The 69,011-nt window shown below is 47.5% G+C and overlaps 3 protein-coding genes and 1 long non-coding RNA gene across 4 annotated transcripts; all 4 read left to right on the top strand.

The window, feature by feature from the left end:
* The first annotated feature begins 5,171 nt into the window (after positions 1-5,171).
* LOC130262573 (multiple epidermal growth factor-like domains protein 11) lies at positions 5,172-18,867 on the top strand. Its single transcript, XM_056509863.1, has 10 exons — positions 5,172-5,217; positions 6,306-6,423; positions 6,751-6,838; positions 9,153-9,341; positions 10,735-10,843; positions 12,804-12,908; positions 15,905-16,097; positions 16,954-17,090; positions 17,548-17,772; positions 18,288-18,867. The coding sequence occupies exons 1-10, from the start codon at positions 5,202-5,204 to the stop codon at positions 18,431-18,433; spliced, it is 1,326 nt and encodes a 441-aa protein (XP_056365838.1). The 5' UTR covers positions 5,172-5,201; the 3' UTR covers positions 18,434-18,867.
* An 18,560-nt stretch (positions 18,868-37,427) lies between these two features.
* LOC130262574 (uncharacterized) lies at positions 37,428-39,524 on the top strand. The gene is made up of 4 exons (XR_008842131.1): positions 37,428-37,486; positions 37,641-37,814; positions 39,033-39,188; positions 39,448-39,524. It is a non-coding gene; the product is annotated as an uncharacterized LOC130262574 (long non-coding RNA).
* A 2,139-nt stretch (positions 39,525-41,663) lies between these two features.
* Positions 41,664-50,218, top strand: LOC130262405 (multiple epidermal growth factor-like domains protein 6). Its single transcript, XM_056509498.1, has 11 exons — positions 41,664-41,814; positions 42,297-42,446; positions 42,560-42,663; positions 43,679-43,896; positions 46,084-46,304; positions 46,740-46,886; positions 47,714-47,718; positions 47,802-47,908; positions 48,062-48,213; positions 49,375-49,543; positions 50,137-50,218. The coding sequence occupies exons 1-11, from the start codon at positions 41,664-41,666 to the stop codon at positions 50,162-50,164; spliced, it is 1,452 nt and encodes a 483-aa protein (XP_056365473.1). The 3' UTR covers positions 50,165-50,218.
* On the top strand, positions 50,187-66,668 carry LOC130262404 (uncharacterized). The gene is made up of 23 exons (XM_056509497.1): positions 50,187-50,245; positions 51,449-51,594; positions 51,922-52,047; positions 52,746-52,925; positions 53,631-53,855; positions 54,195-54,321; positions 54,590-54,789; positions 55,112-55,324; positions 56,678-56,823; positions 57,845-57,972; positions 59,353-59,485; positions 59,718-59,850; positions 60,533-60,685; positions 61,870-61,996; positions 62,157-62,368; positions 63,058-63,220; positions 63,354-63,436; positions 64,127-64,287; positions 64,493-64,628; positions 64,945-65,105; positions 65,188-65,266; positions 65,756-65,893; positions 66,254-66,668. The coding sequence occupies exons 1-23, from the start codon at positions 50,187-50,189 to the stop codon at positions 66,295-66,297; spliced, it is 3,273 nt and encodes a 1,090-aa protein (XP_056365472.1). The 3' UTR covers positions 66,298-66,668.
* The last annotated feature ends 2,343 nt before the right edge of the window (positions 66,669-69,011 follow it).

The raw sequence follows: 69,011 nt of genomic DNA, 5'->3' as shown, positions 1-69,011 counted from the left end.
TCAGACCTGGCCACTGCTGCCTGACACAATCCCAGTGCTCATCCCAGGGAATTCCCAGGCCTCAGCTTGGACAGGAGAAGCAAAGGATTGGGGCCTTTGGAGCCTGCTCAGGGAGAACCAAACCCCTGGCCACAGGGTCTGAGCAGGGATTGAGAGGTTTTATCAAGAAGCTGCAAGAATTCCTGTGGTGGATCTCCAAAATTTTGGCTGTGCTGCTGCTCTCATTCCAGCCTGGACTGTCCTGGCAGGCAGCAGAGCTGGAGCCAGCCCAGCTTATCACTCTCCATGCCCAAAAAATGCCTCCCTTGCTCCCTTTGGCAAACACTGCACATTTCCCTTGCTTCCTCCAGCTCTTTCAGCACCGGCTTAGTTACGGAGCAAAGCACTGGCCCTGTTTCTGTTTTTTGAAGGTTTTATGATCCAATCCTCCTGCTGTAGTGGAGGATTCAACATCACTAGTGTGGAACCAACATCAATGATGCCATTTTTGACTATTTATTTATTTTCCAGTGATGCACAAACCATATTTATCCCCCTGAGCTTTCTAGCAGTGGGAGCTGAGGGCAGTATCAGCTGCTGGGGGGGATTTCAGATTTCAGTTGTGCTTTTTGACAGCAGATCAGGGATGTCAATCAGACTCAGAAGCTGTAAGACACCAAGAGTTATAATTGCTGCTGGGCACAACTGGATGTCAATGGTTATGGGAAGCAGGGATCAAAACGGACCGAATTTTCCTGCCCTCCTCATGAAGGATAACATGAAGAAATATGAGATTTTCAGCAGTATCTCTGTGCACTTTTCATTAATTGCAGTATAATTACATGATCAGTTTAACAAATGTTGCTTGAATCTTCTGAGGCTCAGGTGGCACCAACAGAAATACATCCTTTGTTGAAGTGGGATTTATACAATTTTGGAAGTGTTGCCTGTGACAACATCCAGGGACGGTGGCCTTGGCTGTGTTTCAGCTTTAGCAGAGGGAAATCCAAATTTCTGGGAGGCTGCACCAAGGAAGGGTCAGTCTGGTTTGCCCATTCCATAAAAGAAGAATTTTCATTATCTTTTTTTTTCAGAAAAGAAGGATTTTCATTGTCTCTTTTTTAGAAAAGAAGAATTTTCTGCTCCCCCTGCTCACAGCCAAGTGGGATAAATGCTCTGGTGTCATGAACAGCACTTGGAGTGTTTAACAAAGCTCGATTTGCAGTGGGGCAGGAGGCAGAATTGATCCATCAACAGGTGTGAAGCAAACCGAGGGAGACTTTGCCTGTCTGAGAGGATTAACGAGAGCAGTTAGCAGCTTTTGGCGCTGGAGCTATGAGCACCTGGGGCTGGCTCAGCTCTGCCCAGCCCCACTCTCACTGAGTGCCTCTGTCCGTCTGTGCTGCATTGCCCTGCTGGGAGGATTTGGTGCTACAGCAAATTTTATTTGCTGTGTGTTGCACCACTCTCTGTCAAAGCTGGGTTTAAAGGGAATACATCTGATAGAGGTTATATCAGTGTTGTGTCAAACCTCAGCCCTGTGGAAATCCGGGAATGTTTTGCTGTTGGATTCTCTGGATCTACAATTCCCCCCTGTGTTTTTTTTTCCTCCCCATTTCCATCAGCTTTCCATACTGTGCTGCTGGAGAAAGCTCTGCTTCATCTTTATCTGAACTTTCCTGAAGCTCTGATTTTCTGTGTTACAACATTTATTTTTTCCTCTACATCGTGTATTGTCTTTGTAAATTCAGTATTTAACTGTGCAAGCTTAGTAAGGATGGAGTTTAACACGAGTAATAAAGTGCTGGGATTTTACACTGCTGCAGTTTATTCCACAAGGGGAAAAACTTCCATTTACATCTTGGGTGTGTGTTGGCATCCTGCTCATGCCACCCTCAGGTCAAGGGCTTGAAATCAAATGATCTCTCAGGTCGTTTCCAACCCAAAACATCCCTGACTTTTTTTTTTTTTATTTTTTTAAAAATCATATTAAATCTGCTTTTTTTGTCCTCTTTTCCCAACTTGCTCTAGGACTGCCCAACAGGAAAGTGGCCTCTGTATCACTGCAACACCTCTCAGAAAATCTGGAGGGTTTTGCATCAATAAATGGTGTTATATTGTGATATTTTCACATTTTTTTCTCTCCAGGTCATTGGGGTGAACATATGGGAAGCACTGGAGCTGCCCAAAATCCCATAGTGAATTATCAATGTGTTTTATAGGTGTCATTAGCTTGCAGAGTTATTTTTTTATGAAGGGGGTGTGTATTTACACAAATGCCTGCAGGAAAGATGTAGCCCTGTCTTTGCAGCCTTAAAAGGGGAATTTTAATGTATTAATCACAGAAATCTGTCTGTGTAATAAAAAGAATGAAAAAAAGGAGGAAAAGTGAGAGGGAAGCCAGGGAGGGGAGGCTCCACCTTCACCCATCACTGTCATTCCTGTCATTTCATCCGAAAAAACAGTGGCTTGAAGTTGAAATGTCCTTCCTGCTGGTGCACAAGAAGTTTTGATTCCAAATCAGATTTTTCCTTTTGTTTTGAAATCACTGTGAGCTGTTGGTGCTGCTGAAATTTCTTTCTATATAAACAAGTAATGAAATCATTCCCAATATGATTTCTAGCTCCTGCTTTTCCCCCAGTTTTGAGCTGTCTCTGTCCTTTCCCCACTTCCCCTTTTCACCTTCACACTTGCTGTGGGTGAAATGAGATGTGCAATTTGGGGCATTTGCATATTTTTTATTTAGGAAAGGGATATTTTATCAGGTTTGATGGCTGAGGAAAATTGCCTGTGTGGAAATGGAAACCAATTTCAGGGCGAGTGATTGAAGCTCCCTGCGAGGTTCCAGGTCATTCCTGTCCCTTCCAGTGTGCTCACATCCAAAGTTCTTGCTCTGAGGAATTCCTGCCCTTGGAGTGCTGCTGGTTCCACACCTGGGAGGTGCCACTGAGCTGAACAGAATGAATTTTTTGGGGGTCAAATCAAGAAAAATGGTGAAGGACTCTAAATATTTCAGGGCTGCCTGGTTCCTTTAGCATTGACCAAAGAGTTCAGGAAAAGTCAGAGCTTTCCAGACACAGTCAGGGCAGCAGGAGCAAAATCCAGAGGAGAGATGAATGTGTCAGTGCTGGGAGCTGAGCTGTTTGTATCCCAGAGGGATGAATATGCTGATCCTTGGTCATCCTCCAACACCTGCACGGAGAAGAAGACATTCCAATTTATTTTCCTTGCTGGAGCCACATTCCATGCCTGTGGATTGGTTTATAATTCAATCTGTGTCCATTTGTTTGCAGACAGAAGAGGATGAAATCAGAGCAGCTTTTCTTTATAGCCAGGAAGAGAAAGCTCAGTGTGAAGTGGAGGGGTTGGAGATGTTTGGGATGAATGCTGCTGCTTCTGCTGTGTGGAAGCAAATCCCAAAATCCTGGAGCGAGTCCCAGGTCGCTGCTGCCTCACAGGGCTTGGATTCTGTGCTTGAGGAGAAGCAATCAGGGCAGATCTTCATTGCTGCTGACTGCACTGGAAGTGGATGTGAATGAAGAGGATCAGGACCGCTGTGAGAGGTTTTGTGCTGGGAATTGGGAATTCCCTGGGTGCTATCCCAGATAAGGGTGTGACATCCAAGTCAGGGCCCCCCAGAGCTCCAGTGGCTGATCAGAAGAAGGACAAGCCAGCATTTCGTCCCACAAATAAGACCACAATTAAACAGCTGACCCTTCCCCATGCCTCAGTACGTGCCACAGGAGGGAATGTGACCCGTGAATTCTCTCTGCACAGATCTGAGAACTCGGCAGTGCAACAGGAGGGAATCTGACCCCTGAGCTATCTCTGCATAAATCTGAGTATTCCATAGTTAACTGGGGAACTGGAAACTGGAGAAAGCAAATCAAACCCTTCCTCTTATCTCTTCTACCTCCTATTGCATCTCCCATCCTTTGTGAACTTCCTGAAGTACAAGGGTCAAGCAGGTCGAAAATGAGAAGGAAGCACTTGGCCTGGTGCCTGCCTTTACACTGTGCTGATTAGGTTTTAATTGGCAATTCTTGCCTGTAATAAAAGATAATTGCAGAGATTTTCAGGAATAGCTGTACAATAGGAAGAAAAGACACATCTGAGTTCTGCTGGAGGAGTTTAATTGAAGACTTTTAAAAGTGCAACAGATGGTACTTTGCTGGGTGGGAAGAGAGGTGTGGACATGATGTGGTGGTCAGAGCTTTCCCTCCTGCCTGGAAATGTTCTCCACCACCTGCACCAGGGGACAAGTTCAAGGATAATGAACAATTCAATTTTTGCTCCAAATTCTAAAGGTCAGAAGTCATCAGACAAGGGGCAATGGCTTCAGAGTGGAAGGGAGAAGGTTTAGATGGGATATGGGGAAGAAATTTCTCCCTGTGAGGGTGGTGAGGGGCTGGGATGGAATTCTCAGAGCTGCTCTGGCTGCCCCTGGATCCCTGGCAGTGTCCAAGGCCAGGCTGGATGGAATTTGGAGCAGCCTGGAACAGTGGGAAGTGTGGGGTGGGGCTGATCTTTAATTCCCCTTCCAACCCAAACCATTCTGGGATTCCACAAAACTTGGAAGAGCTCCTTCCTCCCAGTGCCCAGCATCATCAAAGAGTTACCTCAGAAAGGGAAATATGAGTGAATAGTGAACACTCCAAGGGAGAATCCTGCTTTAATAGGAGCTCATCTGGGCCTTCAGCTTGCAGGGAAAAATGCAGAGCAAACAGCTGGGAAACAGGGAGTGCTTCACCTGCAATGTTTGTTTCACCTGCAGTGTTTCACCTGGGTGTGGAAGGGAAAAAAGGCACCTGTGACCCTGCAGGGCCCTTTCCCCGGGGTGATTTTGGGCAGCCACACAGATCTGTGAGATGCTGACAAGTGGACTTTCAGTTTTCCCCGTGGATGCTCCAGGGGTGATCGTTATCTCCCGTTTAAAGGAGTTTTCTCTCACTTTAACCTCGGCAGAGCTGCAGGCAGCTCCCCTGGGGTGAACTCTTTGTCCATCTCCTCTTTCTGCAGCTCGGTTTCCATTTCATTTGGGCTGGTTGGAAAGTGATTACCTGGAAGGGGTTGGGTTACCCTGAGCCTCCACAGAGGCAGCACCAGCTGCCAAAGAAGCTCTCAAAGAAGCTCAGAGCTTTTCTTTTTTTTTTTTTTTTAGGAACTGCTCACAAGCTCCCATGGCTCAGGCTTTGAGTTGGTTGATTTTGTTCTGGAGCCTGATGACCTTCCTCAGAGGTGAGTGGGTGATTTTTGTACAAAAAAACTTCATTTTTGATTTGTTTTGCTGATTTTTTTTTTTTTGTTGGTTTGCTGTTTTGTTTTTTGGTTTTTTTTGGGGTTTTTTTTTGTTGTTTTTTTGTTTGTTTGTTTGTTTGTTTTTGTTTTTTTGTTTTTTTGTTTTTTTGTTTTTTTGTTGGATTGTTTTTGGTTTTTTGTGTATGTTTGTTTGTTGGGTTGTTTTTGTTGGTTTGGTTTTTTGCTGTTTTTATTTTGTTCTGGTTTGTTTTGTTTGAGGTTTTCTTTGTTTTGTTTTGTCTTTGTTTTTAATTGTTGTTGATGTTGTTTCCTTGTCAAAGCTAGACAGCATTAAAGATGGCAGTTTTTAGCTCATTTTGGTCATAAAGTGTGGCTTCACAATCTTTTTAGGAACCCAAAGCAATTCATTGGGATAGAGGCATGACAGAATCTGAATCTCATAACAAGAAATGGAAAAAGGGAGATAATTCAGTGTTTGTTCAGAGTTTTCAGTTCAGCTTTCAGGTGTCTTCCTCTTTTTGATGAATTTTTCACCTTTCTCCCACAGAATGAGATATCAGGAGATTTCTTGAAGAGAGATGGGTAAATTTGTCTTTACTGTGTGGATTTAACATCTGAAATAGAGAAGAAAAAGCAGTATTTGGTTGAAATTCTGAAATTACAAAATACACAGCACCTCCTTTATCCCTTGGCCATTTCCATCTGTGCTGTTTGCACTCTCCTGAAAACTGAGGCTTTCAGCTTCCAGGCACACAAAACAAGACTTTTCCTAAAGCTGAGAAAGGCATGGGAAAGGCTCCCTGCTGCCTTTTCCAGAGGTGAATGGTTTAGTTTGATAAAACATCTGAAACTGGGATTTCCCCCAGGATTTTGTGCTTAGAAAATTTACTTAGAAATCTGTAAGGGAGCAGATTTGAAAATTTTCTTAATTTTAGCCATCAGCACTTCAGACTGAGTGTGATAACAGGCAGTGATATTGCATCATGGAGTGATAATAAGTGGCTGTTTAGCTTGGAGTCTTGAAAAATTGTACCTTAAATGTATTTGTTTTTGTTTTTTTTTTCCAGGGGTCTCTTCCCTCTCAGCTGACTGCAGCCTGGACTGCCAGAGCCACTGCCTCATAGACTGCAGGCCTGGATATTATTACACAGCTGGCAACTGCCTGGAGTGCCCAGTAGGCTTCTAGTAAGTCCCCTGAAAAAACAAGAGTGAAACACTCAGGGCATCTGACATTCTGAATATTCTAGGAGTTGGAATGCAGGGCTGGAGGTGAGGCACAAAAAACCCCAATATAATGTAAATTTTTAATATGTGAATAATCAGCTGAGCAGGAAAATCACTGTATTTGGGTTAAAATCTATGGTTCTGTGGCTAAAAACTTTTTGGTTTTTTTAAGCAGTGAGAGAAGGGGGATGTTCTTGTATTTACACAACCCCTACATTGGCTGATTGGGGATGGAACTCAAAAGGAATTAAAGAATTTAATTTTATGACATCATCATTTTTGATCCAGCTGCCCTGGAGGCCGAGCAGCTCCAAGGAAATGCCCCCTGGGAACTGCCAATGAACTGACTGCTCAGGGAAACCTCTCAGCCTGCCAGGTGAGCTGAAAACAGCAAACAAGTCAAATTCTTTTCGTTTCTACTCTCATATATTGTGAATCATCTGATCTCGGGCTTCTCCTCAGATTTTTGCAGCCTGCTCTGAAGTTTTTCAGGAAATCAGGAAATCCCTGAAAGCAGGTTGTGCCTGCAGGTGTCCAGCAAGGAGCTCTGCCTCTGTGCAGATGGAAAAAGCTCCTGTGGGGAGCTCTGAGAGGCTGAAAATTCACAGAAATCACAGAATTCACAGAAATCACAGAATCACCAGGTTGGAAGAGACCATCAAGACTGAGTCCAACCCATGCCCCAACATCTCAACTAGACCATGACACCGAGTGCCACATCCAGACTTTTTTTAAACACATCCAGGGATAGTGACTCCACCACTTCCCCAGGCAAAACATTACAATATTTTATTATTCTTTCTGGGACTATTTTTTTCCCAATATCCAACCTAAATTTCCCTTGGAGCACCTTAAGGCTGTGTCCTCTGGTTCAGTCAAGTGCTGCCTGAAGAGAGACCACCCCCACCTGAGCACAGCCACCTTTCAGGGAGCTGTGAGAGTGATAAGGTCACTCTGAGTCTCCTTTTCTCCAGGATAAACACCCTCAGCTGTAAGAAATGAGGGATGTGGGGTTCCAGGTGGCTCTTTAAAATGCTGTGTATTGTATCCAAATGATGCAGCAATTTATTTCTCATTTAAAATGCTGTTTATTGTATCCAGAGGATACAGCAATTCACAGGTTGTGAGTGACAAGAGCCCAGCTCACAGCTTTTTTAGCCACAGCTGTGGGTTTGTCTGAAGCTGACTCTAGTTCTGGTTACAATGCATTATTTACTTTTCATTGCAGAGCATTTTAGAACATGACGACCAATAAATATCTTTACTATTACCTGTAGCCTATCCTAACTACTAACATTACCATATGTATGTTACTATTTTCCAATCACAAAAAATTAGTGTGTTCCAGTTTAAGCTAGAAGTTGTTTTTCAGTTTTCTTCTAGTGGAAATTTTCAAGACCTTTCTTTCTACCTGCAACATTGCATTTTTGTTTGCTTGTGAAAATCTTTTTGCTTGGTAAAAACATCTTTTGTTTGAGGTGGATTTATCCTTTGCCCAGAGTCATAAAAGCCCCTTCCAAGTCACTTGCTCTTTGCTTTCTAGTTATCCACTAAGACTGGCTCAGCAATTCTTCTCTTCTATATCAAAACCATCATTTCTATCTTCTATTTTTCTGTTTTCTATTTTCTATAATTTCTATTCCTTCTTCAGATTCTACATTCAAAGATCTTTCTGTTATACATACAAATCTGTGAGACTTTCATGTCAAATCCTAATCCTTTCCAGCTCCCTCAGTCGTTCCCCACAGGGTTTGTGTTCCGAGCCCCTCACCACCCTTGTTGCCTCCTCTGGATGTGCTCAAAGTCCTCAAAGTGTCTCAAAGTCCTTCCTGATCTGAGAAGTGAAAATTATCCAAGATCCTTCCTGCCACCAGAGCTGGGTGTGAGGTTACCACCTCCTGTGCTCTAAGCACAAACTTAGTCGGGTAGTTTTCTAAAAAAGCAAGCAGGTAATAGTTGCTAAAAAGATTATTTGTTGCAGAAGAACATCAGTCTCCAAGGCACTGTCACAGACATCAAAATCCTTACTAAGTTTAGTTTGGAGTCCCAAGTTAGAGCAGAAGCTGTTCCTGAAGGTCCTGGTGCAGCAGCTCCTGTCTTCTTCTCGGGTGTTGAGGGCTGGAAAAGCAATGGCAGCAAAGCAGAAAGGCAAAAGGCACAAGCACTAACTCTCCTCAATACAAACTCTTATATAGGATTTTTCCAACAAGCTAATATGCAAGCTCGGACCACCACTCCTTAACGTATTAGAATCCTCATTTCTTAGCACACCAGGTTACATTTAAGCTACACATACACTCTATCTTGTTCTATCAAGAAATGCCAGCAACATTCTTACTGTAGCTCTATTATGTCTAAGTCCTGTCTATAGCTGTGGGCCTGGAGCCTCTACTGAAGATGTCAGTATGTTTCAGCCTTCACTAGAACTCAAGCTACTACTGTGGAATCCAGACCTTTTACTTACTAAAAGCACTACAGCTCCTACTAAAACTTACTGACTTAGTTCTACTCTATGTATAAGTGGCTTAAAACACTTAAATCCATCCAAAGGCTTTAACTCAATCCCTGCACCTTGATTAATCCTTGGAGGATTCAGAGAATCCCCTAACTCACCGACTCCAACATCTGGGGATCCACGGAGCTGTTTATTTGCATTATTGGTGTAAACTCTGTTTGTGTTGTTGTTGCAGGTTTGCCCCTACGGCCACCTGAGCCTGGAGAGCAGGGCTGGCTGCCGGCCGTGTCCCCAGGGCTTCTCCTGTGACCCCAGCACGGGCTCCCAGAGGAGCTGCCAGCCGGGCCAGCACTCGCCCGAGGGCCAGCTGGGCTGCAGGGAGTGCCCCGAGGGCCACGCCTGCCCCGACGGACACAGCGCTCAGGTACAGGAGAAACTCCCTCTCCAGGGGCACCTGCCTGCTCCTCTGACACGCTGGAGGCCTTGGCAGGAAAGAGTCCCCTGGGTTAACAGCAGTGTGTGGGTCTTTGTAAGGGCTGGATGGGGTTTTCTAGCCTTTTTTAGCTACAAGTCCGGATAGCTCGGAAAAGTCATTGATGCAGTACAGTTACAAAGCCAGCTGAAAGACTCCGACACCTTGCTGCAGAAGTTCCAAAGATTGTTATACAGTGTAATCGGATTTTGCATGCAGACCCCTTCAGAGAAATAAACAAAGGGTTTTTATAGCTTTCTAAAGGATTGAGTTTCCAACCAATAAAAACTACAAGTTACAAACTATCCAATTACCTTAAAATTCTAAGTAAAAAAACCCCAGTCACTTAGATACCAACAGGAATACTAAAAGATAACAAAAGTTTAGATAAGGAAAGGAGGGGCATCCTCTTCAGAGGTTTCTTTATCTTCAGGGGAGTATGTCCCAGGGGCCCTGCTCGGGGGGAATAACATCATTCACAGGTCTTGATTCATCAGAGAAAAGTGTTCATGATGTGGGTCTAAGACTCAGAGTGTTACAGAATATTTTGAGCCGGAATAGATCCATCAGGATTGTCAAAGCCAGCTCCTGGCCTTCACAAACATCCCAAAATCCCACCCTGAGCATCCATGGGAGTGGTGTCCAAATGCTCCTGGAGCTCTGGGACCCACAGGGATCATCAATTCAACTCCTGGCCCAATAATCCCATCCTGAGTATCCCTGGGAGTGGTGTCCAATCTCTCCTGGAGCTCTGGAACCCACAGGGATTGTCAGCTTAACTCCTGGTCCTGTACAGGACACCCCAAAATCCCACCCTGAGCATCCCTGACAGTGATGTCCAAATCCAAATCCTGGAGCTCTGGGACCCACAGGGATCATTAATTTAACTCCTGGTCCTGTACAGGACGCTCCAGATCCCACCCTACACATCCCTGGCAGTGGTGTCCAACCCCTCCTGGAGCTCGGGGACCCACCAGGAAAATCCATTCCAACTCCTGGCCCAAAAGTCCCAGTGCAGTGCCCAGCACCCCCTGGGGAAAGAACCTTTTCCTGACACAAATATCCTTCTATTAAAAGAAATAAATACTTTCCATCTGAATTCTGGCAACGTTAGAGCTCAGCTTTCCTGCCACCATGGAAACCTTCAAATGAGCACTCACACTTGGAGACTGAGGTTCCATTTTTGCATCTAGAAATTATCAGCAGAGGATAGAGTTGAAACAGTGCAAGGCAGAGAAAAAAAATGCAGTAATGGGGTTTTTTCCTGACTCAGACCTCCCTGGGACACTGCTTTTGGGCCCAAATTAACCCTTTCCCTGCTGTGAATTGGTGTTTTTTCCCTCAGCACTGTTCAGCAGATCAGCAGCCTAACCCCAGTCGCACCCTCTGTGTCTCCTGCACTCCTGCTTCCCTCTCAGCTGAAGACACCAGGCCCTGCCAGCCCTGCCCAGCAGGTAAATACATCTCACAGGGCTCTTCTGGGCTCATTAAAACACTGAAGTTAGGGAGACTGTGGCATTTTCCTTTGTTAACACTTCCATGACTTAGTGAAAGAGAGAGAGGCTCCTTGTGTTATGGTAAAACTGGAGGTTAAAATTAATTCCTGAGACAAAGCAGCTGCAGAAAGTGAGAGAACACCAAGGATCACAGCTGGTTTTGAGAGTTTTTGGGAGATGTGCAGCTGATGCAGCCCCAGGATGGAAACCAGGGTGTGCAAATGTTGCTGAGCAATGAGAGAAGCTTTTGGGTTCTGTTCTCACACAGAGCAGAGCTCTCACTCTGCTTCTTAACTGATCATCTGTAAAATTGATTTACATACAGTCAGAGCTCCCTCCTCTCCAGGCCTTGATTCACTGGCTATCACGAGTTCCATTTATTGTGAGAGCTGTAGGCATTAAGAACCAAAGAGGGGAACACTGATTTTCCCACCTAATTTCCCTTTCTGCTCCACACTCTCAAATAAACCCAAACAAGCCCATGTTGAGGAAATTACTGTGTGCTGTTGAGGGTGTCCCTGAGATGCAAGATGAGGCAGCAGGGGAATAGACTGAGAAGGTTTTGTTGCAAAACCATTGCCTCTTGAAATTCTGACTCTTCAGCAAGAGGGTGGGAGAAACCTTCCAGCCATGGGCCATGGTTTCCCTAAGAAAAGAGAATTAAAATCCTGGCATGTCCCAGGCAATGAGCATAAACCCAGTGAGGATTTGGTAGTCCAAGAAGAGTTTATTCTTTGTGCTTGTTTCCTGTGAGTTATCCCTCCATAAAAATCCTGTCCTGTCCTTCAATGCAGCCCCTGGGGAGGGAAGTTTGGGGCTAAGGGAGCAGCAGTTTCACCAAGCATTCCCTGCACACAGCCTCAGATTAATCCCCATTTCCAGCCCACCTGAGCCCTGGGGAGAAGCCTGCTGGAGAGTAGGGTGTAGCTAGAGCTGGTAAAAGGATCAGCAGTTGGCAATCCCAGTGCTGTTCCCTCTCCTCCAAGCCCTGGATTGCCACAGATGATTCCAGCAGCAGCTCTGGGTGCCTCCTGCAGAGTAACCAAGCTCAGGAACTCAATTCTGATGTCTGTAATTTGAGCCCCTCCTATTAAATAATCAATTCCTGTGCTCTGGGTATCTCACTTGCTGTCCAGAAAAAGGGTGAGTGGAGAAGCTAAAGAGATCAGGATCTCAGTGGTTCAGTCATAAAACACAGGGGAGGGAATAGAAACAGGATTTGTGTTATGGGGTTCAGTACAAACACAGCCTATCCCATGCTGGAATTCACTGTTCTAAAATCCCAGCCCAAAGCCCTGAGGTGATAAGGAGTTGGGATTCCTTCACCAGTCTGAGATGTTCTTTTCCATGCTTTGACTGATTTTAATGACACATAATCTGTGCATTTAGTGTTTTCTGTGTGAGAGAAGTGAACAGTGATGGATTTCAGCATAGTGGGGCAGTTAATCCTGCTATCTTTTTCTCGTCATACATCCATCTGTAGTTTAGGAAACCATCTGATGATCATCTGATGATGCAAAATCTTAATTGAGAAGAGCAATTAATTCCAGGTGTATGTCAGCTTTTTGTCTCAGTGTACAACTGGCAGGAGGATTTTAAGTGAAAGATCATGTATTGAACTGGGGAGAAGAATGTGGTGCTTGGGAAAATATTAAGAACACCTCAGCTGATCTTTAATATCCATGATCTTGGAGACAGCAGAAGAATTGGAGTAGAAGGAGAGAACAATTAACTCTAACCATGCTAATAAAACTAATTTGGCAAGAAATTCCACTCTATGTTTTGAATTTAAAAACATAATTTTTTGTTAAATATTTGAATTTCCTCTGCCAGCTCAGCTTTACAAAAGGAAGAAATTTTTAGGCAGGTAGAGCCTGAGCCTGAGCCTGTTGGGATTTTTTTTTTTAATTCTTTCCAGGTCACTTCTGTCCTGATGGCCTCCAGGTCCCTCCATGCCCAGCTGGGAGCTTCAAGCCCAAGGAGGGAGATCCCAGAGCCAGCAACAGCTCCTTGTGCTTGCCAGGTCTGTGTCCTAAAATTTTAATTTTGGGCTGGCTGAAATTACCCAGCAGGTCAGTTGTGATGAAAAACTCAGAAACTTTCTGTTTTTAAAGCTTTTTCAACAGTAGCTTTGCACAGGACGTACTTTTTTAACACTTAGTGAACTTTTCAAGCACAGACTCCTTTCCAAGCTCTCTCCTGAGTGGGAACAGAAGAGGAACTCAATGAAAGCTGAACCCCTTTGGGAAAGGAGTTCTTTATTTGTGTTTGGTCCACTCACAACAGTCCTTATCCCATTCTTGCATCCAAGGGAAATGAGGTTACAAATCTAGGGAAACTTTTCTATTGTATCAACCAAAACAACTGGAATTTCTGCCTTCAGGAGCTGCTGAGGCCCCGCCCTTCAATTTAAAAATCCCAAGCAGGTGAAGGAGTTTGTAATTTTTGTAATGTTCTAAGTGCTGCAAGGCAGCAGCACAACAAGGCTTCCCCAGATTTCCAGCTGTGATGCTTCCTCCTAAAAATTTTTGTTTTGCTTTGGTTTTCTAAGCCAGTAGAACTTTGTTTTGTACACACAGCACTGAGTCACCCTAATGAGGGGAAATGTGGGAAAAGCGAGGAGATTTTAGTTTAGTTGGGGTGAAGTTAAGTTTAAAAGGCAGAACAATAGAGGTTTGTTAGTATTTTCTAGAATCTGATCTTTGCCTAGGCATGGAAAGCGATCCCTGGCTTTATAATCACATGTGGCTGAGGCTCTCTGCCTGGGTTTGAGAATCTCAGTGTCTCTCACAAAGGTATAAACATCCCTCTCTGTCCTTAAAAACACTGTACAAATAGGAAAATAGAGGGAGATTCAGGGAATGAGCTCAATGCACCAGAGTAAACCTTGGCCCCAGAATGTTTTATCCAGGGTCACAAATCCCAGCCAGGAGCACAAATCTGGAGTTCAGTCTCCCTTTGCATCTCTTGGGTTCTTCTCCTCCTATGCTAAGAAAATAATTATCTCCCTCAAATCAGGCCATATCTGTCTATCTGATCATTTATTTCCCAGCAAATGTCTCAGCTGCTAAAGTGTCTTGACTGTTGAATTATTTTTCTTTGCTCAAAAGGAAATTGCTGCCTTCCACCCACTCCTGGAATTAAAACCAGGAGTGCATTTCCACGATGCAGCAAGGAGCAAACCTCACATCTCATCAAGACAGCCAAATTCAACAGACAGGGCCAGTGGCACCTGAAAACAAAATCATTGTGGGAGCTGCAGAGTAAATTAGAGTTTAAAAACCCTTTTAGTTTAATAATGTAAGCTGCTGTGCTGTGCCTGTGCTGCTTTATATAATGATGTTGTCACCTCTCCTAAAACACTTGGTAAAGGCAGGATAATTCCTGAAGCCACAGGGTATTCCAAATTCACTATCCTGATGGTTTTGCTGTTCTCACCCCCTGCACTGCTGTGTGTCAAGTGTGACAAACTTGTTTCCCAGTGAAACTGAAATTTCATGTCACATTTATTGCACGGCAACAGGTCCAGCCTGGTTCTGCAGAACAGATAACAGAGATAACATGGATTAGCCAGAGGAGCTGTGGCTGCCCTGAGAGTGTCTGAGGTCAGGCTGGAGCAGCCTGGGATGGTGGAAATGTCCCTGCTGGGACACTGGGGTGGGATGGATGAGCTTTAGTGTCCTTTCCAGCCCAAGCTGTGCTGGGATTCTCTCCTGTAAATCTGCTCCCTCACTGATCTCATATGTGCAGCCACACTGCCCAATCTGTTCTGAACTCCATCATCTCCAGAAAGTCAGGCAAGAACTGGGAATTTTCTGCCCCTATACCCACAAGGTTCTGTAAAATCATCCTGCTGGATTTGCCGGGGGTGCTGATCCACATCAAGAAGCTTTTGTCAGCTTAAGGCTGAGTTTTGAGTGGGTCCCACAACCCCATGGGTTTGCGGCCCCCTCAGGTCTGTTGGTTCAGCTAAGCTCAGTGTTGGGGAATTTTATAATCTGGAGAAATTCAGGTTTCATCCGGCTGAGGTTTCCCCGCCTTGTGCTCCTCTGTGGTGTAAATGTAAGAAGGAAATAATGAAGTTTCTCTGAGGGGTAACAGGGAGCAAGTGGATGGAAGGCAGAGGGGGAAATCGCCCCAAAACTCACTTTGCACCCTGAGGAATCCCAGTCTGGCCCTGTGCCTTCAATCTGTGGAGGGGGAAGACTGGATTTAATGAATCCTGATATTTTGGGGGGCTGAGAGGCTCTATTGCAGCCTGCAGAGGCAAACACACACCAGGCATGACTGAGGCTTGATAAACTCAGCTTTGCCCAGTGTCCAGCTTGGCAGTTCTCCATCCTCAGGCATTTTCCATTTTCCCTTCCCCTGGAATTGCTCTACTTGCTTTAGAAAAGCCTGGCTCAGGAGGAGAGCAGCACTCCTGAGCTGAATTTGTGTTTCCTTTATTTGGGAAGGCTTTCTAATGAAATGCACTTTCTAAACATGCTAAGAACAGCCAGGGATCATTGTTTTATTACATCTTGATCTTGCTTTAGTTTGAAACATGAGCATCTTTTGTTTAACACGTGGGATTTTAGGGATGATCACAGCTTGGGCTGCTTGTATTCGAGCAGCTTTGCACTGACTTTATCTCCAGCCCGCAAAACACCTTCATCAAACATGGAAATTCATGGAATTTAAACATGGAAAGAGCCTGATTTTCCTGGAAATCTCTCCCAGCTGAGCACGGGGATTATTATCCGTACCTGCATCGCAGGCTGTGTTCAGGCTGATGGGTTTGTTTGTGTTTTAACACCTCAATTCTTATCAGAGCAGAGGATTTTAGTGCTTCCAGGACTAAATTCAGCTAATCCAACACCACCACCTCCTGGCTTTGCATAAACTTTATTCCTGGTGTGGATGAACCTCCATCAAATTTCCTTGCTGCAAGTGGAAGCTGAGGTGAAATATTTTGTAGGGTGCTCTGACCTCAGCAGATCATAATCCCTTTCTGACCTTAAATATCTCTTTCTTTAGGAGCTGGCTTGTGTTTGAAGTGCCCTGTTGGGTATTTCTGCCCTGCTGGAGCCAGTTTCCCAGTGCCTTGCCAGCCAGGGACACACAACCCTCTGCCAGGGCAGGATGAGGCTGCAGACTGCAGAGCCTGCCCAGCAGGGAGGGCTTGCACCCAGCCTGGCCTGGCCCAGCCTGACACAGAGTGCTCAGCAGGGTAAGCCTGGATTATTTCCTGCCCACTTCATGTCTGTGCAGCTATTTCATCTCCACAGATTATGCTTTGAGCAGCTTTTTCTCCTTTTTCCTGCTTGCCTTTCCCTCAGCTCACATGGCACAGAGGTGCTGCTGTCTCCTTGCACCAAGAATATTTTGGCAGCTTTCAGAGCTGTTTTCCCCTGGGTAGTGACCTCCAAAACTCCTTCATCCCTGCTGAGGAGTCTGCTCCCAATGGGAATCACTTTGTGCTCCTGTTTTCCTCCCTGCTGGGCAGTTTTGTGCTGCTGCTGCCTCCAAGGGTGGTTCTTTCCTGCCAGCAGAGGATTTATCAAACCCCCCCAGGCCAACGCAGCCCCCAGGAACCCACAGCAGCTTCACCCCTTAGAAATCTGGGGAATATCCCTGCCCATTCCCAGCTGATGGAATGGAGTGAAGGGAATTGGAGCCACCTGCAAGAGCAGCTAAAAGTGTCCCTGAGAGTGGAATAGTTGGCACAGATTTCAGAAGAGCACCACAAAATCACCCCTTAGATGCAGGTGGCTTCATGCCCTGTGCCAAGGTTTCATTGCAGTTTCTGGTAAATCATTGTGACACAGACTGTCCTGGTAGAAAGTTTCACAAAATAGGTAAAACCATCCAAGAGTGAAGCCAGGCCACCTGGCTGAATAACTTTTGGTTTAAAATGCCTTACACCCCCAGCCCATTCACAGAGTTTCATTTGAACTGTGCATTATTGGTTGCTGGCAGCCACCTCAGCTTTTCCCCAGATCCTTCACCCAATATTTCTGTAGGGCACAGGGTGCTGTGCTCTCAGGAGCTGTGCTGTGCTCTCAGAAGCTGTGCTGTGTTCTCAGGTACGTGTGTCCCACGGGCTCTGCCAGCCCCCATGCCCCCAGCAATGCCTGCCCTCCAGGAACTGTTGGCAACCACCTGGACCTCTTTGACAAGTCCCAGTGTGAGCCCTGCCCTGCAGGATTTGTCTGTGCCAGAGGTATGTGGCTTTAGCACAGAAATGAGCTGAACACACAGATCAGTGAGGTATCACAGCAATGGGAAATGGGGAAATAAAGTTTCCCTTTAGTACCCTCTGTGCCTGCTGGATGAGGTAATTTTGCTCTGAATTCTCTCTTTGTGCCATGCTGTTCTAACTTCCTGACCTCAGGGCAGGCAGTTTTTACAGCTTTCTGAGTTTTTTAGCTTATTTGTGGCCTCTTCACCTTCATCTCCACGCCTGCTTTGGGCAGGGACACCAACTGGAGTTGGTGAATAATTGCTTTAGTAACCAGCTCTGGGATAGAGCAGAGGCAGTAGTTATTGTTACCCCATTTAAAACGGAGAAAAGGCACAAAATGAGGGGGAGCTTAACTCACAAAGAGCTGAAAACTCTGGGGATTGGGTGCTGTGAAGCCAGCACTGCTGCTGTTAAATTCCCCTTGGTGTTTCCACAGGAACTGGGGGGCAGCAGAAACCTCCCAGCCCGTGCCCAGTTGGTCACTACTGCCCAGCTGGCACCAAGCCCCCGGCCCAGCTCAGGTGTGCCCAGGGCACCTGGAGCAACAGGAGCAGCCTGGCATCAGCACAGCAGTGCTCTCCCTGCCCCCTGGGCTGGTTCTGTGTGCCTGGAGCCCGAGTCCCCACTGGGAGATGCAGCTCAGGGCACTACTGCCCTCAAGGTAGGCAGCTTCTCCTGGGAATCGGGGAGATTTTATTAATTTATGGCTTTGTGAATTCTTTTAAAACCCCACACTGGCTTTATCAGCATATTTTTTGCACCATGGATAGACTGTCCGTTCTGTATAGTCGCTATTTTATACATTTTTCCCCCATTTAATTTGCAAAGAATTAAAATGCCCAATCAAGCACCTGCTACAAGCAACCATTCTAAATTTGAATCTTCCTGCAAGCATTCTACAATTGCTGCTAAATGCTGATATTTTGTTGTTATCAGAGCTGTGAGCAGTGATTTTTTTAATATGAAGTTACGAGCAAACCTTGTAAACAATTAATACCCACAAAAAAAACCCAAAAAAACAAAAAACAAAAAACAAAAACAAAAACAAAAACAAAAAAAAAAACAAAAAAAACAAAAAAAAAAAAAAAAACCCAAAAAAACCACAAACACTTTGTTTTCTGTGTTTGAAGCTGTATTAAGACCTGGGGTGGATCTGTGCTCTCCTTCTCTTGGCAGGCAGCTGGAGAAGCACACAGTTCCCCTGCCCTGCAGGAACCTACAGCAGCAGGCTGGGCAGGGGCAGGGTGCAGGATTGCTCTGCCTGCCCTGCAGGAGCCTTCTGCCCCTCTGGCACCTCCAAACCAGTGCTGTGCCCACTGTGAGTGCAGGCTAATGCTGGGGCTGTGCAGGTACAAGGGGAATGTCTGATTGTGGCATCTCATGGCTCTTCTGGTTTTGATTACTGGGTGGTCCAGGCAAGTTTTGGCAGAATTTTGTGGATTTTGCTGCAGAAAGAGCTCATTTACTCTAATCAGAGCACCAGGAATTCAGGATGGAGGTGCAGTGCTGATGCCTTAGGATTTCAGCTTTTCTATTTTCCATCTATTTGTAACCCTGCAGTTCTTTAGTGTAGAACTCCAAACTCCATATCCAGTGGGAGCTGCTGCTCTCCCATTTTGGGCAGACACAACAATTCCTCTCCAGGCCTGGCAATCAAGGACACTTCACTGCCTCAGGCCTGAGAGATGGAAACAAAAGTGAGTTGGGGGAGCAAACTTGGGGTAAATGACTTCATTACCTGAAGCTGTAATTGGAAGATTAACCCCCAATGTGCAAATGGCCCAAACTTATCAAAGTGTGATAACCTGTGACCCATTGTCCATTTTGGGTGCAGCCCCTGGGGGGCTTTGTCTGCCCTAAATATACCTGAATCATTCAATTAATAGATCTGATTTTAATCTCTTAATTTTGTCTGGCTTCTGGTTTTTAGGTAGCCCCAAAAGGCATCAATGCATTTCGTTTTTTTTTGCCTGGCTCTGTCTGGCAGTTTCTGTGTTGTGCTTCTCCCCAGAGGATCCTTTCGCTCGGACCCTGGAGCAGAGGTGGCTGCAGACTGCTCCCCCTGTCCTGGGGGACATCACTGCTCTGAGCTGGGCATGGCCACCCCTCGGCCCTGTGGGGCTGGCAACTTCTCAGTACGTAGCAATCCTTTTATCCTGCCCTCCCTGCTGCACAAATCTGGATTTTGGCACAGGGGGAGCTCCCAGGGGAGGCTGTGAGTGCCCTGAGGGTGGCACTGGGATGAGTCTGGGAGTTTGGGGTGGCTGTGTGCAGAGCCAGATGGTGACAGAATACAGACTTCTGGTCTCATCTTGTATTGCAACCTAAGACAGTGCTCCAGCAGTGACCCAGGATCCTTTCCCATTCCAGGAGCCAGGCTCAGCCTCCTGCTCACCCTGCAGAGTTGGGCACTTCTGTGCCAGTGAGAACACCAGCCTGGAGGTGATGCTGCTGGCCATGGTGTGCCCAGCAGGGCTCCTGTGCCCGGGGGGACAGGCTGATGTCCCCAATGCCACTGCCAATGCCTGTCCACGGGGACATTTCTGTCCCCAGGGAGATGCTGTAAGTGACTTTGCTCTGGGGACTCGCCATTCTCTCTGACTGGGGTCATTGCTATACAAAAATCTTTCCTAATAATATTTTGTTAATGATTTCTGCACTCTTTGTGTGTTCATAGATCTTAGTATTTGGCCCAAACAAAACTATTAATAATGTAATAATATAATAATAATCAGGATAACAGTTTCTGATAACTTCTGATAATTATACCAGTATAACACAATTATTCTGAGTTGTTTTCACAGCTTTAACTGCTGCACCTTGGCCTTGTGGGCTGCAGGACTCATTTTAGGGTGTCAAAGGCCCCTTTTGCTATTTCACTTCCAGGCTCAGCCTTGCCCCAATGGCACCTATAGTGAGCAGAGGGGGCTGAGCAGTGCTGCTGGGTGCTCACCCTGCCCTGCAGGGAAGTTCTGCTACACTGATGGGACAGAGCCTCCAGGAATTCCTCACCCTGTAAGTACAGCCCAGCTTCCCCTAAATTTTTACCCCAAAATTCTTACCCCAGTCTGCATCTGTTAATGCAGCCAACTTTGTGCTTTGTGCATGTTTTCTGTCTTTAATTTACCTTCTGCCTGTCAGTGCAGGCTGGGGAAGAGAGTTCAAAGGTGAGGAATTGCTGCTGCTCCTCATCTAATGAGTTTTGGGATTTTTCATTGCAACTGTTTTGTCTCAGGGAAGAATGAACTCATCAAATATTAATAGCTGTTAAAAAAAATTTTAAAATGCAGATGGTTTCTCTTCCACGTGGATGAATGCATGGTTTTATTGAAGAATAAGGTGATAATTCTGTTGCAGTTACAGCTTTTCTTCAAGTGTGGAAGAGTATCTTCCCTAAAACTACACACGCAAAACTTGCAGGGCTTGTCTCAATGCCAAGATTTTACTCAAAACCCACCCTGCCTACAATAATTACCCCACATGGTCAGAATTTTACTGGTAAGAGTGTAAATTCCCTTTCCTCCCTTCTTTCCTACCCCATTTGCATGCAGTGAAGAAACACCAGGTTATTTAAACTGCAGGTGAAGCTGAACAGATTCCTCTCCTCTGGACAGAAAAGAGCCAAGCCTGAGTGTGTGTTTTGTTCCCAGACAGGGGATTGCCCAGCTGGCTACCTGTGCCCTCCAGGGACTGGATTCCCCTTCTCCTTCCCCTGCAAGCCAGGCAGCTTCTGGGATAACTCCAGCACGGGGGGAGAAGGGGTTTGCAAGCCAAGCCCAGCCGGGCACTTCTGTGACTCCCCTGCCCTGACAGAGCCCAAGCCCTGCCCAGCAGTGAGTGTTTTTCCCTGCTTGCATGGAAGAAGCTGTTCCATGGGATTTATTGAATAGAAAAGCCTTGATTGGATCGATCTGGCTGTGTTTTGTAGGGTTTTTACTGTGCTGAAGGCAGCTCCAAGCCCGAGCCCTGCCCGGAGGGGACGTTTGGTGACAGGCAGGGGCTGTCAGGACCCTCGGGGTGCAGCCCCTGTGCTCGGGGCTCCTACTGTGCTGGCCCAGGACAGACTGGCCCCAGTGGGCCCTGTGAAGCTGGCTTTTACTGCCAGGGCAGGGCTCTGACTCCAGTAAGTCCCACTGATGAGTTTTGCTCCTTCTTTTCTAACTCTGCTCACTCTGTTGTTTTCTTTTCCCCACTGTGGTGCTTTTTAAACCCAGTGATTTGGACAGTCACGATTTTGTGCTGCTCACACTCAAGTTTATGGCATGAGGACCCTCAAAAGGAGTGTGCCTATGTCATATTTTCCCCTCTCACCACTGACACCCTCTTAACTAAAAGGTCACCAGATTAAAAGTCCAGTGGGTGTGAATCACTGTAAAATTTCATCCCTATTTATTATCTTTTAATTTCTTTAAGTCAGTGTTTTCTGTTCTCTGCACAAGAGCACATCTCTATTTTTTTTTTCATTGTCTACATCAGTTTCATGCCTTAAATAATTTAATCTCATTTCCTCCCTTGTTTTAATGGTCCCTTTCCCATTTTCAGTGGCCCACGGACGGTGTGACAGGAGCTGTGTGTCCTGCTGGGTCCTACTGCCCACCTGGTTCTGCCTTCCCCATCCCCTGCCCTCCAGGGACTTTCAGCAACACCAGTGGGCTCAGGAGCCTCCAGGAGTGCTTGGATTGCCCACCTGGGTGAGTGTCCTCCACGTCTGGAAGCCAACAGGTATCAGGTCTCTAAAATTTTAGGGGCTTTTTTGCATTGGGACTGTGCTATCGAATGGGGTGCTACCCAAGGATTTTTTTTTTTTCCCATTTTAGCTTGTATTGTGATGGGACAAACAACCAAGCCCCCTCAGGACCCTGTGAACCTGGATACTTCTGCACAGGAGGGGCCAAAAGTGCTCTCCAGCACATGGTGGTGGAGGGACATTATTCCTTAGCAGGAGCTTTCAAACCAGAGCTGTGTCCCCCTGGCACCTTCCAGCCTGTGAGTACCTTGGGGTTCCAGCCTGGGGGGTCAGAAGAGCCCTTGAAAACTGGAAAAATGTGTGAGTAGAAATTCCTGAGGTGTTTGGAAGTGCTCAGCTTAAAACAAGGGGGTTTGGGGGATTTCTGCTAATTTGGGTTATCATCACCTTCTTTGCTTCTACCCTGAACAGAAGAAGAGCCAAAAGCCTTTGGGTGAAGACACCAGATCCATCAGTCCAGGGCTGTCACCCACACCTCACTTGGCAGTTTATGTTAAGTTTTCTTGCACAGTACAAATTTGGAAGGGTGCTGAATCTTTGGCCTGGCAGGGGTGAATTCACTTGTGCATTTCTCTCACTTCTGTGTTTGAACAGAACCACAGCTTTAGGGATGCAGGTACTCCAAATTTGTTGCTTTTGGACTGCAGGTCATTCCCTTCAGTGTTTATTTTGCAGCAGGGACTCCCTGGGAGCTGGTAGAACACAGAAAGTTTATTTATTCTCATGGTAAGCTGCAATATCCCAGCCCTGCCAGGTCTGTGCTCTCTTTCAGGGCCATGCTCAGCCCATTTGTAGGGACTGCCCTGAGGGGACTTTCTGCAGTGAGCCAGGCCTGGCTGCCCCCCAGGATTGTCCCAAAGGCCATTTCTGCCTGGCTGGCAGCTCCTTGCCTCTCCCATGCCCGGTGGTAAGAGTCAAATACAGATTAGTTCTGTAAAGCAACGACTTCCAGGAGGTTCCCCATCCCCTGGCAGTGGCTGTCTCTGTGCAGGGAAGTTACTCAGACGTGGAGAGGGCAGGTTCCTGCAAGCCCTGCCCTGCAGGGATGTTCTGCAGCAGGGCTGAGCTGCCTGAGCCAGAGGGGCACTGCCAGCCTGGGCATTACTGCAGCCAAGGCTCCAGCACCTCCTCACCCGTGAGTGATCAACACCTGACATTGCTCAGGACCTTCCAGCTCTACCAAAGCTTTCCCAAACCATAATCACTTGAATTTCAACTCCCTGCAGGTGGGGCTCCCATTTGGAGATCTCTGCCCACGGGGACATTATTGCCCAGCTGGCACAGGGCACCCCAAGGAGATGCCATGTCCTGCTGGCACCTGGAATGGCCAGAGAGGAGCTCAGGATGTCACCTGGTGCCTGCCCTGTGCCCCTGGGTTCTTCTGCAATGTGTCTGGCCAGGATGCTCCCATGGGACTTTGTGCACAAGGTTAGGCAAAGACAGAACTTGTGCAGCTTCTTAGAAATGGGTTTTGCCTTGTGGGAAGAACTCCAATGTTTTCTGTTTAAAGGCTATTACTGCACGGGGAGGGCCAAGACTGCAAAGCCAGAGGATGGCATCACTGGAGATCTCTGTCCTCGAGGACATTTCTGCCCTGCAGGCTCTGCAGCACCTTCCCCCTGCCCCAGTGGGGAATACAGCAATGCCACAGGTCAGGAACTAAACTGCAGAAATGTGACAGGTCAGGAGCTGCAGAAATGCAGCAGCTCAGGAACTTTAGCAATGGAATAAATCAGGAACTGCAGAAATGTGACAGGTCAGGAACTTTGGCAGTAGAACAGGTCAGGAACTACAGGAATGCCACAGATCAGGAGCTGCAGCTTTGCCACAGGTCAGGAGCTACCAAAATTTAACAGGTCAGGAGCTGCAGCTTTGCAACAGAAACTGCAGCAGTGGAACAGACCAGGAGCTGCAGAAATGCAGCAGGTCAGGAACTTCAGCAATGGAACAGGTCAGAAACTGCAGAAATGCAGCAAGTCAGGAGCTGCAGCTTTGCAACTCCAATGTGACTCGGGGGAGATGGAAACACTGTTTGTAGCTTTTGTCTGTATCCAAGAAGGTCCTGAAAGCTGCTGGCCACAGGGAATATTCAATATTTCAGGGAGTGAGGTACAGAAAGGGGTTGAGCATGCATGTTTTGTTATTTTTTTCATGGTGTCACATAAGGAATATATTTCCCCCTGCAGCAGCCCCTGTGTTTTTAGGTCTGTGCAATGACACTCAGGGCTGGCAGCACTTTCCAGCTTTCCCTCTGTTCTGCCTGCCACCTAATGGGGACATGGGGAGATGACTCGGGCTGGTGGCATTTGCTGAACCAAATGGGAAAAATCCACATTTGAGGCCAGTTACTATGGGAGAGCTTAAAAAACAGCTTTATTTCCATTTCTGTTTCTTTAAGTGCACAACCAGGCAGAGGGAAGTTGTGCATGTGATATTTCCATTCCATTCCATTCCATTCCATTCCATTCCATTCCATTCCATTCCATTCCATTCCATTCCATTCCATTCCATTCCATTCCATTTTCCTTTTAATTCCTTTTTTTTCTTTTCTCTCACAGGCCAAGACAAATGCCTGCCCTGTCCTGCTGGGTTTCACTGCTCCAAGGGGCTCCAGCACCGCTGCCCTCCAGGGTTTTACTGCCCTCAGAAAACTGGGATCAGTTTTTATCCTTGTCCTCCTGGCACTTACAACCCCTCCTACGGCCTGAGCCAGGCTGAGAGGTGCCAGCAGTGCCCTGCAGGTGAGGGGATGCTCTCCTGGCACCTGTCTAAGAGGGTGATGATCTCTCTGCAGTTCTCTCTTCACCAGCCTCTGATGCGTTTTGGCCTCCAGAAAATGCAAACAGAAAAATCCAGAGTCGAAGGAGGATCCTCGTCCCACTGGTGGTGTCTCCGTGGGTTTTTGGAGGCTCTGCAGAAGGGTTTGGTTCACACTCAGGGTTCCCAGAGGAGAATGAGCTGAATTAGGATGGGTTCTGTCCCAGTTGTGCTGATGCTGAGGGGTTTAATTTCTCAAACTCTTCCCTTTGCCTTCCAAATAGTGCATGCAGTACAGCAGCTCTCCTGAGCTTTTTGTTTTTTGAGTTTTTTCCTCTCCCAGTTTGCTGATTCTCTTTTTTCCTCTGTGGCCTTCCAGGAATGTTCTGTGGAGAATGGGGATTATCCTCTCCCAGTGGTCCCTGCTGGCCAGGATTCTTCTGCACAGCAGGTACAGAATTTAGAATTCAGAGGGCAGAAAGAGTGAAAAGGTGGGGAGCTGTGGCCCTTATGGTCCCTGCTGTTAATTATCCCATTCCACCATGGATTTCTGCCTTTATTGTCATGAGCTTCAACCAGCTTCTCTCTTCTTTCACCTATGGAAATGATTCTCTGGCCCTTGTGGTCCCTGCTGTTAATTATCCCATTCCACCATGGATTTCTGCCTTTATTGTCATGAGCTTCAACCAGCTCCTCTCTTCTTTCACTTATGGAAATTGTTCATTAAGCATGGGGAGCAAACTGGCCTATGAGAAACAACACAGAAAATTCAGGATATTTTTACTTTATCTTCCTTGTGCAGGAGCAAGTGCCCCAAACCCCAGTGGAGCCACAAACATGAGCACTGGTGGCCCCTGCCCACCTGGACACTTCTGCCCAGCAGGCACCAGTATCCCCCAGCCATGCCCCGTGGGCACTTACTCAGCCAGGTGAAGCTCTGTGGATCTGCTGATGCTAATTTTTATTTTCCTTTCATTTTTTTTATCCATCAGTCCTCTAAGGTATGAAATGCAGGTCAGTGAGGCTCACTAGACACATCCTTGTGCTGACCAGAGAAGTTTTGTGGTTTCTTTCACCTCTCCAGGGCTGAAGCCTCAGCCCTATGCTGAGTTTACCTGCTGAAACTCTGCTTCTGCCCCTCTCAGGCTCCACAATGGGCAGGATTCCAGCTGCACACAGTGTCCACCTGGCCACTTCTGTGGCTCCCCTGGCCTCACAGACCCCTCAGGACCCTGCTCACCTGGGTACTTCTGCCAGCCTGGTGCCTCCTCACCATCACCGCCAGGTGAGCAGCGCTGGCTGAACCGGGGTTCTGGCAACAGGCAGCTTTAAAAATGCCACCTCTCCTCCCAGTGTCCTTGATCCTGCCTCCTGGCAGCCACCCAGATCCCTGTGGGAATTTTCTTTGAGGGATTTGTGCCATATATGACATTGTTATCAAAGGAAATGCCTGCACTGAGCACTGGGGCAGTCACGGGTTCTGCCTGTAACGGCACAGCCATTGTCATTTGATTGTCCCAGAAATAGTCATTTCCAGGGGAGTTTTCCAGCCCCCTTCTCCTGTCTGTGTCCCAGGTGTATGGGAGAATGGAGGTCCCTGTCCTGTGAGCCACTTCTGCCCAGAAGGGAGCAGCTCTCCCCTGCCCTGCCGTGCAGGGACTTACAACAACCTGTCCAGACAAGCTGCCTGCTTCTCCTGTGCTGCAGGCTACTTCTGCCCAGAAAACACCAGCAGCTACAGCACCAACCCCTGCCCAGCTGGATTTTACTGCCCCAAAGGTGAGATGGGCCCAGGGAGCCCAGCAATGCTTTGGTCAGCCTGAAACATCCTCCTTAAAGACAGGAAATTCTCTTTGTGAGCAAAATGTTTAAGTATCAGCTTGGTTCTTTGCAGAAAAATACCCTCCAAAATATTTTTTTACATGTTTTATGTCTTTCTTTTTTTTGTAAGTGTATTTTTTTACATGTTTAAGTATCAGCCTGGTTCTTCACAAGAAAACAAAAAAAAACAAAAAACAAACAAACAAAAAAACCACCAAACCAAATATTTTAAGCTGTAGATGTGGCTGTTGCTTAACAGCTTCACAAATTAAACAGCACCCAAACACAATTTTGGCCATGGAGGGCTGTGGGGACCAGCAGTGGGATAAACTGGCAAACAGGACATGAAGTGATGCAGCAGGATTCAGAGCCAGGATCGTGTTTATATTCATGAAAGATTCCTGCTCTCTTTATCCCACAGGCACCAGGTTTGCCACTGAGTTTCCCTGTCCCAGGGGCTACTACAACCCTGACCCCATGAGCCAGAGCTTGGACAGCTGCCTGCCCTGCCCACCTGGGCACTACTGTGGGCAGGAGGGGCTGACAGCTGCCTCAGGCACCTGTGACCCAGGTGAGTGTGGGGTGCCACTGGGTACAGGGAGTTTGAGGGTTTGTCACCCTGCAGCCTGTACCACAGCCCTTCCAGTCTGATTGCTGGGTTCTCTGTAGGCATCCAGTAGGATTGAGCACAGCTCTGCTGGTCAGGTGGCCCCCAGGATGTGCCTGGTAGCCAGGAGCAGTCTCTGCTTTCTGAGCCTGCTCAGGCAGCTGAGCTCAGCCCTGTGCCCATAAAGCAAAAGTGCTGAACTTAGTGCTGCAAGATCTCCTTTTGTTAATATGGTATTTATAGTATTAATGTGGATGTACTATTGCATAGGAAATTATGGCGGCCATATGTCCTGGTTTGGAGGACAGGTGTCTGCCAATAAAGGCAGAAGCTTCTCTTTGAAATGCAGAATGTAAACTCCCTCCCTCCAAATTATTATTATAATTTTGAAATTAAGGGGCTCTCAGACAAAGATATGGAAATTAGGAATAACAGTTCTTTACTAGGAAAATTAAAATTGAATTACAGTATTACAGAGAACAATCCCAAAACACTGCCAGAGTCAGAATCCAAGCTGACACCCATCAGTCAGTCAGGGTGTTGGCACAGTCCCATTCAATGGTGGCTGCATCCTCCTGCAGTGGCAGATGTGGTTCAGCTGGAGCAGTGCTCCTGGAGAAGGTGCAGTTTCCTCTGAAGCTCCAGGGATGATGTGGAAGGGTCTGGTTTTTCTCTGGAATCCAGTGGAAAGAAGGTTCCTTGGTGTCCAAAATGTCAGTTTTTATCTGGGTAGGAAAGGCTTGGCTCCTCCCCTGGCTGGAGCATCTCCCAGTGGGATGATGGAATTTTATCAGTCATGCCCTGGGACTCACTGGCCATGAACAGGAGATATCTCCTGGAGGGAGGATGGGCTGTGGGAAAGATAAAGATGATTGCCCAGCTGGTTTAAAGATGGCCCATTAGCAGATAATATGTGCCAGGAGATCAGGGTCACTGCCCCACCCGGCTGCAACAGATGGGATAGAATTCACATTTCTGGCCACATCAACCCAACACACCATATAATGGTGTTAAACTTTGGTGGGATGAACCTGTCCCACACCCTGTGCTGTGCCCATATCACACCCAAAGCCATCCCAGCTGGTTTATTAGTGATGTTTTTTGGGTCTCTGTCACTGCTAGAGTGTCTCAGTCGTGTTTCCTGCTCCCAGGCTGGTTTTGCATCTCAGCAGCCTGGACCTCGCAGCCCTTCGACCTGGACAATTACACCAGTGCCAACTGCCTGTGCCCAGCCACAGCCACCGGGGGCAAGTGCACTGCTGGCTTCTACTGTCCCCAGGGCAGCCCAGAGCCTCTGCCTTGTCCCCCAGGGCTCTTCTGCAATGCCTCAGGTTGGTGCCAGTGGGAAGAGCAGCTTTCAGGGGATATTCCTGGTGTTTCCATAGGATGTAGTAGTGCTTGCCAAGTGCCCGTGGTGTGTCCCAGAGGGAGGCTGTGAGCAGTTGGTCTCCCTGCTTTTCCCCCTTTCTCTCAGTGCTCTGAGTGCCACCATCCTCTCTGTCTTGCAGGGTTGCCTGTACCCAGTGGGGAATGTGCTGCTGGCTTTTACTGTGCAGGGGGAGCTACTGGCCCCAAACCCACGGATGGTGTCACAGGGAACATCTGCCCTGTGGGCTCTTACTGCAGTGGGTATCCAGCACTGAAGATTTCATGGCACAGAAACACTCACAGGCTGTGGCAGCCAACTGGCTGGGCTCTGACCATGGTGCCAAACCCCCAGATTCTTCCCCTAATTCTTCTCCTTCCTTTTAAAGTGGGAGATGACATTTTTGTCTCAATATCTGAACTTAAATTGGCTTCACCTCTGGGTAAAACTAAGGCAATAATTTCTGTCCCACTCCCACACAGCACTGTTGGATCTATGAGTGGGAAAGACTTCCCTGCTGCTGCTTTGTGCTCATCCAGCCCCTGAGTGCAGCCATCTCAGTCATTCTCTCATTTTTCATTTCTCTCTTGCTTCTCCTGCAGCTGCATCATCAGCAGAGCCCCAGCTCTGCCCAGCAGGATCCTTCTCCAGCCTGCCAGGGAGAAAAGCACTTTCTGAGTGCCAGCCCTGCCCCTCTGGCTTCTACTGTGAGGAACCTGGCCTCAGTGCTCCCACTGGGGAGTGCTGGGAAGGTGAGTGGGGAATGAAGTGTCCTGCAGGCTGTCACAGTGCCTGGGGGTGTGCTCAAAGGGCTGTGGGTGACCAGTTCAAAATATAGTCTTTCTGTGAGTCACTGTCTGGAGTGGAAAAGCCATTTCCCTGCTGGGAGATCTGACAGGAGCCAGAGGTGCTACACATCCAGGAAATAGGACCTGTGTTTTACAGGATCCAAATGTTGTTCTGTGCTTCCCTCAGACAAGAGAAGTCAGCTTGTTGTTGTCTTTTGGGCCTTCCCACGACCAAAGATCTGCTGCCCACCTGGTTTCATCTCTATACTGGAGGAGAACATTTTCTGTCTCTCTCTGAAAAGCCCTTTAGAGGTTAAAGCAGCTCAGATGTGAAAGCAGAAGTATCAACATCTGTGTATTGTGAGCAATTTGAATGCTGACAGGGAAAAACTCTGATGCTCAGAGGGAAAATTTGACTTGAAGTGTTTCAGTAAGGGAAACAGAGAGATCAATGTTGGGTCATTAAGTGTTTTCCTGTGTCAGCTGTAAGTCTTGTCCTGCTTTTTGGGGAGCACTGCGTGTTAAATTTCCTGTTAAGAGTGCAGTGTGTTTGTGCAGCAGATCAATGGTTATTTACGGCAGCAGTTATTTAAGGTTCATTCTGTGAGTGGCCAGTGAGATGCTCTGTGTGCCTGGAGATGTTCCTCCCTAATGAGCAGCTTTTCTGAGTTAATTCTTCTCTTCCCCCTGTCCCTGCAGGGTTTTACTGTGACAGCCAGCAAGGGCCACTCATTGATGTCACCCTCTACCCCTGCCCACGAGGCTTTTACTGCCCAGCAGGGACCAGCAGGAGCTCTCAGCACAGCTGCCCTGCAGGGACCTTTGGGGCCAGGCAAAAACTGAAATCCCTCCAGGAATGTCAAAGATGCCCAGCAGGAAAATACTGTGAATTCCCTGGCCTGGCTGCCCCAACAGGTACATTGCTGTTCTTCTGAGTATCCTCCTTCCTGCTGAGGTCATCAGTGGCTGATAATTAGTGCAGGGCTTGGAGCTGGGTTCTCACCTCAGCTGAGGTAAAATATCCCATTTTACTTGCCTAGAACTTCTTGAGGAAGGAAAAAACCCTAATTTTTCTAAGCAAGGAGTGAGAGAAGGACTGCAAAACCAGAATTCTATGTGTGATACTTTTTAAAAAAAAAATCAGTGTGAAGTTCTTTACTGTCTGGCATTCTATTTAGAATTTGTTTGGGTTTTTAGCCTGGTTTCCAAAAGATCCTTCCATGTAATTGATGTGCATATGATTATGTTTAGAAGAGAAACAGAGGGCAAAATACCCAGTAATGATCTCTCTCCATTTCTTTTCAAGATTTTTTTTTCCACATCTGATGATTTTTCATTGAGCCTTATCCTCAAAAGCCCTAATTCAGCAAAGAACTTTGATAGAATTCTTAATATTTCAGTCTCCTCTTAAGGATGTGTTGAATATGATTCTGAAGGGAAATGTGTGCTGGAATATTTGTTGGAGTGTGGAATATTTATTGGAATGTGGGCTATTTATTGGAATGTGGAGGCAGTGCCCAGGCATTGAAGGGTTTCTCTGTCACTGTGGCCTCTGCCACCAGTCCTACCCTCCTGGCAGGTACAGCAGCTTCTCTGCTGACCATTCCTACATGGCAAATGGCTGTGTCTGAAATCTGTACTTACATGGGTTTTATTACCCCGCCATTCTGTTTTTCTAGGAGATTGTGCTGAGGGGTTTTGGTGTAGAAGTGGTGCCCGAGTGAGAAACCCCCAGGATGGAGAGTCAGGGCTGCCCTGTCCTGCTGGGCACTACTGCCCTGAAGGTAGGGGAGCCTTGGAGCAGCATTTCCTTCATTCTTAGAAATGCTGGGAGCCTTTTCCTCACACTGCTGTGGTCCCACCAGGTGCCCCAGTGCCACTGCAGTGTCCCCCTGGCACATGGTCCAGCCAGGAGGGCAGGAGCAGCGTGCAGGACTGCCAGCCCTGTCCTGGGGGACATTTCTGCAATGGCTCTGGGCTGAGGGCACCCTCGGGGCACTGCAGCCCTGGGTGAGTAGCACAACAGCCCCATTTCCATCCCTGCTGCTGATTTACTAAAATAAGAGTGTTGGTCTAATACTGATGCTGAACTGTGACAGACAAAAGACTCTCTGACAATTTCAAGTTAGAAAGTGTGTGTTTATTCATTATAGGTAACCCTCTAATACACACTGCAAAATCACAGGTGATCACAGAGTCTATTTATTGACCAAGGAATCAAACAAATACATATTTATAAGAACAGCTCCTCCCACCCCCCTCTTCCCATGGTAATTAGCTTGAATAGCTATTAAGCATTTATTGACTTCTTAAATTAAATCTGGGGTCATTTTCATGGGGAGGGGTCTTAAAAGGAGGAAGTAAGGCGAGTCTTCCTCACCCTAAAATTTTGACCTTTTCTATCAATGACAATACAAATGATTTCTGGGGATAGTCAATTTTTTCAGAGAATGGGTTTCTGGTTCATTGTCTATGTTCCTTTGGGTCTGCGCATTAGTTTCAACTTTTCCCATTGTAAGTGCAGCTGAGGAAACATAAAATGACAGTCAATTATTTAAGTTTCGGATAACTACTCCCTTCTAACTTTTAATTATGTTGAGCAAGGTAACTAAAATCCTAATTTAAGATCAGTGTTTCGCTGTGAGCAGGGATGGTCTCCAGGGGGGTTTGGAATGCAGAGGTGTGTCCTGGCTGCAGGTTCTACTGTGCCCGCGGTGCCCAGAGCCCGACGCCCAGCGATGGCCTCTCAGGAGCCCAGTGTCCTGTCGGTCACTTCTGTCCCCAGGGCTCCAGGAGCCCAGCCCCGTGTCCCCCCGGCTCCCACCTGCCCCATTCCCATGGAGAGCAGTGCCAGCCTTGCCCAGAGGGTCACTACTGTGTCTCTGGTGAGGAGGCACGGCCGTGTCCCCAGGGTGAGTTACAGTCACTTTGTGCTGGTTTGTCTGTGACTCTCCAGACCCTGCTGATTCTGACCTGCTCTGTCTTTTCCAGGGTTTTTCTGTCCCCAGGGCACAGCTCTGCCCCTTGCTTGTCCAGCAGGATCCTACAGCCCTTCACAGGGCCAAACCAGCTGCCTGCCCTGTCCTGAAGGGTGAGACACGGGGGGCTAAGGGACTGTCAGGAAAATTAATCCACAAACACCAGAGGTTTCTGTCCAAAAAGGAGACAGAGGAGTCCTCTTTGCTTTATTCCAATAAAGGGAGAGGCCATGGGGCATTGCCCTGGGATCTCTCCAATTTTTGGAGGGTGCAGCCTCCTTTTATCCCAATTTCTCTCTCTCTTTCCCCATGGGCTGAGGTACTTGAGAGGCACAGACTTCTCAAACACCTGACACCTGAGATTCCCCTCTAATCTTAATTTTTCCCCTTCCTCTTAATTTTTAATTTATACAATTCACATTTTTTCCCCGTTGCTTCTTTCATCTTCCAATATCCAATTTCATTTATCAGCAAACCTACAGTTTGTTTTTAAAGGCAAATATATTTTCCCATTCATCAATCAGTGGAATCCATCCCATTGTTTCTTTTATCTCTCAGTGCTGGTTTTATCCACCAGCAGATCTACAGTTTGTTTGTAAAGACAAATATGACATTCCTGTCAGGACTGCTGGAAAAAATTGTTTATCCAGGCATCCTGGAGCACTCTGTGGGAGGAAAATGAATTATTTTACCCCTGGAAAACACCTGAGGAAGTGCTGTGAGGCAGCAGAGCAGCTGCTGAGCTGTTTGACACCACCACACAGTGATTGTGGGTCCACGAAATGCCCCAATCCCACACACAGCCCCACTGGAAAAGCACAGAAACCATTGGCACCACCAGCTTATTCCATGTCTGAAGTAAAAGCTGGTTCCCTTGGCAACAGGCTGGCACCAGGCTGCTGAAGGAGAAAAGGATCTTGAAAATCACCTGATGCTGAGCCTGGCTTTTCCTTGGGGGATTTATCTCCAATTACTGCCTGGATTTGAACTTGATTAACTTTTACAAGTTGATGAATCACAGTTTGGATGTGTTGTAATTGAAGTTAAGAAAATTACGTCTCTGTGGCTTTTGCAATTATGCCATCAATTTGGCGTCTGAGAAATCAACTCAGAGTGCAGTGAAATGCACAATTAAGTCCCTTTTTCTGGTCAACCCAGCACAGGAGCCAAATTCCTCTTTTTTTTTTTTTTTTTTTTTTTTTTTTTTAATTCTCTCTTTGGCTCAGGTTCTTCTGCCCCAAGAATTCCTCTTCCATTTTGGAGAATGAGTGTCCTCCTGGGCACTACTGCCCTGCAGGCACTGCCTCTGCAGCTCAGTTCCCATGTCCTAGAGGGACTTACAACCCCCAGCCTGGCAGCAGCCTGAGGTCCCAGTGCAGCCCCTGTGAGCCAGGTGAGCACAGGAGCCTCTCTCAGCTGCTGACAGCAGGTGCTGAGTGTCCCTGATGTCCAGAGGGTGCTTGGATCCCTAAAATGTCTTCTCTGTGCAAAGCAGGCTGTGGGGAACACTGATGGGAGGGGATGGTAGAGTTTTGTGGATCCCTGATTTCCCAATCCCAGCTCCTTTTCCCTGATTCCAGCCCCATTTTCCCAATTTTTTCCCCATTCTGACACATTTTCCCCCTCCCAGCAGGTTTTTCTCCTGTTTTTCCCAATCCCATCCCATTTTCCCCATCCCATCCCAGTTTTTCTCCCTTTTCCCCAGTTTTTCCCCCCCTTCTTGACCCTTTTAATCCCACCCAATCCTCTCCCATTCCCCCCATTCCAACCCAATCTTTCCAAATTTTCCCCCACTGACTAATTTTTCCCACATTTTCCCCTTCCCAACCCCTTTCTCTTACATTTCCCCCAATCCCAGCCCTGTTTTCCCCCAATCCCAGCCCGGTTTTCCCCCAATCCCAGCCCTGTTTTCCCCCATCCCAGCCCTGTTTTCCCCCATCCCAGCCCTGTTTCCCCATCCCAGCCGTTTCCCTATCCCATCCCCATTTTCCCCCAATCCCATCCCTGTTTTCCCCAATCCTATTCTATTTTCCCCCATTCCAAATTCGTTTTCCCCCATCCCAGCCCTGTTTTCCTCCATCCCATCCCCATTTTCCCCCATTCCAGCCCTGTTTTCCCCATCCCATCCCATCCCATCCCATCCCATCCCATCCCATCCCATCCCATCCCATCCCATCCCATCCCATCCCATCCCATCCCATCCCATCCCATCCCATCCCATCCCATCCCATCCCATCCATTTTCCCCCAATCCCATCCCATTTTCCCCCAATCCAACTCTGGTTTCCTCCATCCCAGCCCCGTTTTCCCCATTCCAGCCCTGTTTTTTATTATGCTGATGGCACTGTTTGCTCTCAGGACATTTCTGTGCCCTCCCTGGGCAGTCCCAGGTGACAGGACCCTGCCTGGCTGGGTTTTACTGCTCTGGAGGAGCTGCCAATCCAACCCCCAGGGATGCTGTGGTGGGGAACTTGTGTCCCCAGGGATCCTACTGCCCTCTGGGCTCTGCCTCCCCACTGCCCTGCCCTCCTGGCCAGTACAGCAGCTCAGCTGGGAACACTGGGATCCAGGACTGCCTCCTGTGTGATGCAGGTAAAGCACTGAAAAATCCTGATTAATGAGATTTCAGCCATTTCTAGGGCTCCTGTGGCTCTGGAGCAAGAAATCCTGAGCAGCTTTCCAGAATAGAGGTGTTGGGCAGAGGATACAGACTCTTTTCCACCTCAGAGGATGCTCACAATAAAGTGGTGATGGAGAAGCTTCCTTTCCACCCTTTCTCTGGATGTTCTCACATTCAGAGGTGACACAAGTGCTCTGCAGCTGAATCAAACAGGATGAATATTTCCCCAGCCCAAATTTATCTGTCTGGAGTGACCAACATCATTCTCTGGATTTGATTTCAGGTTATTTCTGCAATGGGACTGGACTTGTGTCTCCCACGGGATTGTGTGAGGCTGGATTCTACTGCAGTGGAGGAAGCCTTTCTCCCAGACCTCCCAGGGTAGGCTGAGTTTGGTGGAAATAATGTAAAATATATAAAATATCTGTGGAATTGAGGTCACCTGAGTTCTCCTTGCCCTCTCAACATTACCTCCTTCATCAGGTGCATCTGGCTGATTGATAGTGAAGGGGAACAGAGATAACAAAACACATCTGGCTTTCCTTGAGCTTTACATTTAAAATTAAGAAAAAGTAGCTCTGGCTTTGCATGTTGATGCTGCAAAGCAGTGTGGAATGCCACATCACATTAAAATTCCAGAGGTTAATAGTTCAAGAGTTTGATTAGAATGCTGCATCTGCCAGCCCTCCTCTGAAGCAAAATTCAGCAGTGATTTTTAAAGATGATGCCAAGACTCAGCCCTGGCTTTGTGCAGCCCTCAGGAGTGACTTGAGAGCAGGATTTCATGGGGAATGTCTGGTTCTCTCCACCTATATCTGAGTCAGGTATGTTTGCACACAGGGAGTTTTTAGACTCTAACTGTGGTGTTTGCCTTCCAGCCAAGCTCCAGTGGAGGTCCCTGCCCCCCTGGGCATTTCTGTGAGGAGGGGAGCAGCAGAGCCCAGCCATGCCCTGCAGGGACCCACAGCCCGTCCTGGAGTGGGACTCTGTGCCTGGAGTGCCCCGAGGGGTTTTACTGCACCTCTGCCTCCACCAACTACACAGATTGTCCCCAAGGTGGGTCTGGCTGCACCCACCCAGGGCACCCCTGATGGGATGTACCTGTCAGAGCAGTGACAAATTGCAGGACCTGTGGCTTGGGATCAGTCCTTCTGGTGCCTTAGGATTTCAGCTTTTCTATTTTCCATCTATTTGTAACCCTGCAGTTCTTTAGTGTAGAACTTCAAACTCCACATCCAGTGGGAGCTGCTGCTCTCCCATTTTGGGTAGGCACAACAATTTCTCTCCAGGCCTGGCAATCAAGGACACTTCACTGCCTCAGGCCTAAGAGATGGAAACAAAAGTGTGTTGTCGGGGAGCAAACTTGGGGTAAATGACTTCATTACCTGAAGCTGTAATTGGAAGATTAACCCCCAATATGCAAATGGCCCAAATCTATCAAAGAGTGAAAACCTGTGACCCATTGTCCATTTTGGGTGTAGCCCCTGGGGGGGCTTTGCCCTAAATGTACCTGAATCATTCAATAAATAGAACTGCTTTTTGTTATAGACTGAGAATGGAAACCGAATCAAGTCAGTTCTAATAATTAGAGTTTATCAGCAAGTGACAGTACGCAAAACAGCGCAGGGCGGCCGGGAGGCACTGCTCCACAAACGGCCCGCATTTTCCTTCTCTCCCTAAGGTCTTTTTATTCTTTTAATTCAGCTGACGTCTTTCCTTGGAGTACTCTGCATCCGCAAGGCCCGTTGCTGGGGGGGTTGGAATCTTGTCTTCTGGTGGTCACAGCAGGGGAGAGGCGCCGGGTGCTCTTCTTGTTTATTCCTCCTAGCCTAGGGGAAAATCTTTAAAAACTGGTTAAACAGCCCAGCCACTAATTTCAGCATAAGTTATGCATACCATGCTCCTGATGTGTCTCACTACCTGTGAAACTACCTGTCTCACCTCCGGCTGAAATTCATTATTCCTTACTAGGAGTTATAATGAACAAAGTGCTTATACTGTATCACACTTTTCATTCTCTTAATTTTGTCAGGCCTCTGTTTTTAGGTAGCCCTGAAAAGGCATCAATCACTTCCCACAGAGATGAAGGGACTGCCTCCTGTGCAGGCTGGGGATCCTTCCTAGGCTGTTCCCAGCCCGTCCTACCCATTATAAAACCACCTTTTCTCTCTAGGTCACTACTGCCCCAGGAGCACAGAATTTGCCACGCAGCATCCTTGTCCCCCTGGCACCTACAGCGAAGCCCTGAATCTCTGGGATGCCTCCCAGTGCCAGCTGTGTCCTCCTGGAAGGGTCTGTTCCAGGCCAGGCCTGGCCAGGCCAGATGGACTCTGCACGCCTGGGTGGTTTTGTCCACCTGGATCCACGTCAAGCAAAACAATGTTTCCTGGAAATTTCTCTGGTAGAGAGGGGAACAGCAAAGGGTGATGGTGGTAATTTGGGTCACTTAAAGGATATTAGGGTCACCAGCCAGGTTCAGGATGGCTTTATTTCTCTTTTTTTTCCTTAGTTCAGTGCTCTAGCTCTCCTCTTCAATAAAATAGAGGTTTTGTTTGCAATTCTCATGTTTCAGCTTACCCTGTGTCTTTCCCATTCACAGGAAAGGCAGCTCCAGCTCCAGGATCTGTTGGGTTGTGCCCAGCAGGAACCTTTTGCCCTGCTGGGTCATCCCTTCCTCTTCCCTGCCCTCCAGGTAGGAGCTGAGTCTTTCTTACACATTTTTGGTGTTAGATTTTTGGTGCCTGCATCCCCTTCCCCTCCTGCCTAGATGCACAGGTGACCCCAGCTTGTGCTGGGGCTGCTGCTGCTGTCTCCAGAACTCCTCCTGATTCTGCCCCGTGCTCCAGGTTGGTTCTGTGCCAGCCCAGAGCTGGCAGCTCCATCTGGGCCCTGCCAGGCTGGGTTCTACTGCACAGGAGGCTCCACAATCCCAAACCCCAGGGATGGAGAGCTGGGAGACATCTGTCCCCAAGGCCACTTCTGTCCTGCAGGGAGTCACTCCCCATCTCCATGTCCCCCAGGTAGGTGTGGTGGCTGTAACACAGTGGTGTTTGCACTACTTAATTATTGCTTTGTCTGGAGTTTCTTCTGTCTTCACTCAGAGCCAGGATTAAAAACGAGACAAATTTTCTTGTGTTCAGGCTTGATTGTTTATTAAATTTTATCAAAAGCACAGAAAGTTCAGCAACACTTTTAGCCACCAGCTAGAAGTGAGCAAAATGGAGACCTGAACCTAGCTAGTTACAAGGTCTCTTAAAGCTAAACAGTTTAATAGAGAATTAACACCTATATTATTTATACTTTTAACCCAATAACCAAATTCCCGTGACCCTCAGTACAGCACTGACTGTCCAACCAGCAACTACTGCCTGAAATCATGAAGAAGAAGGAAAAACACCAAAAAGAGACACCACCCAAAATCCTCCATCTTGTCCCATACTTATTACTATATTATAAAACCCTCAAATTTAAAACCTTTCACTATGTAAAATCACTCACTTTTATTTAAATACACACCCATGATTTTAACTTCATCACTCAAATTTGGAAGCCTTCTCCAAGGCCTCAGCTCAAAAGCAGTGTTCTCCAGAAAGCTCAAAAATCCCAAGTTTCTGGGATCCAACAGGTGGCAGCTGCTCCCTGCTGGCATTTCTCTCCCCAGAGCTCAGCTGAGGCTCTGCAGCTCCTTCCCTGTGCTGAAGCTTTCCTGGGTTCCCCAAGGAAAAGCTGCTCCCAGCATGGGAATTCAGCCATGGAAAATTAATCCAGTGCTGCTGTAATGGAAAATCAGCCCTAAATCAGCCAGCAATGGCTGAAGTGCCCCTGGAGCCCTCCTGAAGGACAGCAGGTCACCCAGCCAGCATGTGGGACAGCCCTGCACAGACAGAGATCATTAACAGCATCACTAATGAGACAAAGGGCTCATTAAATGAGACGCGGTAGAACATTTGTTTCTTTCCTGGGACTGCACTGCTCAGTCCAGAAAGAAATAGGAATTCACCTCAGCAGCCAGGAGCAGCCTCTCCCAGTCCCTCTGACAGGATGAGAGCTTCCAGGGAGTGCAGGGATTTTGGGAATTCCCTGAACCAGCATCATTCTGCATCTTCTGGGGCAGATGCAGCCTGACAGTTCCTGTGGGAGCTGCTGCTTTGAGACCCAGATAATTCCCCCACAACCACTTCCAGCAGGGTGGGTGAGGATGCAGTAATGTGATTTTGGTGAGTTTTTTTTCTTCTCAGGCTCCTTCTTGCCTCATCCTGGTGGGCACTCAGCACAGGACTGCCAGCCCTGCTCCCCAGGCTGGTTCTGCTCCCAGCACAGCCTGAGCTCCCCACAGGGTTTGTGTAGGGAAGGATGGTTCTGCCCTGCAGGCTCTGTGTCAGACCAGCACTCAGGTAGGAACTCTTTGGGGTCATTCTTTACCTACAGGAATTTCAGAGGCAGTTTAAAATCTGACTTTAGTTATGGTTTAGAAATGACTATTGAGGTGGAAAGCATTTTCCAAAAATTATCCCAAGTAGCACAAGGTAAATGATTGAGCAATAATAAGAAGTATGAAAAATAGGGGATCTTATCAAGAGGGGAAAAAAAAAAAAAAAGGCTGAAAAAATAAAAATATTTTCACCATAAGGGAATTTCTTGTTTTGCTCCCAGATCATTTGTGTCCTGTGGGTCACTCCTGCCCCCCTGGCAGCCCAGAGCCTGTGCCCTGTACCCCTGGAGAATACCAGGAGCAGGCTGGGAAAGGCCACTGTGAGACATGCCCAGCAGGAATGTGAGTGACATGGATTTGCTCCTTCCTCTTGATGCTTTCTTAGGAATTATCAGCAGTGTTTCCCCCAGCTCTGTGTTTGATGTACAAGATATGCTTTGATACACAAGAATGGTTTTCCTGTTTCTGTTTTCACATCACTTTTCTCTTCACTGTTTCATTTTCTGGACCACAGAAATGTCCCAGGGAATCCAACCTGGCAGTTCTGCCTGCTGGGATGGGCAGGGTGATGCTGGCAGGTCACACCTGAGATCTCTAAGGAATTTCCTTCCCTTTCATTGTGTGGTCACTGCTGTGCAGGAAGTTTTTTATCTCTGGCAGAACAGAGGGAGAACACAAGCACTGGCATTTTTTGGCAGGTTTTGTGCCCCACAGGAGCACCCAGGTGATGTGCAGCAGAACATCCATGGTGTGGCCAAAGCCCTGGAATGCCCAGCAGGACATTTCTGCCCACCAGGAACGAGGGCTGCCCACCAGTACCCATGTCCAGAGGGAACCTACAGCCACCAGCCCGGCCTGGCAAACCCCAGGGACTGCAGGCCTTGTCCTGGGGGCACATTCTGTGCCAGGGCAGGTGGGAATTGCATGGGGCAAACATTTTTAATTTAATTAAAAATTTTCATTTAAAAATTTTAAACAAAATCCTCTGCTTTGGGCTGGGAGTGAGGGACGTGTTCTGTGCAGTTCATCCAAGTGCTACAGAGCATTTGCAGGGATTTCTGGGACCCCTTGAGCAGGTTTTAAAGGGTTTTTTGCAAACCGTCTTTGGAAACTGAAATTAAACACAGATCACAGTGGTTTTGTTCTGGCAGAGGTTTTGAAACCAGAAATCCAACAGCTTAGGGGATAGGACTCACCTGGGTTTGTCTCTCAGTGGAAAGACTTATAATGATCAGCCTCCTCCAAAATGGTGATTTAGGAAAAAAATTGGGCTTTTATCTCTCTGCTCATCAATTGTGTGAGTAAATATTAAGAGTTCTGATTGAGCTTTGAACTAACAGAGCTCCTGACTGGCCAGGAAGCTCTGGGATCAACGAGGCTTGTCTGGTTGCTTTAGTCCCAAATTGTGCTTCCTAGGATTGGTTTAGTCCCGAATCTTGATTTAAAGGATTGGTTAGTCCCAAATTGTGCTTTCTGGGATTAGTTTAGTCCCAAATTGTGATTTCTAGGATTGGTTTAGTCCCAAACTGTGATTTCTAGGATGCCCCTGGCTCATCTGACCTGATGCTCGTTGCCTTTAGGACTCTCAGCCCCAAGTGGCCTGTGCTGGCCTGGGCATTTCTGCACTTCCCAGGCTCGTGTGCCCGACCCTGTGGGTGATGGGACAGGGGGTTTGTGCCCAGCAGGGCATTTCTGCCCCCCAGGGAGCCCCGAGCCTCAACCCTGCCCCAGCGGCTCCTTCCTGCCCCAGGCTGGGATGGGTTTCCACAATTCCTGCCTGCCCTGTCCTGCTGGAAAGTTCTGCCAAGAAGAAGGTCTGGCTGCTGTTTCTGGTGTGTATTGCCCACATCCAACTCCCTTCTTCTCTCCCAGTTTGGATTTTTTTTTTATTTTCTGGTTCAAACCTAATGCTGAAGCTTTTCTCCCTTGCAGGACCATGTCATGCTGGGTACTTCTGTGATCCTGGCTCCACACAGCCAGACCACAGGCATTGCCCCGCTGGATTCTACTGCCCTGAGGGCTCTGAATTCCCAATTCCCTGCAGCCCTGGGAGCTTCAGCCCTGCCAGTGGGAAAGGGCAGGCAGCAGACTGTCAGCTCTGCCCAGCTGGGCACTCCTGCAGCGGTGAGGATTTGCTGGGGTTACAGAGGGAGGAAAGAAAATCACCCACCACAGCTTCATTTCTGGCAGCTTTGGGTACAGCAAGAACTAACTTGGTGCCTCACATCCTTGTTCGTCAGTGCTGGTTTCTAGCACCAAACAGAAATGCCCCAAATAATTTAAATTCCAAAACTCCTGCTGGGTCCTTGGGAGCACCCTCAGGTCATGCAGAACTCCTTGTTTGCTGCAAACCTCCTCTGCACCTCCTGTGCATGTCTGACATGGTCTAGCCTTGCAGGGAAACAAATATTCCTGGCAGGGAGCTCTTGGCCTGGCCATGAGCCAGAGCTGCTCCTGCTCCAAGGTTCTCACCATCTGCCTGCACAAGATGCTTATCTGCTCCCCCAGCACTGAGATTTCTGTGGTCACTCTGACAGTAAGAAATTCAGCCATCACCTTCCTGGGGACAGAGGCTTGTCCTTTCTCAGGTGAGCAGTGGAAGCAACAGGGAAGGAATCACTTGGCTGAGCTAATGTGAGTTTTAGCAGAGCTGGAACCACAACTGATAGCCTCAGAATCCCAGCTGAGATTTTTAATGGGAAGCCTTTGTTTTTCCCAGGCATTTAATTCAGGACTGACTCACCTGTGTGGTAAAATGCTCTTTTTTCTGAGCCTGAACTTCAGAGAATTCATACTTCCCAATGCTTGGTAGAGGTATATGAGGCAGGATATCACTGTGTTGGGTTTCCATTGTCTCTGATCTGGGCAAAAACAGTTCTGAAGGACCAGATTCTGCATCATCACCAGCCAGACCCCACTGCTATCCACAGGGACCCTCCTGCCCCAGGGGATCTGCTTTCCCATGCCCCATGTCTGGCTGGACAAACAGGGGAGGGAGCTGCTTCTGTTGGTGGAAATGTGATTCCCTGTCAGAGTCCCTCCTGAGTGAGCTTCTGCCCTTGTACCCCAGGTCCTGGAGCACAAACTCCTGAGCTGTGCCCTGCTGGCCATTTCTGCCTGCCAGGGACCACCTTCAGCACGGAGCATCCGTGTCCCAAGGGCACCTTTGGGCCCAGGGCTGGTGCCACCAGTGAGTCTGACTGTGAGCCCTGCCCCGCAGGTGAGAGGGGACTGAAACAGGAAATGTGCAAAAAAATTCTCTTTTCACACAACTGACCCCTCCACTGCCGTTCCTTGCAGCCCCTCCCCTCCCATGGCTCTTTTTTGTTTCAGGGATGTATTGCACAGCTCCAGGCCTGTCCCAGCCATCTGGATTTTGTTACCCAGGTTATCATTGTGCCAAGGGAGCCATCAGCCCAGCCCCCTTCAAGCACAGGGTGAGTGCCAGGCAGCAGCAGCACAGGGACCTGGGCACCTGGGGAGCAGGGCTGGCCTGTCACCTTCTCCTGCACTAGAACACGGGGTCTGACATCTCTTCCAAAATGTGCCATCAGGGACAGCATAACCACCCTTCAGGGGCCCTTTTCATACCAATGCTCTTTGTTTAGTTTCAGAGGCAGCAAATTTTCAGGACTCAGTCCTGCATGCCCTGTTGTCCTGGTTTGAAGGACAGGTGTCTGCCAATAAAGGCAAAAGCTTCTCTTTGAAATGGAGAATGGAAACCCCCTCACTCCCTCCAAATTATTATAATTTGGAAATTAAGGGGCTCTCAGGCAAATATAGGGGAATTAGGAATAACAGTTCTTTACTAGGAAAATTAAAATAGAAATGCAGTATTACAAAGAACAATCCCAAACCCTGCCAGAGTCAGAATCCAAGCTGACACCCGTCAGTCAGTCAGGGTGTTGGCACAGTCCCATTCAATGGTGGCTGCATCCTCCTGCAGTGGCAGATGTGGTTCAGCTGGAGCAGTGCTCCTGGAGAAAGTGCAGTTTTCCTCTGAAGGTGCAGGGATGATGTGGAAAGGTCTGGTTTTCCTCTGGAATCCAGTGGAAAGAAGGTCCCTTGGTGTCCAAAATCTCAGTTTTTATCTGGGTAGGAAAGGCTTGGCTCCTCCCCTGGCTGGAGCATCTCCCAGAGGGATGATGGAATTTTATCAGTCATGCCCTGGGACTCACTGGCCATTAACAGGAGATATCTCCTGGAGGGAGGATGGGCTGTGGGAAAGATAAAGATGATTGCCCCAGCTGGTTTAAAGATGGCCCATTAGCTGATAATGTGTGCCAGGAGATCAGGGTCACTGCCCCACCCAGCTGCAGCAGATGGGACAGAATTCACATTTCTGGCCACATCCTGTACTGCAACCCAAGACACCTGCCCAGAACCTCTGTCTGTGCACCCTGTGCCAATTCTCCTCCTCATAACCCTTTCCCCTGTATTTCCCTCATCCAGGTGGACTCCTCCAGCCCTGCCCTGCCTGGCAATGACATCTGCCCTGTGGGCCACTTCTGTCCCCGTGGCACCGGGCACCCCTTGCCATGTCCCCCCGGCTCCCTGTCCAGCGCCCTGGGGCTGGGGGCAGAGGAGCAGTGCCAGCCCTGTCCCCCTGGGAGGGTCTGCAGTGGCCCAGGGCTGGCTGAGCTGGCCCAGACCTCGCTGTGTGACCCAGGGTGAGTGGCGCTGGCACTGGCACTGGGCAGTGACCAAGCACAGCCTTGCTGCGCATTGTAGTCAAGGGAAATCCAAATTTCCAAATCCTGGGCTTGTTGTCAGCCCTTTGGTGGGGATGTGGCATCTCCCTTTAGGTGTTTCAGAGTCACTCCTGTTCCCTTCACGTTTGCCTGAATTCTTATAAATATTTCTTCTCTGTTTTCCGTGAAAAAAAATCATTATTATTAATAATTTCCTGCTGTAAACCCTTTATTTAGCCCCCTAATCACAATTGCTGGGAATTTAATCTTTTTTTTTTTCTCATTCTCCCACAAGGTGGTGCAAGAAGCAGGGACAAGGCACATTCCCAGCCTGTGTGCAGTGCCCTGAGCAGCGTCTGTCCATCTCATGAGCCTCAGGGCAAGAGGCTGCAGAAATCTGATTTATTTTATAAGTATAAGAGAGTCTTAGAAGTGATTTCAGTGCAGTGTAATGAGATTTCCTGAGATTTCTGAGAGCAGCTGGCTCCTGAATGGAGCAGAGAAAATCACAATTAAATTTGTTTGGAAGATGAAGCTGAGCTAGGAATACGAGGGCTGCACTGAGAAGGACTGAAAATTATTATTCTTGGGAATATGAAGGATTTAACCTGTCCTAGCAGAACTTTAGGCCTTCCCAAAATTTCCTTTAACCCTAAAAGTTATTACAGCCTTACTGCAACAGTAATGATCAAGATTTTCTGGATGCTAATGAAATACAAATTATAAATTATAAATGACCCTTGACTTCCAAAATCCGTGCCCCTCAACAGGGAGCAGTTTGATGCTTTTCAGCACCTTTACCACACAGCATCCATCACTCCTCAGAACCTGCTGCTCAGTTGGAATTGGTCTTGTTTCCAGGAAAAAAAAAAAAAAAAAAAGAAAAAAGAAGCTGGTTTTCATTCTGTGCTGTTCCTTTTACACTCATTTGTCTTCAAGAGTGGGAACTTTTTCTTCTCCAGAAACTACATTGCTTGGGATGGAATCGCAGATCTCATTTCCTTGTTGCTCATCTCTTAGAACCATCATGGTTTCTGAATTTCTTCATCTTTGCTTGTTGTGAGGGGCTGGGAGGGAAGTAAGAGAGCACTGGGGTTAAAAGGAGGCTCAGCAAAGTCACCAGGGACTGAACACCTTTGCCCTGTGTTTTGAAGTAAAAATATTTTCATTTTCAAAGGCTTTTTTTTTCCAGAATAAGAACACTTTCCAGGAAACCTGGTGTAAAAAAGCCTTTTCCCAGGGTTTTCAGGGCACAGCTGAACCAAGCTGAGTTTTCCAGGGCTGGCTCTGGGATCACCTGGGATGGAGTCAGTGACTCAGGGGTCTCTCTGAATTCTTAAGAGAGAAATCAGAGTGCAGGGATTGAATTAAAGCCTGTAGATAGACTGAAGTATATTAAGCCACTCACACATAAGGTAGATGTGTAAGTTTAAGTTTTAGGATAAGTAAGTAAGTCAGTAAGTTTTAGTATGAGCTCTAATGCTTTTAGTAAGTAAAAAGTTTAAATACCAAAGTAAAAATGCAAGTTCTAGTGAAAATTGAAAAACATACTGATGTTTTCATTAGAGGCTCCAGGACCGTAGTTTTAGACAGTGCTTAGACATAACAGAGCTATAGTGAGAATATTGCTGACATTTTTCAGATAGAACAAGACAGATTGTATGCATAGTACATATGTAACCTGGCATGTTAAAAACTAAAATTCTAATAGGTTAAGGAGTGGTGGTCTGAGTTTGCATCTTAGCTTGTTAAGAAGATTCTATATAAGAGTTGGTTTTGGGGAGAGTTAGTGCCTTTTCCTGCTTTTCCTGCCATTGCTTTTTTTCGTTTTTGTTCACTGTCAACTCCAACACCCCAAAAAAAAAATAAATATAGAAGCTGTTGCAGCATCATTGGCCCCACCGGGACCACAAGAAGCATCTTCTGCTTCTATTTAGAACTCTAAACCAAAACTTAGCATAAACTTTGATGTCTGTGACTGTACCTTTTAAGATTAATATACTTCTGCAATAAATAACCTTTTAGCAACTATTAGCTACATTGCTCATTTAAGATAACCCAACGAAGTTGGTGCTTAAAGCACCAGAAGCCTTAACCTCACAATAACCTCACAACCTGGGAGCTCCTTGTTCCAGGTGGATTCTCTCTCTCTCTCTCTCTCCCCAGGTATGTTTGCCTGGAAGGAAACTCCTCTCCGTGCCCCTCGGATGGGATCCGTGGGTACCGCTGTCCCAGCGGCTCCTACTGCCCGGCGGGCTCGGGGCTGGAGCTGCCCTGTGAGCCTGGCACCTTCAGCCCCATGCCCGGGGCCAGCAGCTGCCTGCCCTGCCCTGCTGGCACCTCCTGTGGCAGGGCTGGCACGGTGCAGCCCCTCACCTGCCCCAGAGGTGAGCACAGGGGACTGGCATTCCTCTCTCCAGCAGGGAATGTCTTTCCCCCTTCTCCCCTGCTTGTCACCAGTGTCTCCTTGTTGTTATAAGGACAAACAAAATATTTCTTTCTCCATGCAAAATACCCCCCTTTTATTCTCTACAGCTTGTATTTATTTATATGGTTTTCTAAAGGCATTGTGTTTAATTCCAATTAGCTGGTAACTTATGGTAACTCAGTTCTTTGGTTAGTGTCTGCCGAAAGCTTCCCTCTCTAATGATGTTTACATTCTTGTCACCTAAACAGATGTTTCACAGGGATTCTTTCTTGACAGAGGTGCAGATTCTTTTCTGTTAGCTGTACTTGGCCAGAACAGCCTGAGCCGTGATTTTACAAGAGTACCAAGGCTGTTATTTTATAAGGTTTTACCTGTATGAACATCTCCATCCCAGGGTATTTCTGTCCCGGCCGCACTGCTGTCCCTGTGCCCTGCCCCGAGGGGACAATGAGCCCCTTGGAGGGGGCACTGGCACCCACAGCCTGCAGGCAGTGCCCCGTGGGCAGCTTCTGCAGGGGAGAGGCCAACTGGGAACCTGATGGTGAGTGTGGCTGATAACAGGGCTGGAGAGTGGGGCTGGGGAATGTGGGGAAAGGAGAAATACCTCTGTGAATGGGGTAAAGGCTACAGCAGGGCACCCTGTGGCTGTGCTTATCAGCCCCCTCTTATTCTAGTTCATTCTTCCCACTGAGCAATTAGTTCGGTTCTATCATTATTTTATTTGGTTTTATTATTATTAGTTATTATTAGTTATTATTTATTATTATTTGTTATTGCTTACTATTTAATTTTGGTTTTATTACTGTTATTATTTGGTTTTATTATTATTTTTATTTTTATTTAACAGTTATTTCTGTTACTGCATTGCTTTTCCTTCTCTCTGTTAGTTTTTGGTTTTGTTTTTTTTTCTGCTTTGTCTTCCTTTGCTTTAACATTTAGTCTCTGCTCTTTCTGTCCTCCGAAATGCTTCCTCTCCCATTTATGCACAGAGTGATTTTCCTTGTGTCAAAGCTCCAGGCTGGATGCCTGGAAAGAAGAGAGGCAGAATTAAGCAGAGTGTAGGGAAGCAGTCAGAGAGGAGATAAGGTGAGCAAACACCAGGTGAGGCCAGAGCAAGCAGAGAAAGGGATGGAGGCCAGGGGTTAATGGGGAGAAGGAAAGGCACAGGCAGGTGAGCAGCCCAGGCTGTCACAGAGAAAATCCAGGACAAGGCTGGGCTCTGGATGCTCTGGGGTTACCTGCACCCTGTGGGGTGTGAGGAGCTGTGGTGAGCACCCCTCTGTGCTGCTCAGGGCTGTCTCAGAGATCCAGGATAAGGCTGGTCTCTGGCTGCTCTGGGGTTACCTGCACCCTGTGGGGTGTGAGGAGCTGTGGTGAGCACCCCTCTGTGCTGCCCAGGGCTGTGCTCGGCCGGGTTCTTCTGCCAAGGAGGAGCCACCGATGCCACCCCCCATAGGACCCCTGGCTTCCCTCTCAGCGGGCCCTGTCCTCCGGGACACTACTGTCCCCAGGGAACTCCTGTCCCTGTTCCCTGCCCAGCTGGGACCCTCAACAATGCCACTGGTGAGTGTGACCATCCCAAAAGGTTTGTCCTGGGGTGACCTCAGTGCTGACCAGCTGCCCTGAGGTCAGTGGCCACGTGTAAGTGGTGGTGGCCAGATGTGCTGCTGCTGCTGGGGGTGCCCTGGGTGTTGTCCCCTGTGTTTGTCCCCTCAGGAGGTGGCTCCCAGGACAGCTGTGTGCCCTGCTACCCCGGGGCGTTCTGTGCCAGCACAGGGCTCAGCTCTCCCACTGGACCCTGCTCCGAGGGCTTTTACTGCCCAGCCAACTCCAGCTCCGTCAGCCCCACGGCCTTCCCGTGCCCCAAGGTACGGCTGGAGTCAGGGTTTGGGTTAGGGTTTGGTTTGGGGTTGGGGTTTGGATTAGGGTTTGGGTTTGGATTAGGGTTAGGGTTTGGGTTAGGGTTAGGGTTTGGATTAGGGTTTGGGTTTGGGTTGGGGTTAGGGTTAGGGTTAAGGTTAGGGTTAGGGTTTGGGTTAGGGTTAGGGTTTGGATTAGGGTTTGGGTTTGGGTTGGGGTTAGGGTTAGGGTTTGGGTTAGGGTTAGGGTTTGGATTAGGGTTTGGCTTTGGGTTAGAGTTAGGGTTAGGATTAAGGTTAGGGTTAGGGTTTGGGTTAAGGTTAGGGTTAGGGTTAGGGTTAGGTTAACCCTAGCTGGCACAGGGTAACTGGGTAACCCTGCTCTGGGAAGGGCTGTTCCAGACTCACTGTGGGACAGGGTCATCCACACCTGACTGAGACACTGGGTTTGGGTTTGGGTTAGGGTTAGGGTAACCCAGCTCTGGGCAGGGCTGTTCCTGTCCCACAGTGACACAGGGTGACCCACAGCTGACACTGGTCACATCCACACAGAGGTTTGGGCCATTCTGGGATTTATGCAGCCCCTAACTTTGGCAGATGTTTGCTGTGGTTAAGTAAATACTATTGTTGGATACATACCATTAGCAGATATTTAGAATACAGACTTGATAAGGGAGAGACCTTGCCAAGCTTCTAAATGAGAGGAACGATGCCTTAGGTTTTTAGATTTTATATTTTTCATCCATTTGTAACCCTGCAGTTCTTTAGTGTAGAACTCCAAACTCCATATCCAGTGGGAGCTGCTGCTCTCCCATTTTGGGCAGACACAACAATTCCTCTCCAGGCCTGGCAATCAAGAACACTTCACTGCCTCAGGCCTAAGAGATGGAAACAAAAGTGAGTTGGGAGAGCAAACTTGGGGTAAATGACTTCATTACCTGAAGCTGTAATTGGAAGATTAACCCCCAATATGCAAATGGCCCAAAGTTATCAAAGTGTGAAAACCTGTGACCCATTGTCCATTTTGGATGCAGCCCCTGGGGGGCTTTGTCTATCCTTAATGAAGGCCCTTCAATATATAGAACTGTTTTTATTCTCTTAATTTTGTCTGGTCTCTGGTTTTGGTAGCCCAGAAAGTCATCAGTGTCTCTCCCTTCTCTGTCCCTGCAGGGTCACTTCTGTGGCTCAGGCTCAGCCTTCCCCAGGCCATGCCCTGCTGGGCAGTACCAGCCAGCCCCAGGCTCTGCCTCCTGCATCCCATGCCAGAGAGGATTCTACTGCCAGGAGATAGTGACAGGGGACCCCAGGCTGTGCCCACCCCATTCTTACTGTCCCACAGGTACTGTGGCACTTGCCAAGGGCTCAGGTGTGTGTGCCTGTGACCCCAGACATGTGCAATCCCGAGTGTCTCCCCCAGGCCAGGAGATGGGGAGGTGACAATGAGCCAGTGTGGCATAGTGGCCACCTGAGAGTCACCTGTTACAGCTCCAGAGCCTTGTCACAACACTTATTTATTTACTCATTGATTTATTTAAAATTATAGGTTAAATATATATAGATTAAATAAACTACAGGTGAAATATATATTTATATAGAATATATTTTATGTATTTATAGAAAATATATTATATATATATTTATATATAATATAGTATATGTGTAATAATGTGTAATGTATTATATCTTACCTATTATCTATTACCTATTATCTAGTATCTCTTATATATTCTCATATATTATCTCATACATTATCTCATACATTATCTCATACATTATCTCATATATTATCTCATATTATCTCTTACATATTATATATATTTATTTATTTTATATATAGGTTAAATAAATTATATGTTATATATATTTTTTATATGTAAAGAAATAATAGAGGTTTAAATAGGTTTATTTTTGTCTCTGTGCTCTCCCTTTTAGGGACACGAGTTCCTCTCACTTGTCCTGAAGGCACCTTCACTCCTGAAAACATGAGTGGCCTCTGGAATGAGAAGGAATGCCTGCCTTGCCTGCCTGGTCACTACTGCAGGTTAGGATTCAGATCACCCTGGACTTTTTCCCTTCCTCTGGAGCACTTTGACATCCTTGTTTCATCCAAGTTCTTCCCAGATCCTCTCCTGCATTTCTTTCACTCAAGAAATACAAGTTTAGCACAGAGTTGGGTACAGAGGCATTGGATCTGTGGGTTCTGGGAGGGAAAAGCAGCCTGGCATCTTCGCTGTGTGTCCTGGTTTGAAGGACAGGTGTCTGCCAATAAAGGCAAAAGCTTCTCTTTGAAATGGAGAATGGAAACCCCCTCACTCCCTCCAAATTATTATAATTTGGAAATTAAGGGGCTCTCAGGCAAATATAGGGGAATTAGGAATAACAGTTCTTTACTAGGAAAATTAAAATAGAAATGCAGTATTACACAGAACAATCCCAACCCTGCCAGAGTCAGAATCCAAGCTGACACCCGTCAGTCAGTCAGGGTGTTGGCACAGTCCCATTCAATGGTGGCTGCATCCTCCTGCAGGGGCAGATGTGGTTCAGCTGGAGCAGTGCTCCTGGAGAAAGTGCAGTTTTCCTCTGAAGCTCCAGGGATGATGTGGAAAGGTCTGGTTTTCCTCTGGAATCCAGTGGAAAGAAGGTTCCTTGGTGTCCAAAATATCAGTTTTTATCTGGGTAGGAAAGGCTTGGCTCCTCCCCTGGCTGGAGCATCTCCCAGTGGGATGATGGAATTTTATCAGTCATGCCCTGGGACTCACTGGCCATTAACAGGAGATATCTCCTGGAGGGAGGATGGGCTGTGGGAAAGATAAAGATGATTGCCCCAGCTGGTTTAAAGATGGCCCATGAGCAGATAATATGTGCCAGGAGATCAGGGTCACTGTCCCACCCGGCTGCAACAGATGGGACAGAATTCACATTTCTGGCCACATCAACCCAACACACTGTGCTACAAAGAAGCACCTGCAGGAGGTGTGAGTGGCATTTCTGAAGTCATGGGAGTAATGCAGAAAGTCCAGCCTGGTGGAAAGCCACCCACAATTCCATGTACAGCAATGTGCTACATTCATGGAATTTGAACTGCCTCAGTTAATCACCTACGTGGAAAAATGTGTCTATTTTCTCTTTCATGTCAAGTTATTTTTCACTGCAAACCTTGCAGAGCTCCCAGTGTCCATACTCTGCTTTTGCACCACCCCAGCAGCTCCGAGTACACAAATCCTTGTTTTCCTCTCTGGTGCAGGCACGGAAAACTGGAAGGGAAATGTGCTGCTGGATATTTCTGCCTGGCTGGGAGCACTCAGGCTGCTCCCCAAGGCCTCCCCTTCTCCTGGCGCTTCCTGGCCGGGTGCCGCTGGGGCCAGGTGTGCGCAGGGCTGTGTCCTGCAGGTGAGTGAAGATATCAGTCATAGCTGCAGCTCAGAATTCACTTGCTGCTAACCAAGTTATGTTATATTATATTGCATCATTTATTATGTTATATTGAATTTAAATTGTCATTGCTCATTGATTTCCTCATTTTCGCCTCTTTTCAAACCAAAGTGTGCCAGACCAAAAAGGAATTTATGGTGCTGAGCTGCCAATCCAAAAGAGTTTGAAGGCTCCCAACAGCTGTGGAAGTTCATTCCACAGCAACAGCAGACTCTGGCTCAGTCATTTTTGCCGCTGGAAGATTTGTATATTTTATTTTTATGTCTTTTCCCCCCGCTTGTGTAGGTTACTACTGCTTGGAGGGGTCTGAGGTGCCCACTCTGTGTCCTGCCAACACCCTCAGGGCTCTCCCAGGGGCTGGCAGGAGGGAGGATTGCCTGCCCTGCCCACCAGGCCACTGGTGCAAAGCAGGTTTGGGTGGGAAACACTGGGGGAAGGGGAGGGGAGGGGGTGGGAGCTGCTTTTTGGAAGAGTTTTGTGTATCCCTGATTATCCAGCCCCATTTTCCTCCATTCCATTTTTCCCAATTTTTCACCCATCCTACATTCTTTTTATCCCATTTTCCTTATCCAATCCCATTCCTCCCTATCCCAATCCCATTTTCCCAATTTTTCCCCCGTTCTGTCCTGTTTTCCCCACATTTTCCCCCTCCCAGCCCATTTTTCTCCTCTTTTTCCCAATCCCAGCCCCATCTCCCCCCATTCCATCTCCATTTCCCCCACTTCCCCCCATTCCAGCCCCCTTTCCTCCCATTTTTCCTGATGCCATTCCATTTGCCCCCATTACAGCCCCATTTTCCCAATTTTCCCCCCTTCTGACCCATTTTTCCCACATTTTCCCCCTCCCATCCCCTTTTTCTACCATTTTTCCCAATCCATCCCCTTTTCCACCATTCCCACCCCATTTCCCCCTCATCCCAGAGGATGGCTTGGATGTCAGATGTGGAATTGTGGAGTCCTGGCAGCGATGAGTCCTGCAAAGATCAGAGTCAGTGACTTTAAAATCCAGTGCCATCCCTGGGTGCCACCTGGCAGAGGAGGGGCTGGGGTGGCGCAGGAGGGCACAGAGCACTGGGGACACCCCTCAAACCTTCTTTTTTTGGTTTTTAGGGGACTCTGAGGCCCATCTGTGCCCATTGGGACACTACTGCTTTGGGGGCAATGGCAGTGACCCCAGCAGTGTGCTGTCCCCCCAGGAGTGCCCCCCACACACCTTCCGTGGGCACCCAGGAGCCAGGAGTGTGGCAGAGTGCCAGCCCTGCCCACCAGGGTACCACTGTCCTGTGTCAGGTGAGAGTCCTTGGTGCCACTGTCCCCTGCCAGGTGAGAGTCCTTGGTACCACTGTCTCCTGTCAGGTGAGTGTCCTGTGTGTCACTGTCCCCTGTCAACTGAGTGTCCTTGGTACCACTGTCTCCTGTCAGGTGAGTGTCCTGTGTGTCACTGTCCCCTGTCAAGTGAGTGTCCTTGCGTACCAGTGTCCCCTGTCAGGTGAGTGTCCTTGGTGCCACTGCCCCTGTCAAGTGAGTGCCCATGGGTGTCACTGTCCCCTGTCAGGTGAGTGTTCTCAGGTGTCATTGTCCCTTGTCAGGTGAGTGTCCTTTGTCACGTAAGTGTCCTTGGTACCACTGTCCCCTGTCAGGTGAGTGCAGGGCAAAGCCAGCTCTGGGTGACAAAATTCCTTCCCTTTAACCTCTCTGGGTGACAAAATTCCTCCCCTTTCCTGCCTCTCTGTGACAAAATTCCCTCCTTTTCCCTCCTCTGGGTGATGAAGTTCCTTCCCTTTCCCACCTATGGTGACAAAATTCCTTCCCTCTCAGGCCTCTAGGTGACAAATTTCTCTCCCTTTTCCTGCCTCTGGGTGACAAAAATCCCCAGGAGGAGACAAGGAAAGGGAGAGAGAATTCCTGCTCAGAGCCAGCCAAGAGCCTTTCCCCAAAATCCCCCCTGGCCACCCCACCTCCTTTCCTCTCCTCACTCCCTTCTCTTCTCCACAGGCCTGACCAGCTTTGAGGATTATCCCTGTCCCCCTGGCTACTGGTGCCCTGGCAAAGGGGACACTTTCCTCTGTCCAGCTGGCACTTCCAGGATCCAGCCTGGTGCAAAATCCTTGGAAGAGTGTGATCCCTGCTCACCTGGATATTACTGCCCGGATCCAGTGCAGACAGGGCTCCCCAACACCCAGGGAATACCCTGCAAACCTGGCTATGAGTGCCCAGCAGGTGACACCACTTTGTTTTCCTTATTCCCAGCCATTTCTGAGCTTTGGTCAGCAGGGATTTAGCAGTGACTCTCATCCCATTCTCCCAGGTCTCCCTCCCTGTTTTTCTTTAGCTGAGATTGCCAAGGAAGTGGTCTGGGCTTGGAAAAGGAGGAGATCTTTTCATGCAGGGCTGGGCATTGAGGTGTCAGCATTCCATGCTAAAAAATAAACTGGTTCCCAATAGTTCTGTGCCCTTCTGGGAGAGAGTTTATGGAAAAGCCTCCTTGCTCTCTGCCTCCCAAACAGATTCTCTGCTCTGGGAATGCCACACCAATGCTGTTCCCCTGTTTCTCCCCAGGGTCAGTAAATCCCAAGCCCTGCAGGCCTGGCTCTTACTGTGCTGCTGTGACAGGAGAGCCTCCCCTGTGTCCTGCTGGCTACCACTGTCCTGAGGGCTCCTGGACTTACACCAGCCCCGAGCAGCTGTGAGTACCTGGGGCTTGGTACAGTCCCTAAAAACACCCAATATTGGGAATTGTGCCTGGGATCCAGCCTAAACCATGCCCTTTATGCATGCTGGTGGCTGCAGTCATGGATTTGGTGACTGAACAGGGAGGGGGATTTTGAATTTCTGCTTAGCTTGGAATCAGATGAGAATCACTTTTAGTTTTGCTTTGTGTTTTCATTGATCATTGAATCCAGAAATCATTCTCGGATATTTCCTTCCCTTTCCCTGCCTGTTCTGACTCCCAGGTGTGTGTTCCCATACTACTGCCCCCCGGGCAGTGCCCACCCCATGCCCTGTGAAGGAGGGCACATGGCCCTCAGCCTGCCTGGCCTGAGGGGCTCAGCTGAGAGATTCTGCAGAGTTTGTGCTGCAGGGACCTTCCGCAGCGAGCCCCTGATCTCAGCACCCTGCCAGCCCTGCCCAGCTGGCTTCACCTGCCCACCAGGTACACTCAGCTGCCACGGGGAGTGGGGCAACAGAGCAGCTTCAACTGGGAGCAGAGAGTTTTGAGTTCTGTGTGGGCAAAGCTCTCATCCTATGCAGTTATAAAACGCTGGTGTGCGCTGTCACGTGGGTTCACCACTGAGAGAAAGAAAAACTGAGATTTATATTTAAATATGAATTGGACTGAGAAATGCTGATCTGTATTTATACAGACTGGTGTCTATGTATAGAGAGACGTATGTAGATGGATCACTGGGACAAGCAAGTGCTCTCTGCCTCTCTCCCGGCACTTGCTGGGTCCCTAATGCCCCTCCTTTCCCCAGGCAGTGACAGCTACCACGAGCAGCCTTGTCCCCGTGGCCACTACTGCCCCGCGCTGTCCCCTGCCCCGCTGCCCTGTCCCCCAGGCACCCACGGCAGCACCTCCTTTGCCAAGCACCCCGGGGACTGCCAGCCCTGTCCTGCTGGCACCTTCAACCACCTCCCTGCCCAGGCTGCCTGCTTCCCCTGTGGCAGCTCTTCGTCCTCTCAGCCAGGTGAGTTTTTGTGTGTGACTGGGATTTTCCCCTCTGAGGTGTTTCCTGATGTTCCCAAGCCCAGGGATCCTCCTGGAGCTGGGGTGCTGCCCATGCCCAGCTGCTGTCCCCCTGTCCCACCCAGGAGGAGGATTCCATTTCAAAGCTCGCTTTTTGCCCCTCTTACACTCTTACCCAAGGGGATTTGATCTCCTTAAAGGAAAAGAGAGCTGAGCAGCTCTACTAATTCTTGCTCTATCATGGCTTTGACAGTGGTGGAGTTTCACCAAGATCCCTTTAGCCAGGATTTGGGGGGGTTGTATTAAATCTAGAGATGCTTTTGAGCCAAAGTTGGGCACTGAGGACATGATAAAGGCTGGAAACTGGGAAAGTAAAGAGTGCTTATTCCTCACTTAGAGTATGTGCAGCACTGCCCCAGTGCTTCAAATCAGATGGATTTGAGACTGTTGAGGCACAAGAGAGGGGCTTGGCAGCCCTGCCTGGCTGGGTCCTTTCCCCATCCAGGGCCTTAATCTACAAATTAATGGAGAGCTTGTCAAAACCTGCTGCCAAGGAGCAGCTGAGCCTTTCTGCATCTCTGGCTGAGTAGGTGCTGCAGGAGATGCTCTAAGGCTGTGTTGATGCAGGCTGACCCCAGCTGTGCCTCAGCTCTGCCCTGGCAGAGGGGCACAGACTCCAGCAGGGTCCCTGAAATGAGCAGTGGGGTTTGCTAAAGAGTTCTGAGCACAGGAGCTGCTCTTTGTTTTTTTAAATTATTGTTGTTGTTGTTGTTGTTTGGGATTAAATGTTCGAGAAACAGTATTTTTTGTTTGGCCTTAGATGTTTATTAATTCTTATTTATATTGCAGTGAGTTTAATAGTACTTTTAGTTAACAAGCTAAAAATTGAGACTTTTTTTTACAAGGCCTTTTAAGGATTAAACTGTTTAATTAAGAATGGGCACTTAAATTTTATTTTTACTTCTAATGTAATAGCTAACTACTCGTGATTTGCAATGTGGATTTTTCTATTTAATTACAAAAATACTATTCAGACTCATGAAGAATAGGTGAAAAAGAAAAAAACTTCTGTTTTAAAACCTCCATTTTGATTTATATATATTGTTATATCCTAAAACTTTAAAATTTTTACTGTGTGATATTACACACTTGTATTCAAACTACACACTTGTGATCCTAGTACAGTTATTCAATTTTAGAAGCTTTTTCCACAGCCACAGGTCAAAAGATTTTTGTTTTGTTTTGTGTTTTTTTGTGGGTCAGTGTCTGTTAGCACAGAAAGTCTAAAATTCTCAGTTTCCAGCATGGTTTTTCCAGGCTGTATTCCCAAGCCCAAACCCAACCTCTTCCCCAGGTGCCACCAGCTGCAGCTGCCATGGGCTGAACAGAGCTTTCCAGCACTCAGATGCCTCCTGCATCTGCCAGGCAGGTTTTGTTTATTATGATGAGAGAGGCAAGAAAGACCCTGACAGCAACAGTGACCAGGATTGCAGACCTCAGGTAAAATCAGGCTCTGAACCAAAAGTGTGTGATGTGCAGGAGAGGGGGAGTGTTCTTAAGCTAAGCCAAATAAAACTTTTAGATGTTTTGTTGGCACTTTCTTGTAGGAGTTTTCTTTGCCAGGATCTTGTGAGGTTAAATTTAAATTCATAAGGAATGGAGGTAAAGGATCCTTCCATGCCAGGGCAATGGGAGCAGCAGTGTCTTACATGGATGGCAGATGCAGGAATTTAAATCTCCTTTAATATGAACTTCTTCTTTAGAACTGCAATGGGCAGGGAGACACTAAAACCGATTCTTGTTTGTATCTTGCATCTTGTCACTTTTTCCCTCTTTTTGAATGAACTTCTGTAGTGCAAAACCACCTCTTGACATGGGTTCCACAGCAAACTATAGTGTCAAAATTATACCCTGGTTCTTTCAAGTATTTTCTTACAGCTGAAGGAAATTAGAACCTCATGAGGGGTTGGGAGGTGAAATTATTGTGTGGTTTCTTCAATGCTTTTGTTGTTGGATTGATGCCTGGAAAGGCTGCCTGGAACAGAGGCTGGGCAGTGTTAAAGGGATAAAGCAGGGATTTGTTGAAAGCCCTTCACAGGATTCACCTTGGGCAGTGCAAGAGCCTGGCTGTGGCTCCACCCAAGATGGACTCAGTCACAAGTTCTCACACTTTTATCAGTTTGGGTCCATTTCCATCTTGGGGTTCATTGTCCAATTCCAGCTCCAGGTTCTGCAGTCCCATCCTCCCAGATTCTTTCCTTTGCACTTTTTGGGGCTGGAGCTGCAGCAGTGTCCTTGGTTCTGGGGCAGGAAAAGGATTGTTTTGTGTGAAGTTTGTTTTGTGAAGTTCAGAGTTATATCCTAAGGCAGCACAGAATCTGGAAAATGCGAAAGCTCAGACTAAAGGCATCAGGGTTGTGTTAATGTCAAATGTCTGGATTGCAGCAGTGGGGAGGAGGAGATTTTGAGGGATGTGCAGCTCAGCTGAGCCCTGGGGCCTCTCTGGTGTGTTTTCCTGCAGGTGGATGAGCTGTGTGCCCCTGGGCAGGTGAGGCTGGCGTCCACGCGCCGCTGCGCTGCCCCCGAGCGCCATGACTGCACCGCCGCCTGTGGCCCCGCGGGAGGGCAGCTCCACGCACAGCTGGGCATGTGAGTGCTCCCCTCACAAATCATCCCCAGTTAGCCCTGAGGTACTGATCCCATCAGGTCCTGGCAGGGTTGGGCTGCGGGAGGGTTTTTTTTGGGAAATTTTCTGTCGGTGTGATGCTTGGAGAGGCTGCCTGGAGCAGAGGCTAGGCAGAGTTAAAGGAATAAAGCAGGGATTTATTAAAAGCCTTCAAGGGATTCACCTTGGGCAGTACAAGAGCCTGGCTGTGGCTACACCCAAGATGGACCCCAAGTCACAAGTTCTCACACTTTTATGAGTTTTGGTCCATGTCCATTTTGAGGCTAATTGTCCAATTCCAGCTCCCAGATTCCATCCCAGATTCTCTCCTCAATTCGCTGATGTTTGCACTTTTTGGGGCTGAAGCTGCAGCTGAAGCTGCAGCAGTGTCCTTGGTTCTGGGGCTGGAAAAGGATTGTTTTGTGTGCCTGAGCTGGGAGGAGAACTTGTTGACACTTTATATGAAATTCAGAGTTCTATACCAGTGCAGTGTAGAATCTGGAAAACATGAAAGCTCAAACTTAGGCATCATCTCCTCCCAGTCTGAGTTCCTGTCTGTGGAGGTTTGTGCTTTTAGTCCTCAGCCATTGGTGCTGCTCATCTCCCTGGAGAATATTTCCCATATTTTCAACATTACCTGGTGGTTCTGTGTCTTGGGTGGAGACTCCACAATCACCCAGTGACAAGGGAGGGTGGACAGAGCTCACATTTTCTGAGGTGTGTGACTTTCCCACGTGCCTCAGGCTGAGCTCCTCTAAACTTGATGGATGCTCTGTTAGATTTAGGCCAGAAATTAGAAAATCAATCTTTATTCCTCCCCACACATCTTGAATCATCATAGAAAGGTTTGGGTTTTGAGGGACCTTAAAGATCGAGTTCCAACAAGAAATAAATCCTTGTCCCCCCTTCAACTTCTTCAATGGTTTGGGTTGGAAAGGACCTTAAACACCATCTAGTTCCAACCCCCTGCCATGGTCAGGGAGATGCTGAAACCAGTTCTTGTCACATATCACTTTCTTCCTCTTTGTGAATGAATTTCTGAGTTGCAAAACCTCCTCCTGGCATGGGTTGCACAGAATTCTGGCGTGTCAAAATCATACTCTGATTCTTTCAACCATTTTCCTGGAGGTGAGCTTTGGGGAGGGGTGCAGTGCTCTGTCACAGGAGTGAGGATGGGTTTTGCTGAACACCAACCAAGCACTGTTAGTGGGGTGTCACATTTTGGCCCTGAAGAGCAGAACAGGGAATTTTTTTCCATGAATACAGAGTAGGATCATCCACCCTGTGGGCTGTTACACACTGGGGCTCTGCTGCAGCTGATTGCTGGGGGATCAGGGCTGACCAAGGATTTGTCCCTTTTGCAGATGTCACTGCAGGCAGTACATCTCTGCTGAGGAGCTCTGTGACCAGCTGTGCCTGCTGAGAGCCCCACACATCTCCCTGGGCTTTGGCAGCCACAGAGAGCTGCTGCTGAGGGTCAACCAGGGGCAAGTGAGGGTAGGTGTGGAGGGAGGGATTGCTTCCTAAATGTGCAGGTTTGGGAGAGCCCAGGAATCACAGTGAATAAAGGGACTCCTCCAGGTGAGGTTAAGGTTTGCTGCATTATAGAGAAACAATTCCTGAATTATAGGGGAAATCTCCTAGAGCAGCTTTTTACAGCTGCACTGAAGGTTGACCACAAAGCAGGGTTGATTGAATCAATGATCAGAGCTCCCTCTGCTTCGCACAGGAGGTGTCCAACGTTCTGGGCCCAGATGAGCACGTGCAGAGCAGCCAGAGGGTGCATTTGGTGCTGTTCAGTCCCCAGGGAGTGCTGGGTTTCATTGTCTCCAGCACAGAAGTTCTGGATGCATTTCTCATGGGTAAGGCTTGAGAGGGAACCCAAATTCCAGACACACTGAGCCATCCATTTCCTCCCATGCTGGCACAGCCACTGGACAGCAGGTTGGCAGAGAGGGAATTCATTATTAGATGCTCCAAATTATTTAGAAAGCAAGGAAATACCTTGCTGTGTCTGGGAGTAGACAGTGAGGGATTCACTGACTGCATGGGTAACTCCTGGGAATGGATTTAGATAGAGATTGTGGGATTTTGGATTTCCAGGTGTTGCATTTTGGACTATAGGAGAGCAGCAAAAAGGAATTTAAGGAAACACTACACTTTATAGGGTAGTATGTGCAAAAAAAATAGAAAAGACTCATTGGTCCAAGAAGGCAACATGTCTTTGAAAACATGCTTTCTGCAAAATATCACGAGACACTCGCACAGCTCTCACATCCTGCAGGTGTACAATCAGTGTTATAAATCTTGTCCTTGTGGAGGCTGAGAAAGGCTTTCTCCCTGCTTCCCAGAAGCATCCAACAGCATCCAGGGAAATAGAAGGAAACTGCATTTGGAGGCAAATCTGTTGGCAGGTTCACGGGTTTGGCTGTGTGAGCTGTAATTGCCCACAAAAACAAAATAAATAATTCTTCCTTGCCAAGGGTCGGGTGTTGCTGCCCACTTTGCAGGGTTCATTCTGTTTTTTTCTCTTGCCTGTGGCAGGAGATTTTTCCTGGGATCAGCTGCTGCAGAAAGGGCCCAGAGTCCAGAGGAACTCCCCCAAAGACAGCCAGGCCTTGCCCCTCATCCCTAACCCAGTGGTGTGTCTGGAGGCTGGGGACACCATCCTTTTCCAGCTCAGCATCAATTCCCAGGGTGAGTGTGGCTGGGGCTGAGCATGTTTGTGTGCCCAGAGCTGTTCAGAGCAGTGGCTCTGTGCTGGGCATCCTGCATGGACCCATCCCTTCCCCTCCTGCATCCCAGAACTGCAGGCTGGTCTCTGCCAGGGGCTTACCTGCAGGTTTTCACCTTTTTGGATTTCTGTGGGGTGAGATAAAATTGGTCCTGTGTTAGACAGCATCAATCTTTGTGGGACAGTATTAAACTCAATTAAATGAGCTGATGTTGCATATAGGGAAAACCTTATAAAAGAAAGGTATTATAAAATCAAGCCTTGCTCAGCTGAATTAACAACTGGTCTGTTAAGTCCCCATGAGAAAGAATCTAAGAATGAAAATCAGTTTGCATAACAATTTATTCTTGTAAGAAAAACAGGTTGTACCTCTGAAAAACAAAAAGTCTGTCCATGAGAATCCACAAAAAAATATGTAAATACTTGTGTAAAGAGTCTTAGCACAAACACCTTCCAACCAATGAACTGAGTGGCAAGAAAGTTACGAACCAATTAAGGTTCAACATATGCCTTTGAAAACTATAAAAAGGGGCTGTAACATTAAAGTGAGGCTTTTTACCACTAAAACTGTGAAGTATTATGGCCATTATGATTCACTGTTAATGTTATAAGCTGACACACACATATATATAGTGTTTTATATATATATATATATGTAACATGTTATGTAAAAATATGTTATATATATGTTATCTATATATAATGTAATATATGTAATGTTTCTATCTATATTACATATTTAATTGCAATTCTAACATTATATAACATATAATATTATATAATATTATATAATATTATAATATAAAGTTAATATAATATAATATAATATAATATAATATAATATAATATAATATAATATAATATAATATAATATAATATAATATAATATAATATAATATAATATAATATAATATAATATAATATAATATAATATAATATAATATAATATAAAGTTAATATTCATATTCTGTATTTAATTTTAATATTAATATTATATATTTAATTTTAATATCATATATAATTTTATACATATATAATGTTGTATGCATGGCCCTATAAAAGCAGCCCCACAGCTCTCTGCCAGCCCAGTGCCAGCTTTCCTAGTGGGGTGGCTCAGAGCTGTGACCCTGTGCTGCCCCACCCCCAGACCGTGCCTCCAGCCATTACCCCGTTTACCAGAAGCAGCATCTCTACAACAACAACCCAGGCTGGGATTTCGGACCCTTCCGGAGGCTGGAGCACCTGATCCAGGAGACTCAGCTCAACCTCTCCTGGTAACAGCTGCTGTGGGCAGGACTGGGAGGCAGTTTTTGACAGAATCAGCAGGTCCTTGGTGCTGAAAGCACCAAGTTTTTGCTGTGTTTAACCATCCTCAGAGATGGAGGCTGAAGCAAGCTTGGATCAGCTGGGACCTCCCTCACTTCTCTCCTCCAGGTTTGCCCACGTTTTCCTGGAGCCTGGGACATTCGTTTTCAGGGACAGCTCTGTGCAGGAACATTTCCTGATTGTGACAGTGAACCAAGCCAACGTGAGCTGTGACCCTGGGGACGTGTCCTTCCAGCCCTCCTCCCTGTTCCAGCTGGCCAGACACGGGATTCTGAAGCAGCAGGATCTGAACTTGGCTCCCAACTGGACTGCCATCACAGGTACAGCCAAAACTCTCAGACACCCACCTTCAACCTCCATTCTTACCCCTGACCTGTCTTGTCCTCTGTAAGTGTGTTTAAACAAGCATTTTCTTTGGAAATGCCACCAAAACACTGCTTTGTCACCTTTAATCCCTTGCTCCTGTGGAGCTTCCCAAAGTTGACTTTGCCCTCTGGCCAAGAGCCTGCCTGTGCAGGAGCTGAGGTGGTGACAGAGGGAAGGAGCAGTTGTGCTTCACCCCACACCCTGTTTGAAGAGTTCAGGTCACCAAGGGCTTTGTTTTCCTTGGTTGGAGAGCAGAAAATGACAGTGTATTTCCATGATAAACCCAGCTGAAATTAAATTCATCATCTCAAAGTTGACTAAGAGCTCAACACAAGGTCAGGTAAGGTCTTGTATGGGTGTGAGCACTGTGCACACACCAGTCCTTCAGTGGGTGGCCAGCAAACAACAGAAATGAAAATATGGTGTGCAAGCACAATCCTGGCTATAGAAAATACATATATTTTATGTATTATTTATAAAACTTATAAACTGGATCCTCCAGGCCTGAAAACACTTTGCTCCTCATCTACCTGCCCCAGCTTCTCCCCAAAGCAGCAGAATGAAATGATTAGGAAAGGTGCTGAATATTTTTTGGGTTTTTTTGTATTTTCTCACTTCTCACCCTCCCTCCTGGCTTCCCCAGCGATCCTCTTTGTCCTGGGCTTCCTTGTGGTGGTGCTGACCACCCTGGCCATCGTGTTCCAGCCTGCTGGCCCCAAAATTAGCCCACTGAAGAGCTGGAAGCCACGATGGAGGAGTCTGGGGGAGCCACACATCCCACCAGAGTACATCCTTCTTAAGGACAGGTAAAGACCAGCCTCTGCAAGGTCCTGCAAAAAAAATCTACCCAAGAAATCCATCCTCTGCTTGAGCTGGGCTGGGCTCTGGTCTTACTGAGAAAAATTAGATGCTCTTCACCCTCTCTGCCATTCTCTCCAGCCTCAAGTTCTATCAGATGCTTGGTCCTCGTGGATCTGGAGAAGACGTTGACTCTGGAGAGAAAGGAGCAGTGCCCAGTGCAGGTAAGTGCTGGGCCAGCCTCAGGTGTTCTCCTATTGGTTTTTGACCCATTTTCCTCTCTCAGGTGCAATATTTTGATGCCTGCTCACCCAGAATTTCCTGCACTGTCAGGAGGCCACACAGGCACTTTGCTGTGCACATTTCCACAGGCTCACATTCTTCCACCCTGGGTTTATTCCAGGGAATTTAACCTCCTGTCATTGGGATGAGTTGGAGATTTTCCTCTGAGGAGCTGAGTGAATTCCCAGCCTTGTCAAGCGGCGAGTCCAGGTGACGGGTGAAGAAAATAAAGATTTACAGTGTTTTCTTTGGCTTTGTCCACTGATTATTCTGTTCCCTGACGGCACGTGATTCTGTGCTCCTTTGCTTTCTGGGAATGAGCTGGGCTGGGGAATTTCAGGATGCTCAGAGCACAGCAGAGCCCCAGCCCAGCAGATGGCAGCAGGTGGTGATTCTGGGAGCAGCTCTGGGAGATCCCAGCAGATTTCTGGACAACCCAGGAGCTGATAGTGACACTCTGTCATCCTTCCCCTCGCTGGGGAATGAGACCTTCTCTCGCATCTCCTCACTCACCCATTCTCCTTCCTCACAGAACACAAAATTCCTATGGACAGGCAGCAGCTTGTGCAGGAAATAAACTCAAATAACCTGGTGTCCAATGTGTGAGTGTGAGCCTTTCCCTGGTGTTTCAGAAAACAGCTCTGCACCCCGGCTGCTGGAGGATTTCAGTGTCCGGACCCTCTATGACAAGCTGGAGGATCAGAATTTGCACCTGGCCTCTCAGCTGGCCAAGCACAGGATGGACGTGCTGGGCTTCCACAGTGGGGTCAGCCAGAGCATCCAGAGCCTCATGGTCAGTGGGGATAGGGAAGGGAGCCTTGGAACCATGGAAATTTTAAAATAAATTATTGCCCTGAAGTGAAAGTTTATCAAAATGGGTAGTACTCCTTTCACTAGATTATTTTGGCATAAAGCAAAATTTTCTATAGTTTTATACGAGGGGCTGAATGTGGATTCTGAGGTTTGCAAAATATAACACTGCTGCTTTCTGTGAACAGGACACGGTGCAAGCTGTGGATTGGGAAGCCCTGAAAACCTTTTCCAGGCAAGGGATTTGTGGGCTGGAAGCTGCAGAGCAGAGCTGGGCAGCAGTGGGTGCTGAGCTGAGGGATGGACACTGGAACTTCCAGCCAGGTGAGAGGAGCAGGGTGCAGAGCAACAGGAGCAGTGTGAGGGCAGCAGCAGAAGCACTGAAGAGGCTAAAAAAGACCTTACAGAACAAAAAATTTTTCTGTAAGAGCTGACAGACTGTCTGCACCTGGGCTCAGTGAGAGGAGAGGTCTGGCAGCTCAGGGAGGGGTGAACACAGTTATTTGGAAATGTTCTATGAAATGAGGCAGCCTGAGAAATTTCCAGAGAAAGGGTCCTGCTCTTGGTGCTGTTCTGGATTTAATCAGTTTTCCAAGTGGTTCTGGGGAATCCCACTGAAATTTCGTGTTGGGTTCATCAGGGGCCCCTTGGCAAGAGGTGACAGAGTTAATGAGAGCTCTGGAGGTGCTGCTTGGGAAAGCTGCTGACAGGGATAGAGCTGCAAACCCAGAGATGGAGCTCGGGATCCAAGCTCAGGCTGCAGTGGGAGCTGCACCCAGTGAGAACAAACCAGAAGGGCAGGTGAGCTGCAGGTGTCAGCCATCCCTCACCTTTCTGGGAGTTCTTCCATTTCTTTAACTTCTGAGCCCTTTCTATCCCACAGGATCCTGAGCTGTCTCAGCTCTGGGAGCTGTTCAGCATGAAAGATGCTTTTTCCAGCCTGCCTGGGCATGAAGAGCATGGTAAGGGCAGTGCCACAGCTGGGAAGTTCTTTCAGAGGAGGCTGATTCTGTGCTGAGAGGGTAACAGGGCAACACAGCAAATGTCGAATTACTTTTCCCATTTATTCTATTTTTTACTTTCATATAATTTTTTTATTTTTATTTTTTTTTTTTTTCTGAAATGCCATCTCAGGGCAGCCACTTCTGCCTCATCTGTCCCCCTGTAGAGAGAAGTCAAGGAGTTTCCATCCCTTTAAATCCTTTTCTGTAGGAGAGAGGTCAAGGAATTTCCATCCTTAGAGACCCTTCACACTTTTATATTAAGTGACCATCTGTAGGGAAGAGTGTGGTGTCATTGTAATAATTAAATGCTAATTTGGGGAGGCCAGGAAGATTCTACACCATCATTCTGTGATTCTCACAGCATTCCCTCTGCCCAGGACAGTATTTCCTTTTGCAGCCATGAAGAGTCTCTTCCTATAGGCTCAAAAATGCCCCTATTTGTTCCAGGCTCAGATCCCCACTTGGTTTATCTGACTGAGCTGGAGGTGGAGGGTCTGGTGGCAGCTTCCCCCCTTGCCAAGACTCTGTGTGAGATCAAAGAAGCTTTGGTGAATCTGCAGCAACCCTCAGCCCTTGGTAATTCAGGTAATGCAGCTGTTTTTCTTCATGTGTGCTGGTTTGGAGCAGTAAATAAACCAGGAGTTCAAATAAGCAGGATTTTTTCTAAACTGAACATTTTCCTCCAGCAGCTGCTGAATATTTTAGGCTGTGACGCTCAGTGTTTGAAATTAATAACGGTGTGGGTTTGGTGTAATTAGGGGAGGATAATTTGCATTAGTTTGAAATTCAGATGCAGAGAGTTTGCAAAGCCTGAACCTGGATCCTGCAGCCCCTGGGCAGTGCTGAGGTCCTGCCCTGGGTTATTCCCCTTGGATTTGGCTGTGGTGGTGGCTCTTGGTATCCACTGAATTTCTACTCTGCTTTTATTCTGAATTTCTTTCTCAGGCAGCAAACATCCAACCAGCCTGGGGAGCTCAGCCCTCTTCTGACTGCTGGATTCCTGGGATAAAAAAAGAGGAGCTGCATTCTCAGAGCATTGAAGAGACAGAAGCAGGAATATTTCATGTTCTGCACAGTAAAATAGCCACCAACTCATTTCCTGGAGGAGCTGAACTTATCCTGGGCAAAAAAGTTGGATTGGGGAGGGAGGAGGTGCTGGCATAGAGCAGCTTTACCTGAAGTATCAGAACAGACAGATTTAATTATGTATTTGGTCAAATATGTGATGAGGCACCCATATTCTTTTTTCTTAACCTTGAAATATTTTCACATTTGCTGTGGATTATCAATAATTTCCAGGCTGGAGAAGGAGCTGAAGTCCTTGGTGTTGCTAATTGTGTGGTTTTTGTTGTTAAGTCAATAAAACAATAAACTGAAAACTACTGGTGGTATAACAACCTCAATTTACCAATGTGTTCTTTGTGCCTTTCTGATCTCTGATGCAAAGGATATTTGTGAGCTTTTCAAGCATTTCAGAGCCATCATTTTGAGCCTTGCCCAGCACCCCTGCATGGCCAGTGCATGTTTCAAACACAGTAAATTCTGCTGGCAGAGACCTCAAAGGTCTCTACAAATGTGATTTTTCTGAGTGAAGATACACTGAAATTTTTCCTGCAGGGATAGCTGCTGCTGTGAGCCTGATTTTTAATTCTTTAATGTTCTTCCTACCATTCTGCTTCTCTTGCCCTGTCTGTGAGAGCAGGGCTGTGAGGAGGGAATTGTTCATGGGCCAGGAGGAGAATCCCCTGCTCCACATCCCTGAAATCGAGGTGAAGGGCAGCAACACCAGACCTGAGCCAGCACAAACCCCCACAAATCCAGCCAGCAGCAAAGCCAGTTCTCCTCTCACAGCAATATTTACTGAATTGTTTATGTGTGAGGAGCTTGCTGAGCCCACTCCTTGCTGGTTCCTGTGTTTGCTCCTTGCATAACCCCAAAGGTGCTCACAGGGTGAGATTTGGGTGCCCAGGAGCCAGGACACCTTTGCTTCCACTCCTGGATCCAGAGGAACTCCAGGATTTTGCCACTGCTGTTGGTGGTTCCACATTTTCCAATCTTGCTCCTGAAAAACAAAAGGTTTGTTCAACTTCCTGTGTAGTTTCACCCTGGGAGAATTTTGGGGCTTCCTGGCAGCTCAAAGGGATTTTTTAGGAATGGGAACAGGCAGGTAAGCACTGCAAAACCCCTGCAGGTCACTTTTGGGAATGTAGCAGTGAAAAAAAAAACCCAACCTTGCTTTGTTTTTTCATGTTTTCAGCAGATATGTTCCTAACAGTCCTCCACAGAGGTAAGAATCTATCTGATAACCAAGGGAAACTTGGGTCCCAACAGGTGACAAAGTTATCTCTGTCGTTTGTGGCTCCAGATCCTATTTGTAAAAGGCAGGGTGGAAGGCAGCTGTAAATAAAATATGTCAAATTTTTATTGTAGCAATAGTTCAATGAGTAATTGGTTTGTTTTAAATCAAACCAAAGATATGCATGTGGAATTTTGTTCTAAGGTTTTTTTACCCCGTTTTTATTTTCTTAACTCCAGTTGTAAGTTAAAAAATCAGAGCTTCAAAATATTTTGGGTCTTTCCCCCCTCGCCACAAACTCAAAGGATATCAACATAACACCAGGGTTTCACAGAGTTTCTCTCAACAGCTCCTTGCAAAGATCTAATAAAAGGAGGAGTGGTGCAAGCACTGGATTTATTACACTGGTGAAATATTTGCTGCTGAAAGCTTTTTTTTCCAGGGTGTTGTGGAACCTCCTGAAAGCCCAGCACAGTCTGGAGCAGCAGTGAAGTTATCAGGAGAGTTCCCTGGGACTGCTGATAACAGACATGGAGTGCAGGGTCAGTGTCCTGGTTTGAAGGACAGGTGTCTGCCAATAAGGGCAGGAGCTTCTCTTTGAAATGGAGAATGGAAACCCCCTCACTCCCTCCAAATTATTATAATTTGGAAATTAAGGGGCTCTCAGACAAAGATATGGAAATTAGGAATAACAGTTCTTTACTAGGAAAATTAAAATAGAAATGCAGTATTACAAAGAACAATCCCAACACTGCCAGAGTCAGAATCCAAGCTGACACCCGTCAGTCAGTCAGGGTGTTGGCACAGTCCCATTCAATGGTGGCTGCATCCTCCTGCAGTGGCAGATGTGGTTCAGCTGGAGCAGTGCTCCTGGAGAAGGTGCAGTTTCCTCTGAAGCTCCAGGGATGATGTGGAAAGGTCTGGTTTTCCTCTGGAATCCAGTGGAAAGAAGGTGCCTTGGTGTCCAAAATCTCAGTTTTTATCTGGGTAGGAAAGGCTTGGCTCCTCCCCTGGCTGGAGCATCTCCCAGTGGGATGATGGAATTTTATCAGTCATGCACTGGGACTCAATGGCCATTAACAGGAGATATCTCCTGGAGGGAGGATGGGCTGTGGGAAAGATAAAGATGATTGCCCCAGCTGGTTTAAAGATGGCCCATGAGCAGATAATATGTGCCAGGAGATCAGGGTCACTGTCCCACCTGGCCCAACAGATGGTGATAGAATTCACATTTCTGGCCACATCAACTCAACACAGTCAGTTGATTTGGCATTTGGAGAAGGGTCATGGGTTTTCCTTGGGTTCCCTTGAGCTGTGCCTCTTACAGGGAATCAAAAGCCTGTTTTCAACACCCACTGCCAAGTTCAGCCTCTCCTGAGAGCTGTGAGGAGGGAGGCAGGGCTGGGC

Source organism: Oenanthe melanoleuca, chromosome 24, assembly GCF_029582105.1.
Source record: "Oenanthe melanoleuca isolate GR-GAL-2019-014 chromosome 24, OMel1.0, whole genome shotgun sequence".
Classification (NCBI taxonomy): Eukaryota; Metazoa; Chordata; class Aves; order Passeriformes; family Muscicapidae; genus Oenanthe; species Oenanthe melanoleuca.
Note: the sequence above shows the minus strand (reverse complement) of the source record. Positions and strands in the feature narration are given on the sequence as shown.

Bases quoted from the DNA above. Each gene is read 5' to 3' on its own strand.
- LOC130262573 (XM_056509863.1), top strand. The intron at 12,909-15,904 runs GTCTGTGTCCTA...CTCTTTCTTTAG, and splicing joins CAGCTCCTTGTGCTTGCCAG to GAGCTGGCTTGTGTTTGAAG. The intron at 16,098-16,953 runs GTAAGCCTGGAT...CTGTGTTCTCAG, and splicing joins GACACAGAGTGCTCAGCAGG to GTACGTGTGTCCCACGGGCT.
- LOC130262405 (XM_056509498.1), top strand. From the start codon at position 41,664: ATGAGCCAGAGCTGCTCCTGCTCCAAGGTTCTCACCATCTGCCTGCAC. The intron at 43,897-46,083 runs GTGAGTGGCGCT...CTCTCTCCCCAG, and splicing joins ACCTCGCTGTGTGACCCAGG to GTATGTTTGCCTGGAAGGAA. The intron at 46,305-46,739 runs GTGAGCACAGGG...TCTCCATCCCAG, and splicing joins GCCCCTCACCTGCCCCAGAG to GGTATTTCTGTCCCGGCCGC.
- LOC130262404 (XM_056509497.1), top strand. From the start codon at position 50,187: ATGAGTGGCCTCTGGAATGAGAAGGAATGCCTGCCTTGCCTGCCTGGT. The intron at 57,973-59,352 runs GTGAGTGCTCCC...TCCCTTTTGCAG, and splicing joins CTCCACGCACAGCTGGGCAT to ATGTCACTGCAGGCAGTACA. The intron at 65,106-65,187 runs GTGAGCTGCAGG...TCTATCCCACAG, and splicing joins AGAACAAACCAGAAGGGCAG to GATCCTGAGCTGTCTCAGCT.